General features: G+C 41.5%; 8 protein-coding genes across 14 annotated transcripts; 5 read left to right on the top strand and 3 right to left on the bottom strand.

Moving 5' to 3' along the window:
- The first annotated feature begins 8534 nt into the window (after positions 1 to 8534).
- On the top strand, positions 8535 to 9110 carry LOC115747232 (chaperone protein dnaJ 20, chloroplastic-like). The gene has a single exon (XM_030683291.1). The coding sequence runs from the start codon at positions 8535 to 8537 to the stop codon at positions 9108 to 9110; it is 576 nt and encodes a 191-aa protein (XP_030539151.1).
- A 1499-nt stretch (positions 9111 to 10609) lies between these two features.
- On the bottom strand, positions 10610 to 16467 carry LOC115747390 (sulfate transporter 1.3-like). Of its 5 annotated transcripts, none has more exons than XM_048272990.1 (16): positions 16236 to 16467; positions 15907 to 16088; positions 14253 to 14608; positions 14112 to 14160; positions 13809 to 14016; positions 13487 to 13661; positions 13325 to 13390; positions 13123 to 13236; positions 12897 to 13013; positions 12688 to 12814; positions 12316 to 12602; positions 12041 to 12231; positions 11754 to 11839; positions 11580 to 11656; positions 10942 to 11208; positions 10610 to 10846 (listed from the first exon to the last, which is right to left on the bottom strand). In XM_048272990.1, the coding sequence occupies exons 3-15, from the start codon at positions 14583 to 14585 to the stop codon at positions 11068 to 11070; spliced, it is 1971 nt and encodes a 656-aa protein (XP_048128947.1). In that variant the 5' UTR covers positions 14586 to 14608; positions 15907 to 16088; positions 16236 to 16467; the 3' UTR covers positions 10610 to 10846; positions 10942 to 11067. The 5 variants fall into 5 exon arrangements, with proteins under 5 accessions (XP_048128947.1, XP_048128948.1, XP_030539399.2 ...); XM_048272991.1 differs by having other exon boundaries at positions 15906 to 15999; XM_030683539.2 differs by lacking the exon at positions 15907 to 16088.
- A 2985-nt stretch (positions 16468 to 19452) lies between these two features.
- Positions 19453 to 20987, bottom strand: LOC115747394 (protein SODIUM POTASSIUM ROOT DEFECTIVE 3-like). Its single transcript, XM_030683546.2, has 3 exons — positions 20697 to 20987; positions 20351 to 20426; positions 19453 to 19891 (listed from the first exon to the last, which is right to left on the bottom strand). The coding sequence occupies exons 1-3, from the start codon at positions 20985 to 20987 to the stop codon at positions 19767 to 19769; spliced, it is 492 nt and encodes a 163-aa protein (XP_030539406.1). The 3' UTR covers positions 19453 to 19766.
- Positions 20988 to 25042: 4055 nt separating this feature from the next.
- Positions 25043 to 31690, top strand: LOC115747393 (protein RAE1-like). The gene is made up of 11 exons (XM_030683545.2): positions 25043 to 25261; positions 25399 to 25485; positions 25838 to 25915; positions 26460 to 26653; positions 27291 to 27432; positions 27937 to 28017; positions 28238 to 28366; positions 29166 to 29243; positions 30320 to 30391; positions 31107 to 31187; positions 31283 to 31690. The coding sequence occupies exons 1-11, from the start codon at positions 25202 to 25204 to the stop codon at positions 31331 to 31333; spliced, it is 1053 nt and encodes a 350-aa protein (XP_030539405.1). The 5' UTR covers positions 25043 to 25201; the 3' UTR covers positions 31334 to 31690.
- Positions 31691 to 32067: 377 nt separating this feature from the next.
- Positions 32068 to 40838, bottom strand: LOC115747391 (BRASSINOSTEROID INSENSITIVE 1-associated receptor kinase 1). 2 transcript variants are annotated; one of them, XM_030683542.2, is made up of 11 exons: positions 40243 to 40838; positions 39036 to 39168; positions 38878 to 38949; positions 37781 to 37924; positions 35350 to 35421; positions 35168 to 35239; positions 35003 to 35085; positions 34578 to 34703; positions 33663 to 34004; positions 33070 to 33464; positions 32068 to 32703 (listed from the first exon to the last, which is right to left on the bottom strand). In XM_030683542.2, exons 1-11 carry the CDS (start codon positions 40328 to 40330, stop codon positions 32386 to 32388), a joined length of 1845 nt encoding a protein of 614 aa, XP_030539402.1. In that variant the 5' UTR covers positions 40331 to 40838; the 3' UTR covers positions 32068 to 32385. The 2 variants fall into 2 exon arrangements, with proteins under 2 accessions (XP_030539402.1, XP_030539403.1); XM_030683543.2 differs by having other exon boundaries at positions 34578 to 34704; positions 35007 to 35085.
- A 6222-nt stretch (positions 40839 to 47060) lies between these two features.
- LOC115747302 lies at positions 47061 to 51300 on the top strand. The gene is made up of 2 exons (XM_030683403.2): positions 47061 to 47219; positions 48779 to 51300. Exon 2 carries the CDS (start codon positions 49100 to 49102, stop codon positions 51020 to 51022), a length of 1923 nt encoding a protein of 640 aa, XP_030539263.1. The 5' UTR covers positions 47061 to 47219; positions 48779 to 49099; the 3' UTR covers positions 51023 to 51300.
- Positions 51301 to 51828: 528 nt separating this feature from the next.
- LOC115747343 lies at positions 51829 to 54369 on the top strand. Of its 2 annotated transcripts, XM_048272404.1 has the most exons (5): positions 51829 to 51963; positions 52076 to 52133; positions 53246 to 53640; positions 53861 to 53926; positions 54067 to 54369. In XM_048272404.1, the coding sequence occupies exons 3-5, from the start codon at positions 53260 to 53262 to the stop codon at positions 54325 to 54327; spliced, it is 708 nt and encodes a 235-aa protein (XP_048128361.1). In that variant the 5' UTR covers positions 51829 to 51963; positions 52076 to 52133; positions 53246 to 53259; the 3' UTR covers positions 54328 to 54369. The 2 variants fall into 2 exon arrangements, with proteins under 2 accessions (XP_048128361.1, XP_030539335.1); XM_030683475.2 differs by lacking the exon at positions 51829 to 51963 and having other exon boundaries at positions 52003 to 52133; positions 53243 to 53640.
- A 992-nt stretch (positions 54370 to 55361) lies between these two features.
- Positions 55362 to 57357, top strand: LOC115747388. The gene is made up of 2 exons (XM_030683536.2): positions 55362 to 57063; positions 57319 to 57357. The coding sequence occupies exon 1, from the start codon at positions 55617 to 55619 to the stop codon at positions 57045 to 57047; it is 1431 nt and encodes a 476-aa protein (XP_030539396.2). The 5' UTR covers positions 55362 to 55616; the 3' UTR covers positions 57048 to 57063; positions 57319 to 57357.
- The last annotated feature ends 1047 nt before the right edge of the window (positions 57358 to 58404 follow it).

Below are 58404 nucleotides of genomic sequence, written 5' to 3'. Positions count from 1 at the left end.
AAAATTCGCATATGCATTGAACATTATTGAGGCAGTAATTGGAGCAAAGGAAGTGTTGATTTAGGGTAAAGATGTTGAAGAACGTGATGCGTTTTCCCGCTCCGATACCATGTTGATGGTTAAAGTCACAGAGTGTTTATGGTGACTCAACCCAAACTAGGGTTGTATAATATATATTTATATGAGTAACTAATTACAATAAGGGTATAAATAAACACAACTACAGAAATACCTCAATATATATATATATATATATATATATATATATATATATATATAATTACACGTTAATAATAAGTACATCGGGTGTCATCCATCAGAATTTTGAGATTTCAAAATTCAAAAACACATTACCCTGTTTACGGTAGCACATGACTACCGAGAAAAGTGCATTGGTTATTGAAGATATTCGATTGTTGATGAAGATTCGAGTTCAACTTGAATGGACTGTCAAAATTGTCTAATTTTCCCCGTGGAATTTTGGGAGCATAATTGTGGGGCAGTCTAGATTTTCTAACAAAAGAAGCTCTCCATCCACACGATCCATGAAATTGAAACTGCCTAAGACATTGCAATGTAATCGTGTCTTTCTAGGAAAATAAATATGTATATCCTTACATTCGCCGTTATCTATGCAGATGTTATGTCTGTACAAATGAATCTTCACATCGTTTGAATGGACTAGACAGAAAGATTGGGAAAAAATAAAAAAAACCAGCGCTCGTATCAATTTTTCAAAATCTGAAGTGCATAAAATCAAAACGTGATTTAACTATTAATGACATTTGAGGCCTGTGCGGCGGCCAAATTCCAGCCCTAGTTCTGGCCCGTGACATGTGCCGGTTCGGCTGCATCCAACGGGCGGCCGAAACAGACAAGAATGATTAATCATGCTTTGACTAATCTCGCCGGCCCTGGATTTACTGGTTAACTTTTTGTCTCTCCAAAGAAGAGCGAGCACAAATTTCTTGTACTCTTCTTGGACAAGCTATGTACAAATTTCTTATGGTGGTTGACCATTTTAAGGGCGACACATTCTATGTACAAAATGTACACACGCAATACACATTGGCCTAACACCTAACACGATATAGCTATATCAATATTGAATGTGTACGTTCACACCACCGGAAACCAAGTGGAAGAAAACAAGATATTGAAAATGCATTCAATCTCACCTATTATTTGATCACCATCACGTCGCAAGTGATTTAGGTTGCCGGTCGATGCTACGAGTCGACCTCAAGTAACGCGAGTTAGAAAACCGTGCTCGCCAGCCTTCTGCGCCATCGGCTTATAGGGGTAGCTGATTGTCCGCCCGATGAGATTTTAATACGCAAAAATTTGACACCTACCTTTGTTTTGTTTAGCAACGAGAGGGGGGAAGAAGACCCTTTCTGGTCAAGATAGGTTCTGAGTATATTGTGAGATCTAAAACTTGATTTGGCCTGTTTGTCCTAAATGGAGTCGTCCACGAGGGTTTTTTAAACCTCGCTTTGTCCCGAAGACATGTTTGATAACGAGCCTATGTCTTTCGAAGATCCAAACTATCTTTCACGACCAAACATTGAGTTTATTATACTTTTTTTTTTATTGATATTAATATATGGTTAAATGTGAAAAACGTTTTATAGACATAATGTTGAGTAGTGGATTATCTATCATCGTTAGCACACTAACCAGACAATTTACATGGGCCCCTCTTTTTGTTAGTGTCATTTATGCCTACAAATCAATGTTCTACCATGACTTTCAATGAACGACAACACATCCAGAAAAATTGACATCTGTAGACAGGGCACCACATTAACTCATGACGCAATACGTGACGTTCACGGAATAATTCTTCAGCCCAACACATCGAGATAAAGATCGTCTGTTGAGAAATTCTTTTCATCAACATAAAGGGTGAATGATGGTAGTTACAATCCACCCTAAAGTCATCGGAAAATTACTAAAAAAGTCCAAACTTATTGTTCTTGTACTAATTCAGTCCTAAACTTTTCAATTTGATCCTAAACCTTTTGACAATATCAAATTTAAATCGTAAACCTTTTAATTGTGTCAATTTAGTCCTAAATCTTTTGATAATTTGTCATTTTAGTTCTAAACTTTTTGACGATTTATCAATCTAGTCGGTGCCAATAGTCTTATGTGGCATGGCCGGCGCTAAAGTGAATAATTTTTTTATTCTTTATTCTTTTCTTTTTTTTCCTTCTTTTCCTTTTCCTTTTTTTTTTTTTCCAATTCTTGGCCGACAAGGTCACCAGCCATAGGTTGGCCTGGGTGAGGGTATCCACGCAGTTGCCGTCTACGAGTGAGTGCCTCGGTGCCCTTGTAGACCACAAGCAAGGGCCCGACGCCTTCTCCCGGACCAGGAGAGGGTCGCCAATCCTCAACTGTGACTGGCGACCTTGCCGGCTAAGAGTTAAAAGAAAAAGAGGAAAAACAAAAAAAAATATTAAATTCACAAAATTTAAAAATAAAAAAGGTTGCTAAAATTATCCACACGTCGGCGTCGGACGTGCCACGTAGGACCGATGACACAGACTAGACCGCCGCATTAGTGTTTTCGTATCTAAATTAATCGCACATCATGATCGAATTCGCTAAATTGACAGACTTAGAACTAAATTGGCACAAATAAAATATGTCTAAAACCTTTGCGTAATTTCCTCTCGAGTTGAGGTCATCATCAATCTACTAATGAACTCGCCACGGAGTACTTAATCCCTTCCCTTGGTCAGTCCACCGATGATGGCTGGTATTTAACTACAGTTGTTGCCCAAATCGATATTTTACTACGAGAACGCGTTTGACATCGAACTCAACGTGGTCTTCGGAAGCCACCTGCCTTGAACTTTCATGGTTGGTACCTACTACTTTGTAGATGATGATACGAATCGACAACATTGACCGACTCACACGTTCACGGACCCCTATAAATATAATCCCAACTCATTCGACTTCTGCTCAGCAAGAGCTGGCAAACCAAGCTATCAAGTCTCTTGCCGTTCTGTTCTTCACCCACAACTCGGTTCCAAGATCATTCATGGCCATCTCTCTCGCTTCAACCCTAAAAGCCTCCCAGTTTTCTCTCTCTCAGTCTCCCTCGCTCTCCACAGCACCGAGGCCACGACCCAGGATCACCATCTCATGCCAATCTTCATCATCATCATCGCCGGCAACCGGGACGGCACGTGAAAATGGCTCCAACTACTACGAGCTGCTTTCACTGAACCCTAACGACACGAGCCCTGGCGACATCAAGAAAGCGTACAGATCGCTAGTGCTCCGTTATCACCCGGACGCGTGTCACGACCCGTCGATGAAAGAAGAGTCGACTAGGATGTTCCTCCGGCTTCACGAGGCCTACGAGACGCTGTCCGACCCCGAGTCGCGCCTAGTTTATAACTACGAACTGGGCCTGAGCTCGACCATGTCTTGGGGATCACCATGCAGCGTCGTCGACGGTAATGGAATATTTACATGCGATGGTCAGGAAATGGTGAGGGGTAGGTGGCAAGATCAGATCGTCGAGCTGAAGAGGAGGTCAAACAATCGGATGGCTCAGAAGAACGGGTCGTGGGCCGCGCGACAACGCTCTCAGAACCTCCGGAGAGATTAAGAAACCTGTTCAACCAAAATGAAGGATTAAAAATATTTAGAAAAAAAAAAAGGAAAGAGAAGGATGAGAAAGCATACAATTTGCTTTCGTGATTCGGGTTAAATTAACTTTATTTATTTATCAAATGGCAATTTTTTGTTAATAGTTTTGTTTGTGGGTTAGTTGGTTCCTTAAATCCTGCTGTACATATGATGAACTTCTATAATCTTTCGTTTTCTGTTTTGATGGTTGAATGTGCCCCGAGTTGTCTAGCGGGTACTATGAGCTCATACGAGGAGGTGGTCCATTGTCGCGATTAGATTTTAATCTACCAGCTTAACATTGTATTAATTAGGCTAGTTTAGATCTTCATAACCATGAAAAAATTCCATAAATGGCAGAATTCCTAAAAAAACATACGAATTTTCCTTCGCCCCGGTAAATTTCAACAGTTTTACAAAATTGCCAACTTTTCTTGATGGTGTGCAAATATGGAATTTTTGTTCAAACTTAGCTACCATTTATTTTCGTAACTTACTAACGGTTCGATTTTACTAAGCACTATATCAAATTATTAACCCAAATTAACGTGATTTATCGGTTACTGTCGGATTGAATTACCAACTAATTTTTGGTTATTACCTTTCCATCGAGTGACTTACCAATATCCTTTCTTATTTACAAAATTTATCTATTGTGTTATCAAAATTTTATGTCATTTGTTGACAAAGGGTTTCACATCCTCTCAAAGCATACTATAAGCTACAAGGCATATACTTTCTCTAAGTTTCCTCTTTTATTTTCTTAGTTAATACTCGTTATCAAGACTTAAAATGTAAGAGAATATCTCAAGTAATAAGTGTTGATGTAGTGAAGCAGTGTGCCCGGCTCCGTTAAATCGGTTGTAGTGAAGGCATGGTTAAATCTTTGCCAACATTGTAGCGCAGTGTGCCTGGCTCTATTACGTATCCGACAAGAAAGCTAAGGCCTAGATCCAAGAATGCCTTCCGTTGCGCGGAACAAGCGATCGAACAATAAACTAGACAGAATAAGAAAATAAATCGGACACCGGATGTACGTGGTTCGATCGTAGAGACCTACGTCCACGGGAAGAGCAGCAACGAATTCCGCTATAGAACGAGCGATACACGGAGATTACAGAACCACACTCGAGTCACTCAAACACTCACGGTATTTCCCAGCCCCAATTACATTTAAAAACGCACACAGTGTTTAGCCCTCAATTCCTTGCGAAATAATCTCGCAAAAGAAAAATAACACAAACCTTGATACAAGATTTCTATTGGCTTCAACACTTAGAATTCAATGACGGAGAAAAATCCTCTATCAAGCGCTCGTACGTCGGCGCTTCAACGATGATCTTCGGCCAAGACGTTCGCTTGCTATTATATATGCAAGCTGGACGCAAAACAACTTCTGCATGATAGAGTCCGTATCTGTTTTTTTTTTTTTTTCTTTACCCTTTCCTTTTATTTGAACAAGTCCTTATCCTTTCTTGACCGAGTCAATAATCCCCAAATCAAAGTCCACTTGGACTTTCTATTGAAAAACCACAAAATCAAAACCAAATACAAGACTGCATCGTATAAAGTCCCTTGCCAAATCCAACAAGAATATATCCTTTTCGTTTTGGTTTGGATTCTCTTGATTTCGTTCATCCACAGAAGTTCAGCCTTTATTTTTTTTTTTCGCAATTCATATGTTCGTTTTAGGATCAAACTCGAGACATATTTTAACACCTTCCTAGGTGAATGGGGGAACATAGGACCTCGAACCACCACAAGGCCGACTAGAGAAAGGGGAGGACCGATCAGCATAGCGGACAGAGAATGGCTGTAAATTAAATCGATCATTGGAAGCTTTCCAAACCGATTGATCACGCGAGAACCCTCCACCTTGCTCTTGACCAGATCTTCGGCCCCTAAAATTACATCCACCACAACTCCCTCGAAACAGTGGATTGGGTGAAGTGACATGACCAATCAAAGCATGATGAATATCAGATGAAGACGGGGCATTCAATTTTTGAAGAAATCGTTCTTCTTGTATGAGGAGGCGTGACCGCAGATCACCGAAGGAAAGAATAGTAGGGCTATTGGTGACCGATGTAACAAAAGGATCATACTCTGATGGGAGCCCATTGAGGGATTGAATCACCAGGTCCTTATCACGGACGGAGCAATTGATTGCGGTGAGAGAATCCGTAATTGACTTCGAATGCTGAAGATAATCAGATATTGACTGATCATGTTTCTTAACGGCGTTCCGAAAATCAAGCTTTAATCCAATTTTCTTGGCTGCGCATCCATTAGTAAAGTGTCACCCTAGAGATAGTCAAATCTCTTAAGATGTTCGAAGATCATGAACTTCATAGAAAATCTCAACTGTGAGGGTTGAGTTAATCAAACTACAAATGCATTGATCCATCTTGATCCAAATGGAATAAGAGGGATTGGCCACCACAGTACAATTCAGATCATTGATAAGCCTCTGCGAACACGGAAAAAATCCCCCATATATCCCAACATATTGTTATAGATTATGATCGGTTCAAACCGAGATGGAGTTGGCGAGGTTGATTGCACGGCGGTAATTTGGGCAGCAGTAGAGATCGGCACGGTAGAGAAAAGAGAAGAAGAGGTGAAAGTGGACGTTATATTATTAGAGGTGATGAGAAATTGGGATTAACAAAAAGAGAAGATGATGGCCAAAGAGATGGTAGAAAAGAAGAAAAATTTGCAGATGCATTGAACATTGTTGAGGCAGTAATTGGAGCAAAGAAATTGTTGATTTAGGGTAAAGATGTTGAAGAACGTGATGCGTTTTCCCTCTCTAATACCATGTTGATGGTTAAAGTCACAGAGTGTTTATGGTGGCTCAACCCAAATTAGGGTTGTATAATATATATTTATATGAGTAACTAATTATAATAAGGGTATAAATAAACACAATTACATAAATACCTCAATATACATATAATTACACATTAATAATAAGTACATCGGGTGTCATCCATCGGAATTTTGAGATTTCAAAATTCAAAAACACATTACCCTGTTTACGGTAGCACATGACTACTAAGAAAAGTGCATTGGTTATTGAAGATATTCTATTGTTGATGAAGATTCGAGCATTATTTATAATACTTGGATGCTTGACGACGATTGCTGTTTTTTAAGGTGTTATTTACCCCAATATTGTTGCCGTCGTATTTTTTGAAAAGACGTATATCCGGGATATACACCAAAATCAGAGAGAATCGAGTTGAACAATTACTCAATTTCCCTTCTAGAATTTCAACTTGAATGTACTGTCAAAATTGTCTAATTTTCCCCATGGAATTTTGGGAGCATAATTGTGGGGCAGTCTGGATTTTCTAACAAAAGAAGCTCTCCATCCACACGATCCATGAAATTGAAACTGCCTAAGGCATTGCAATGTAATCGTGTATTTCTAGGAAAATAAAAATGTATATCCTTACATTCGCCGTTATCTATGCAGATGTTATGTCCGTACAAATGAATTTTCACATCGTTTGAATGGACGAGAGAGAAAGATATGATGTATTATTCCACGTTGTTTCCAGAGAAAATTTTGGAAAAACTAACATGCCACGTGCATTTGCCAACTCCAATTGCGCTCGATGATTACGGATTGACCTTTCTTTTTCCATGTTATCTGGGTAGTCGTCGTTTTAAATCGAACGATTCTCTTTGTTTCCTTCTTGAATAATCGGGGCCAAATAACGGATAACGAAAGAAGAAATGGTCAAGCTATTGGAAAAATCATCGGTTTTAAAAACCAAGGCCACAGGGTGGATTTGAAATTAAATCGAGAGATGCTTTGGACTCGAAGAAAGCGAGAGGGAAATCCCATCCTCGGTCTCGCTAAATCACAGGTCGGTTTTTCGCAGCTTAATAATCCACGACACGGCCAAAATTCACATATGGGTACCCGAACTCTTTTTTTTGTCACCCACTCGCCCGATCTCTCTCTCTCTCTCAAATCGTACATAAAAGCCAAAATAATTCAAAAAGTGATGCGCCCAACATATCACAATTAAAAAGGTTTTCTTTTTTTCCTTCTTTTCCTTTTCCTTTTTTTTTTTCCAACTCTTGGCCGACGAGGTCACCGGCCGTAGGCTGGTCCGGGTGAGGCCACAAGCGAGGGGCCCGACGCCTTCTCCCGGACCAGGAGAGGGTTGCCGGTCCTTAATCGTGGCCGGCAACCTTGCCGGCTACGAGTTTAAAAGAAAAAGAGGAAAAGCAAAAAAAAAATATATATATATATATATATATTAAATTCACAAAATTTAAAAATAAAAAAAAGGTTACTAAAATTATCCACGTCGGCGTCGGACGTGCCATGTCGGACCAATGACACAGACCAGACCGCCACATTAGCGTTTTCGTATCTAAATTAATCGCAAATCATAAAAAGCTTTAGGATCGAATTCGCTAAATTGACACGCTTAGGATTGACTAAATTGACACAAATAAAATATGTCTAAAACCTTTGCGTAATTTCCTCTCGAGTCGAGGTCATCATCAATCTACTAATGAACTCGCCACGGAGTACTTAATCCCTTCCCTTGGTCAGTCCACCGATGATGGCTGGTATTTAACTACAGTTGTTGCCCAAATCGATATTTTACTACGAGAACGCGTTTGACGTCGAACTCAACGTGGTCTTCGGAAGCCACCTGCCTTGAACTTTCATGGTTGGTACCTACTACTTTGTAGATGATGATACGAATTGACAACATCGACCGACTCACACGTTCACGGACCCCTATAAATATAATCCCAACTCATTCGGCTTCTGCTCAGCAAGAGCTAGCAAACCAAGCTATATCAAGTCTCTTGCCGTTCTGTTCTTCACACACAACTCGGTTCCAAGATCATTCATGGCCATCTCTCTCGCTTCAACCCTAAAAGCCTCCCAGCTTTCTCTCTCTCAGTCTCCCTCGCTCTCCACAGCACCGAGGCCACGACCCAGGATCACCATCTCATGCCAATCATCATCATCATCATCGCCGGCGACCAGGACGGCACGTGAAAATGGCTCCAACTACTACGAGCTGCTTTCACTGAACCCTAACGACACGAGCCCTGGCGACATCAAGAAAGCGTACAGATCGCTGGCGCTCCGTTATCACCCGGACGCGTGTCGCGACCCGTCGATGAAAGAAGAGTCGACGAGGATGTTCCTCTGGCTTCACGAGGCCTACGAGACGCTGTCCGACCCCGAGTCGCGCCTAGTTTATAACTACGAACTGGGCCTGAGCTCGACCGTGTCTTGGGGATCACCATGCAGCGTCGTCGACGGTAATGGAATATTTACGTGCGATGGTCGGGAAATGGTGAGGGGTAGGTGGCAAGATCAGATCGTCGAGCTGAAGAGGAGGTCAAACAATCGGATGGCTCAGAAGAACGGGTCGTGGGCCGCGCGACAACGCTGTCAGAACCTCCGGAGAGATTAAGAAACCTGTTCAACCAAAATGAAGGATTAAAAATATTTAGAAAAAAAAAAAAGGAAAGAGAAGGATGAGAAAGCATACAATTTGCTTTCGTGATTCGGGTTAAATTAACTTAATTTATTTATCAAATGGCAATTTTTTGTTAATAGTTTTGTTTGTGGGTTAGTTGGTTCCTTAAATCCAGCTGTACATATGATGAACTTCTATAATCTTTCCTTTTCTGTTTTGATAGTCGAATGTGCCCTGAGTTGTCTAGTGGGTACTATGAGCTCATACGAGGAGGTGGTCCAATGTCGCGATTAGATTTTAATTTACTAGCTTAACATTGTATTACTTAGGCTAGTTTAGATCTTCACAACCATGAAAAGCATTCCGTAAATGGCAGAATTCTTAAAAAAACATACGAATTTTCCTTCGCCCCGGTAAATTTCACCAGTTTTACAAAATTGCCAACATTTCTTGATGGTGTGCAAATATGGAATTTTTGTTCAAACTTAGCTACCGTTTATTTTCGTAACTTACTAACGGTTCGATTTTACTAAGCACTATATCAAATTATTAACCCAAATTAACGTGATTTATCAATTACCATCGGATTGAATTACCAACTAATTTTTGGTTATTACCTTTCCATCGAGTGACTTACCGATATCCTTTCTTATCTACAAAATTTATCTATTGTGTTATCAAAATTTTATGTCATTTGTTGACAATTCTTTACATTTACTAACTCTTTTAAAAACTTACCAACCTTTAGCATAACCCGCCATTTTTTTTTTTAGATTAAACTTTCACGTAATAATAGGTTAACAACTCTCATTTGAGTTAGTTATCGACGTTTATTTTATGATGTGATTTACTAATTTTTCTCTCGGTAAATTTTTCCATTACACTTTGCATTTGTTCTAACCTACACGAAGAAGTTTGAACTAGCAACTTAGAGCAAAAGGAATTAAAAGGTTGGTCATCAAACTTTGACCTTTCAAAATCTTGATCTTGCATCCGCTCTACTCAAACTAAGGCAGTGAACCATAGGATTTAACATCCTCTCAAAGCACACTACAAGCTACATGGCACATATATTTCCGTGATTTTCCTTCATTTTCTTAGCCGAAAACTAGTTATATTTCTCCAAGAGCAAAGCCAGCAATGAAATTGACCGCATGAAATGATTTCTCAAAGTACGTGGTAGCGAAGTAAGAAGGTCCGCATTGCCCGTAACCAGGAGAAAGTTGACGATCATTGGTGATTTTCCCAGCGAAAGTTTAAAAGTGCAGACGTGGGAGAGTCTGGATTTTCTAACAAAATGTCTAAGACACTGCAATCTAATTTTGTTTTCCTAGGGGGATCGAAATGCATATCCTTCTCTTCGTCGTTGTCTATGGCAACGTTATGTTTGTATGAACGAATCTTCCCATCGTTTGAATTGATAATTGCAGACATGTTGACATGCTTGAATGAATAATGTATAAGCAAAGGGATTGGGATAAAAGAGAAAAACAACTGAGAAGCACACGTTCCATTTATTTGGCCCATTTCGTTTAGGAGTCAAGAAGAAGAACACAAGCATGCCAGAACAAAGTAGAGACAAAATGTACAGACAATGTAATAGCCCCACAGAGAGAAAAGCTTATGTTATCACTCACCATTCAGACTCATTTCATGTCCTGCCACCACAAAATGTTCACAACTGGCTCTGATTTCTTTATTGACTCATAAACACAGACTTCGATCGCGACCTTCTATTGGAATATATAAATATTAAATCATGCATTCTTCTATTAGATTAAGCTTTTAAAAGAAGGCGTGGTTTAATATTTATATATTCCAATACCTTCAGTCAGCGTTGTGGGTCTATACACACCATTTCAAGATCAAGAGAAGTCTTAGTTAGAGCCCGATCTGTTTGATCGTCAAGTAAGACAATTATGGAAGTTATGGAGCGTACAAAATGGGACGATTAGGCTTGTTCGACCTTGGGAGCACAGGTCACAACAGCGTCTGATACGGTGAGGAAGATGTTATCCTCCCCAATCAAGTCGGTGAACTTGGACGCGTGAAGCTTGTCGATCACCGCGGGCCCTGGATTTGCAAGAAGAAGCTGCAGAAGAATACGGGAAAAGTAATCATGTAAAATGTAAGATGGTCGTTTGTCCAAGTGGAATGCAATCAAGAGATGAGCTAAAGCCTGTCTGCTTATAGGGCCTGTCCTGCCAAACACATATCATGCTTGAGCATGAGTGAAGATAAACTGCTTGACACTGAGAATGATAAGAACCAGTTGAGAGATAAAGACATATAGATAAATATACCTGTACTGAGGCAATTAGTTGCTCAAAGATCTTAGTTATTTTTTGTGAAATCTCAACTGGAGGAGCATTACTTGGCAAAACAAGTGAGTTTATGGTAGGTGAGACATCATCAGCAATGTCATAAAAATGGCATGAAGCAATTCGTTTTATCGTAACTTACCTGAATATCCCTCTTCTGGAGGCTTTTATGCAACTCTTCAAGGGCATGTATGCCACTAGTATCGATGTCTGTAACGGCTGCAGGTACAGATGATCATGTCAAAATACTTGTAAGGGCATTGATCATGGGAAAAATAAAAAAAGAGCAAAGCTGGTCATGCAAGAAACAGCTTACGAGACATTTCCACGATCAAGTACTGGATTCTTGGTTGATGATTCTCCTTCATATATTCCTCTTCATCGCCAAGCCATCTCAATATCCTGAAAAATTCAAGTCATATCAATGTAAATAGCTGCTCTAAGGCACCGGAGCAGAATTCTCTTGTCCCTATTCATGGTTAGTCTTAATTTATGCATGTTATGTCATGGAAATCATGAAGTTCTCAGCAAAGATGGCCCAGAATAAATTAGAAAGGACAACCGGGGGTCAACTTGCCCTCCGCTCTCGCTCCTATCTAGTACCTTTCACGGATATAGTTTGAATTCGAAAAATAGATGGCTGAATCAACTCTGACAATCAGAACTCCTGGAACCTTTGTTGCTTCTGGGTATTGCAAGATATTCCTGTACACAGTCGTCCTCGGTAGCTTACCAAGAATGGCTGTCCGAGGTCTTGTTACTTGTAAGAGAATTTTGGCAAATGAAATTGAAACCTGCCAAAGGAAAACTCTGCTTCAGCAATCCACACAGAGAATGAAAATCATCTGAAGACTATCCAAGGTTCCTGACAATCTTACCGCAATTAAGAGGCCTATCTCAACAGAGACGAAAACCACGCCAAAGAAGGCTCCCATGCAAGCAACAAAATCGAACTTGTCAATTTTCCAAATCAGTATTACTGCTTCAATGTCAATTAGGCCAACCACCGCGGATATAATGATAGATGCGAGGATTGCATTTGGAGTATATTCGAATAATGGAGTGATGATTTCCAGGGTTAACAACACCACACAGGACATGACAATGTTAGAGACTGCCGTATGGCAACCAGCCATGTAATTAACAGCAGAACGAGAGAAAGATCCTGCACGAAGTGCAAATGATCCGGTGAATATCATTGAAAAAAATTCTAGTTCACGATGTAGCGTTTAATATTTGTCCTTTCATACCCGTAGCAACATAACAGGATGTCATCGAACCAACCACATTCATCGCTCCTAGTGCTATCATTTCCTTATTTCCATCTATCTGATAGTCCTTCATGGTAGCAAATGTCCGTCCAATCGCAATGGCTTCCTAGAAACGTCATTTGAGTTAGGAAAGGGAATCACATGTAACAACTCCAATACTCAGCTGAAAGTGTGGAGAAGTTTCTGACCGTCAAAGCAATCATGGCTGCAACTACACCAATCTTAAAGCCCTTGGCAAGATAAGTGCCAGTGAAAAAGATTTCCTTAACAGAAGATGGATTCACACCCTTTTTAAATTTACCCACCTTCAGACAAAATTGTATTGGCAGGGTTAATATAACTGCTACGGTCAACGGAACGAGTTAATATGAAATGCAAATGAAATAGAGCAAAACCACAGAGAAGTGTTCTTACAATTGCAACATGATGCTTCTCAGCGTGGGTAATACGCACAAAAAAAGTGGATAGGATAACGGAGATAAGAGGGGCAATTGCAGGCACCCAAAATAGTTTCCTGTTCTTTTTGCCCTGATGTAATATAACGTGAAATAGAGATAAATGGCAAGGAAGAGATCCAGTCAGGATTTAATAACGAAGAACAATACAGACTTCTTACTATGTATTTCGCAAGCAGAAGGAAGGCCAAGAATGTCACTCCGATCACTATTGTCTGCCAATTCCACTGAGAAAGCAGTAGTACGATAGAGCAAGTTTAATACTTATGCTGCCGGTTATTCTATTTAGTAGATAAAACAAGTAGTTGAATTTCTTGACATACCCCATGATCGACCACACTCCAAACTGAACGCATTACAGAAACTATGTCGGTCTTCTTTGTGAATTTTTTTATGCCCAGCAGACCCTTGAGCTGTTGAAGAGCAATGGTGATGGCAGCACCGGCCATAAAGCCAACAACAGCAGCATGAGATAGGAAATCGATCAAGAAACCCAGTCTAGAAATGCAAATAGTGTTATCCATTAGTAAGACAAAAGTTAAAAATATCACATGACTCACCAGACTCGCCATAAACAGCCTCATCCAAAACAAAAAGAAAAAGGAATGCAATGCACACCAAATAATCCCGACCGGGGTGATATACCTGAAGAACCCAAGCATGACTTGGGTGATGCCAGCAAAGAATGTAGCCGTGAATGCCAGGCGTATGTAATCATGGGGATATTTATCAGGATCAATCTCGTCCTTAAGAAGAGTCCCAAGCAAGAGAGAGACAACAGCTACTGGCCCTATGGCGATATCCCTCGAGCTACCCATGAAGGCGTATATAAGAGGGGGAACAAAGCTGCTATCTGTAGTGCAACGGAGGACATATCACTTATCTAGTGAGAATGACTAAGCTGACAAGTACACTAGGTTAACAAAAAGAGAAGAAGACAAAACTTACATAGTCCATATTGTGGAGCCAAATTTGCAAGGTTTGAATAACCAATATCCTAGTTCACAAAGATAAAGAATCCATAAGAAGTGGAGCTAGAGTGCAAAGAGCAAATCTATCTAGCTCTTAAAAGTTTCCGATCACTATTACCTGTGGAATGCAAAGGCTTGCTATGGTAAGTCCAGCAATCAGATCGCCCTTAAACTTAGTCAGGTTGTAGTGCCTTCCCCATTCAAGAATGGGAAAAACACTCTGGATGCCGATAATGAACTTCCTTGACCGCGGTTGATCTTTAAATTGACGAAGCGGGTCATCTGCAAAGAAAGTCTCCTTCACTGTGGCTGTGAATTCCTGTAGAAGGTTCTGCTTTGGAGGGACACCCACTTTGTGGATATACGGTGCCTCTGAATGTTCTGGCAACGAAGCTGTGTTTGTTATGCCGGTTTCTTGTGCCCCAAGGTCGCTGCCGACCCGATGACTCATCGTGACAAGGGATCAGAGACAAGCTGTATGGCAAACAAACAAGCGCACATATTAACGATGGTGAATATCAATGATTGGCTTATTTCAGCCCTGCACTGGTTAAGAGCTTAAGAATCCAATTTTCCTATTTCAAATGGGTCATCAAATTCTCTGTTTCTGTTTTTAAGGTAGAACCTAATCATATTCGGGCATAGATGTTGATGGAATCAAGTCAAAAGCGGGCAATCAGCTTAAGATGAGTGCTAAGGAAATGAAGATACTCACGAGATGAAACAACTGCAAGAGGAACAAGCACATGTATCAGAGAAGGTTTGTAAACTGTGCTAAGTACTTTATATTAGTTACGGGATAGTCCAAAGTCAAATGTTTAAGATGACAGCAGTCCCCAGCCTTCCACAGTGAGAATGTATACCCATCTCTATTCGATTTTAATCCATTGATAGAAGGAATACTGCTGAGGTAACTACCGTGGTCATAACTCATGAAAAGAAAATGTGCAATCGAAAGCAACCCACAAATGGAGTTGTAGCTGTTATGTTGGCTTTATCTGGGACAAGGGTCCTAGAAGCATTGCATCTCCAAGTTCATTGAAAAGAAAGATTAAAATTTCCCTCCGAATTGTTAGCCATTATGGTTATCAGAGATATAACACACTTCATTTGACACCATTTTAACGTACAAATAGTCCTTGGTACTACATTCCACAAAAGAAAGGACGAGTATAACCATTGAATGTATACTGCTCGTGTCGTTCAATACGGAAGCTAAACGAAGGGAGCAAGGCCTAATTAAGTTCGATGTTCTTAAATTGAAAATTTGAGGGAACCGAATTGTCTTCACCTCGCTTTCCCCTTTACAAAGGAATCAATGGCAGGGAAACAGCAACACGACTTTCATGAACCACGAATTGAATCCATGAACAAAGAATAACTTTTACCACCTTAACAACGTCAGAAAACAAGAAGCACCAACAAGTGCTGACCACTGTGAAAAAAGTAGTCTTGATCAACCAAAACAAAACTTTAAAATTTGAGAACCACCAAAAGGGGCACAAAAAAAGAAAGTTGGAACATCGACTTTTTGACCGGTCTTTTCACTTTGATACTAAAATACCCTTAGAACCTCCATAGCGGTTCATCAGACGATCAAAAGAGTATCATCACCCATTTGAAAAAAGGAAATGACTTTACGTCCCCATCAACTGAAGAAAAAGAGGGATTACCAGCACAATAATTTTGATCAAAAGTCAGCCGAGAGTGACCCACAGCCTCAACCACAAGCAACGAAATGAGGAAGGAACGACGAAAGTCAGAACCTGACCCTTTCTTGCGCCACGGGTGAGGCGAGACCTGCTTCCTCTCTGACCTCTGAATACAGTGAGCTCTTTATTTTATATCCAGAACTGATGCAGAGCCTGACATCAAGAAACAGAGTAGATGACTGAGAATCGATCCAGGTTCATTGAATCTTACAACGTTGAATTGTTATAGAAGGAAGGGAACTCTAAATTAAGATCTTCTCTAGCTAATACCATACAATAAAAAGGATGGCTGCCCCCATAATGAAACCAAAAGTCAGCTCTTTCTGTTTTCAGACAGAGACCCATGAGCGCAAAGAACAAGAATGAGCGCCAAGGGGCAGGATGTGTACCTCTGTGGTGGTGACGATGCACGAATATCTTAACAATAAACATTAGAGAAGATTGTTCGACCCCGATCAGTATCGCCCGCGTTCGTCCAGTTTTGTCAACCCCACAAGGAATTCTGGTTTTGCTCTCTGTGCAAGAGAAAATGAATATGCGCTGATATGTGGGATGCGTTCAGAATGGAAGGACTCAGTCAAGGGATGCGCGTGAACGATTTGCTTGGACGATAACATCTATACGTCGACGACAACGTCGACGTCTTCGATGAGCACTTGCATGCAGATGGGAGAAGAGAATAGTCAAAAGACCACTCGAGAAAATATTAGGTACAGACCAAGTGCCACCTCATTTTTACAGACGCCACTCATTATGCGACACGTGTCCATCAGGGGGGCCCACCTGTCAGAATTTTTCCCTCCCCTTCGTTGCCCACTCTCTTCTCTCTTGTCTGTGTCTTTTCTTTCTTTTCTTCTGCAAAGCCATGGGCGGTGTTCTCTCTTCTCTCACCGTTTTTTATTTTTATTTTTCTCCGTTACCCCGCTCTCTCTCTCCATCTCCCTCCGGCCCTCTCCCTCAACTGCGCGGGGCGCCGACAACGTCTTTCGCGGTAGCCTGCTTCCGTCGCTGCTCCACCGAGGGCCCCTCCGCCTGCCTCGTCCTCCTGGACTCCTTCCTCTTCGCTGCCTTGCCTGTCGTCCGGGTTCTCACGGGCCTTGGCAACTTCCTCTACGCCTAAGTCGCGGCGCCAATCCTAGTCTCGACGTCGTGCCGTCGTCATGCAGCGCGTTGATAATCGCGGGCACAGAACTACGAAACAAAATCGTGTAGTGGGAATAGGATAGGAGATCGAGACATCGGGCGAATGTAAGGACAGGAGGAAACGAAAACCTAACCGGACGGAGACCACAGTCGGATTGCTGGAGATGGACAGGTCGTCGGAGATTGGGGAGAGAGGGTCGTCCATGGCCGGCGAAAAGAAGATAAGAAAACAGAGAGAAGAGAGAGGGGACAAGTGGGCCCCCTGATGGACATAATGAATGGGCGAATGTCAAAATGAGGTGGCCCCCGGTGTATACCTAGAGTCAAGACATGGCGAAGAGAATCATGGCATGGCATGGCATGAACTGAGAGACTGCTGGGCTCGTGTTAACGAGAACGCATGTAAATTTGCAAAAAATGAGCCATAAATCCATTTTTCACTCATGTTTGGCGGAATGAAAATTATAATTTTTTTACATTTATACCAATTCAGTTTATTCAACCAACTTTCATCAATCGCCGTTGGCGTAAACAATTTTCAATTTAGTAGTTTTTCGATTTACTTTTTTATTTTCTTTTTCCTTTTTTCTTTTCTTTTTCTTCTTCGCCAGACCTTGGTGACTACTAGAGGCGAAGGCCGGTGAGGCTCGCCCTCACCCGCCACTTTGACGGGGGGCAAATGATAACCGTTGTGTTTTCGAAAGCTACTTCTGACCAAAAATAGGCTTTTTTATTTTTATTTCCTGAATGAGTTTCTAAGCAAAGAAACGAATTTGACAACGATACAAAACGATATAAGATTTCTATCTTTGCCAGCAGCCAGGCTTCACACACCGCCCGGCAGGTCGGCAAAAGGGCGCCAGGTGGTAGGGACGCGAGAGTGGCAGGGACGCGAGAGTGGCAGGGACACGAGAGAGAGGAAGACCGCAAGAAAGAGAGAGGGAGTAAGGTATGACAGGGACGAGAGGGTGGCAGTGACGCACGAGAGAGGGAGATCGCAAGCAAGAGAGAGGGAGCGAGGGATGAGAAAAATTCTCATTTCTGTTTCTGTTCGAGAAATAGAACGGTAGAAAATCTGTATTTCTCATTTCGGTTCTAAATCTATTTATCGACTAAACATTCGTTTCACAAAATAGAAAAGTGAAATTGCTTTACTAAATAAGGTTAATGTTCCAAACCTATTTCCCATAACAGAAAAAACAAAAAAAATAAAGAATCGGAATGGTTATCATGCCTGCCCTCAACAACCGAATTGAAGTACGGAAAAGCCTGTTCAGGGCTCGAACTCTTCATCTTCAGAAAATCAAGAAACTTCTTCAGGACACAAGGACCCTCTTCGCTGCTCCTTCGCAAAAACTCCCATCTTTCGAACAATTGATCACAGACAAACCCATTCGATTTTCTGATAAAACAGCGTTTGGAAGCTTTCAGATCTCCAAAATACTGATGCTTCCGCTGACCAATCGATACTCCTCACGGGAAGTAAATTACAGTCGGACACAGCAGGGCCGAAGCCAACACTCCCACAGCAAGGAAGCAAGAGGGCAGATTGTCAAAACAGCCACGGGATGAGGAGGAAGATAACAAGACCGGTGGCTATTGGCTATGTACAGCAGACGATTTCGGAGTCGTGGGGCGTTTCTGCTCCGACACAAGTTCGTCGAACCACTCGCTACAAAAGAAAGCACCGCAAGAACGCACATAGTGGCCGGCGATCGGCCAAGAGGAAGAAGAAGGAGGGAGGAAAGAAAAGAAAAGAAATTACTTAATTCATAATAATTCGAACAAATATTAAGATGCTATTGAAAATTAGCCACGCCAATGTCGACAGGCCAAAATAGCCAAATTGAATAAATTGAAAATTTCTAGGATCGCCAATCGCCCATCCGCCGGCTGCCGGCGACAGGTCCCCAGTCACCACCGTTCGCCTTGCAATCCTAAAAATTTTATACTGTTATCAAATGAATTTATCTTCCGAGAACAAACATTTAATGTTGTTATCAAATACGTTTATTTGCTCAGAAACTAGAAATAAGAAAATTTATTTCTAGCCAGATGCCTTGCCCCAAACTTAGCAGTTGGCAAAGAGGTTAACGATCCAAAAGGATATATTGCGCCAAGAAATCACAGGCAATGTCAGCTGTCAGGTCAGAAGGAAACTTGGGAAATCAACGACCACCTTACTAATCCGTTTGTTCTACATGCATGTCCAGTACTGTCTGGGAATATCTCTCATCTTCTTCTCTCCTTTTCTGTTGACTACCCTGGAAAAAAACCAAAATCCTAGCAGTGGAGGTCTATTCAAATCACGAGTGGAAGGGACGCCATGTCTATTCTCACCCATTAATCTTGTGATAAAACTAAACCCCGATTGGCGGGCTCATCGTCGTTTTCAGTTGCAGCCATGCTATGCTTCTCCTGTGATCTTGCGCTAGGAAAGTGATTGGTTAGCTTGGAGGGGGATTGCAGGCAAATCACATTCAAAATTTGCCACAATAATTCAGTACTATTAAGCATAGAAATCTCAAAAACATGTGCATTTGGCTGAAATAGGGACAGCATAATGGCCCAAGAAAGAAGAAACAAGCACTTGGTCCAAGCCTTCCTGTCAAAACACCCCACATCACTATCAGTCTGACTTGGGGCCATCTCGCATGATCAAAGTCTTCATTCTTTTTTTCATTTTTTTTAGCCAATTTTCTCTAATCTTAATGGAAGGACCACCAGGTTGAAACAGTTCCCAGAGGAAGGTTGAAGAAGACAGTTTCTTCCATTCTTCAAGAAGGAGGCCAAAACTCAGCTCTCTTCACCTTTGAGATGCTCTCCAGGACTCCAGCTGGTGATACATGCCCCCTCACAGTCACTCTCTTTGTCTCCAGATCTATGCTGAAGGATGTTACTCCTGGAGACAATGCCGAAGCATATGGTTATTCATCGCTCGAATTATTTCAGCTCGAACATATAGTAATGCATATAAATGAATTTATAATCTTGGGATGTAGGGATTGGATTTGATCATGATATCGTCTTATTTATTAATGCCGAGATGGTATGCAATTCACCATGGTCCTCGATGTCACATCTTGCCTACCATGTTACTGGTCTCATATAATTAATAACCTATCAGTGCAATAACATAGCAACACAATGTCAATCTCAATGAAGGAAATAGCAACTAATTTAGATATAGTAACTGTGCCAAGAGCACCAGTTTAGTTCATATTAAGTGTTGTTACAGAAGCATGAAAAGTATTATTTTGGGAAACCACTTTACACAATTAAGACCACGAACAAGCACGCCTCTGTGCGCTCGTGCGTGCGTGTGCGTGGTGTGAACTGAGGAATGAGCCGGAATGAGTACCTTCCATCTTAGACAGATGCTTCTTTACTTTGCCAGCACAGCCTTGACAATGAAGAGACACCCTCATAACAACGACCTGCAACCACCGAAATACTCATTTTGTTTTAAAAATAGATCATTTGAGACGCTCATTTTGATACCCAACCGATATCCTTCCGTTCCTGATCATCTCGGTGAGCCAGAGTGTTTCTCAATTTTTCACATTCATAATTTGTTCAGCGGTTAATTGTTAAGAGTTCTTCATTCCCCAACGCAACGATGACTACTACCACTGCCAGGATTGCGTGTACTCTTCATATAAAGCCACAGCAAAAATGTAAAGAGAAGAAAGAGCGGCAACTCTGACCCGGAAGACATTATCCGATGAATCCAGGGAAGACGGTTGCTGGATGGCGTTTGAAGAGGCAATCCCGTTATGTCCTGTTTTATCAGTATGCACGAGAACTGATCTGCTCTTGCTTGGGGCTGCACCGATACTCTGAGCCTCAACGATTCTCGAGTATCTGCCTCTGTTTGAAAGACCAGTAGAATCCACCAGAGCTGGATCTGGAGCTCTCCTGGGAACAATGACCGACCGGGGATCGGGTATGGTGCATCCTGAAGTTACTTCCACAGACTGGCACATGAGACCCCTCATTTTTCTAGGTAGGGCTGAGAAGAGATGTTCGAGGTGTGTTGCGAGTTAGTATAAATGAGAAATTGCAGACCTTCTTCGGCTTTGGTTTCTTATATTACTGATGAGTTTCACAGAAGCATATCGTCTTAAATGACTTAGCTAACAGGAATTGGCTGGCAAATTGCCAGAGTTCATCAGTACTGCAATGCCTATGTTTGAATGTACAAAACCATCCTGTCGCCGTCATGTGTTAAATGTTAAGGAACAAACTTATCTCCTTCGTGTTAGACTCTGCTTGACTAGGAGAGAAACTATTACTTGAATTGTATAGGTGCAGCAGAAACTTCGCCAAGAGGGAGCCCAAACCCATCGACGTATCCAATTGAGCCAACTTTCACTTTAAAGTTTAAGCCAATCAGTTATGAACCAATTACGATATCTTAATTACTCCGCATCACACCAAATCTCCGGTATTGGACTTTTCTAACACAACTCGCACGTGCATCTCAACACTGCCTTTATTTCCTATACTAATAAAATGTTACTGACTTCAGTTGACCTATGACTCGCGATCAAAGATTTGTGTTTGCTTCCATTTATCCCTCACAACCACTAGTCCATGGTAGCTGGTACTGCACGAGGAAAAAAGTAGAATGTCACTTATAGCAGCAAGAACAGGCAAAAGTACGAGCAACAAAGGCAGTGCAAGCAAAGAGTTCAAGGAGGCAAATATAAAAGAGCTGCTGTCACACGGACACAAATTATAAGTAATAACTTGTACAGGTGTAGTGGTCTTCATTCATTACCTTTCTGTCACGGCAATGCTATTCGACCTGAATTATTACAAGTATAGCAAGATTATGAGGGGGGATATCAGGTCAGGCTTTTTCTTTGTTAAGAACAAATGTCACTGGCATGATCAATGAAATGAAAATGACAGAATGAAGAGGAAAGGGGGAAATACATCAAAACTCAACCTGGACATTTATCGTCCTGCAAAGATGTTAGATATTGCAGTTAATGGCAACACCAAATTTTTCTGTAAAAGAAATTGGATAGATGAAATGGGGCCAACCCAAGTGTAGTGTAGCAACTACTTTTTACAGGTCTAGTTGCTCTTTCAAACGCGGGTACTCCCTCCCAATTCCCTTTCAAAGGACCACATTCTGGGGAGGACCACATTCCCTTTTAATGGCAGCCCTTCTGGCCTTCCTTGCATGCAACAGCAATACCATATAGTGACAGCTGATGTGTCTGTTACTGTTGGAAGTGGTTCATTAGCTTCTGAACGATCTCAGAAGCTAAAGAGATGGTCAAACGAAAACAGCAGAGAGGCGAGGCAGGCCCAAATTCAGTTAAGTACCAGTGTTTTCTTTTTTCTCAGAGACTTTGCAGTAACAATAAATGAGTCAAGAGATTATGGAGGGTTCTTGCTTGAGAACCCTTCTGACAGCCAGCTAACAGCGACTTAGAATACTTGTCTGTCCGCTTCTTGTTCTTGAAGTCCTTTGATCAAGCCCTCATGACTTTAAGATCTATGTTGCTTCATGTCCAGATTTCCAGACATGGGACAAATTTTTCCACGTCCAACTTGGCCGCATCCGGAACAATACTTCGTTCATTCACGAAACGGTTGCTGGCGAAGAAACTGTGGGATTCACCTCGATCCAGAAACAGCGGTCTCTCACAACAACATGTATTGTATTGGCAGTTCAGTCAAGAAAAAGGATATCACAAGCCTACAAAAGATGGTAGCCCGAATACATCCTGTCGATTTCGACGACCTTTCGGTAATTTCCCACGGAAAACCAGAGATATCTTTAGCAGATGACTTGTGTAAGTAGTTATGCATTGCAAGATGGTTAGTTGTTGTCTGTTATCAATATCTAAACAAAGTATATGTTGGTCTCACTTTCCTTTACCGGTTTTGCCCCTTACGAAAAACTGAAGAGTGTTAAGGAGGCACGCACAAGGATCCAAGGGCATACACGTAGATAACTCATCAAGTTAGACACAACACGACCATGTTTCAAGGAAGTGCTATTATCTTGCATTTAATAATGAAAAAAAACAAAAATAGAAATGTCGTATCTCGAGTAATTTCCTCGTTTATCGACTTTGGTTTTTTCTTCTTCTTTTTGGGTCGAATCGACTTCGTTACATAATTGTCGTTTTTTTGTCTTCACACAATCACCCAACTGCGGACCACAACAACATTTGGTGTTGAAGGGAGGAAAACACCCTAAAGAAAAAAGGAGAAAAATCAATGCTCTGGCGGTTTCGCCAAAAAAAAAAATTTAATAATTCGAAAAATATCTCCTCGAAAATGATCTCTTATTTTACTTACAAAAATGAATGAACTAAAAGTGTACGAAAATATTTCGACATAATTGTTGTCGATGATGGAAATCGTTTTTTATTGACTAGTAATTTCAAGCGATACAAACGTCTGTGTTTAAATTATTTATTTTTCGAAAAAAATGGTGTCCCTAATTTTTCTCCTTTTTTTCTATTTTATATATTGTGGGTCTATGTACTGATTTAGGAACCGTGCCACGAAGCAAAAAGTCTTCAATGATTTATGAATTTCCGCTTTCACAAAGTGAGCCCCCGCTTGTTGGACGGTGTGGCCCCATTCATCAATGGGCCTTTCACGACCAGTATGGCCTCCCCCTAGCACATGCACATCAATTTCTGTCTCTCTCTCTCTCATCAATTTCTTCATAGTCATTTGGAAAATTGAAGGGGTTGAGCGAAAAGGGACAGAAGAAAATGAGTTTTCTATATTCTAATCATCTCCACATTTGATCATCCGCCCGATGTGTAACATTGAAGCTCGAAATTGGAACCCACGAATTCAATTTGAAACTCTACTGGAAAATCAATCTGCACCGTGACGAATGGGTCGGAGCGTCGGGGTTTTATGCTCGGATGGGCCCTTTGATGCTCGCACTGACATTGAAAATGAGGGCGATCAAAAAAAGAAAGAGAAGTTTCGAGCTTTATAACGGAGAAAGAGAGATGGAGATAGCCTCCATAGATAATAAACCCTCGTATTTTTATTTATGTGTTGTCTCGATAGATCGTCAGACTATCTTTGACAGATAATATTTTACGGATAACAGTTGACAATGAAAATGAGGGCGATCAAAAAAAGAAAGAGAAGTTTCAAGCTTTATGACGAAGAAAGAGAGATGGAGATAGCCTCCATAGATAATAAACCCTCGTATTTTTATTTATGTGTTGTCTCGATGGATCGTCGAATTATGCTGGACAGATAATATTTTACGGATAACGACCGATAAGTGATAAAAGGATGTGACAAATGGCACCCATGTCGTTACAAAGATCTATGCATGTCGGGCCTTTTTAAATTGTGGAAGCGCCATTGTAATATTTAAATGAATCAAGATGGAAGTGGTGCCACTGCCTTGTCAAGCAATGTCCCTAAGCTATCAAGTATTTTTGGAACAACATTATTGAATAAGCAATCCTTTGCCTTTAACTTTTAAGAAACACAAAAGAAGCCACAAAAAACTCTAAATTGATAAATCCGTGATAAATTTATCTCAAATTATTTTTTTATCATAAAAAACCTCAAACTGGTATATCTGTGATAAATTTACCTTAAACTATTTTTCCGACCACTAAAAACCCCAGACCAGTATATACGTGACAAATTTATCCTGAACTAATTATTTTGACCACTAAAAGCCTCGAATTGATACATATGTGATAAATTTAACTTCCGTTAGTTTTCCATTAAATTGGATTAATATCGTGAAAAATCCTAAATTGATGCACCATTAAATTGGATTAATATTGTGAAAAATCCTAAATTGATGCACCGGTGACAAATAAAAGGTAAAAATTCCAAATTGTATATCCGATAACCGTCACGTATTACCCAAATTATCGATTTGATAATGAAATTTAGCGAAAACTAATGAATGATAAATTTACTATAGGTATATTAATTTGAGGTAAATTTATCACAAATGTATTAATTTGAAGGTTTTGATAATTAAAAAAATAATTTAAAGTAAATTTATCGTTTTATAATTTTTCGTGTTATTAACCTATTATTGAATCCATTGTCCGGACGCTCTGCCTTACGTGTCTCTTCCACGTCAGGACTCTCGACCTCAGTAGAAGGACCGAACGCACCTTCTTTTTCCATCGGAGCGGCGAGAACACGGACAGAATCGTGGAACCTCCATGCGCATTGGTTTCCGATGTCTACTTTCTTGACCAGCGCCGCTCTTTCGAATCCTAATCCAAACAAGTCGTACGAGGTATGGGCCATCTGATAATCTCTTCACTTGCTCGAGTTCATTGTGGGACTGTGGTTTTCGTCGTCAAGCAGGCAACTTCGCACGATTGGTGCTACCCAAATTTGGGATTTGAGGATTGTTGTTCTGTTCAATTCCAGGTTGTTCAACCTCCGAATGACTCTGTTTCGAGCCTGAGCTTCAGCCCCAAGGCCAACTTCTTAGTAGCCACTTCCTGGGACAACCAGGTATTTGTCTCTTTTGTTTGTTTCCTTTTTGTTTCTGTTTTTCCCCCTAAATTTGACTTTCTTGATGAGGAACGCCTGCATTTATCCCGTGTTTTGCGGTTCTTGCTATTCTTGTTAGGGGTATGATTCTAATTGTAAAGCTGCATGTCATTGTCGAGTGGGAATTTGGCTGCTGTACAACCATGGTTGTGTTACCAGAAATAGATTTTGAGTGGGCTGAGACTGTATATGGCGTTTGTTTCTCCATTTCCGTGGAGTTCTCTTACTCTAGGTTCAACATAATTGATTTTGAGAATGACGGTATTGATGCCTTCTTTTGGGTCCTTTGGAAATTGTTTTTTATGTTTTCTAGGTCAGGTGCTGGGAGATTGTGCGGAGTGGAACAAGCGTTGGCACTACGCCAAAGGCATCCATATCCCATGAGCAGCCAGTAAGAGATTGTCTTGTTTTATCTTCATAATAAGTTCTATATGAATGGATAGAGAACCTTCGGCTGTAATTCATTCTATTAACCTTTAATTGGTGCAAGTTCGTATCTTTGCCAAGTAGTACTGAGAAGAGAGAATTTCTGGAACAATGTTTCAAGTGTATTATGTGGTGTGATTCGTGAGAAGTGAACATAGAACATGTAATGTGGTAACCATAGAATCACAGCCACTCGATTAACAGTTCAATTACATATTCCATTAGGTTATTGATCTTTTGCATTAATTTAATTGGGACATGCTTAGAGTAAACATCTATAGAGTCTAATTTGTTGCTGCCCGGAAATTTGACCGAAGGGAGTTAACCTCTATTCTCAACCTCTCTAATGCTGTGCGAAATAAGAGTTGTGTTGTCCAACTTAGATAAAATAGGGCTTCCTATCTACTTTGCTTTTACTGCTAAAGCTGATTCCTCCATGCCTCTCCTGTGTATCGTTTTGCAATTAATCCGCCTTTCCACGTATTAACTGTTGCAAACCTCTTATGAAGGTATTGTGCTCAACTTGGAAGGATGATGGAACAACCATCTTTTCTGGTGGTTGTGACAAGCAAGTCAAAATGTGGCCGTTGATGTCAGGTGGCCAACCAATGACTGTGGCCATGCATGACGCACCAATAAAAGAGATTTCGTGGATACCTGAGATGAACCTATTAGTTACTGGAAGTTGGGACAAGACATTGAGGTAATTATCCACTGTCTTTCTCACGTAAACAATATCTGATGCGTGACTGCAGCATTTGATAGCCCTAAAGCAGCAAATGTAAGAAATAGGGAAAATTTACTTGCTCTCAAACTGTTAGCATGACTAATCGACGTAGAAATTATACACAACTCCCTTGCTCATCTGAATCTCCAGGAATGATGGTTTATAAGTGCCTGCTGAACTATTTGCATGAACATGTCTCCATTAGATTTCTGGCTAATCGACATGTTTCTTTCGCATTAAATGTCACATATGCAAGTTAGACAACACCTTGTGGGTAACAGAAGCTAGAAGTTGGCGACCTAAGGCTGCTGAGGTTCTAGTAGCATTCCCAAGCGCCAGATCACCCACATATTTGGATTGTGAGATTGTAGACTTCACCTCTTTCCTAGTTGCTGCCTTTTGCACTCTCTTGCTTTTAAAGCACCCTGATCCAAACAGATGTACTGGGCATATTACGTAGAGATGAATGCTTTAAGATCACATCTATTTTATCCTTCAATAAGTTCTATAACTTGCCACAGTTAATTAGTTGCTCTCATGTTCAAAAGTTTATTGGTTGCATGAAAAAGAAATTCTCGATGTACTGTTATTCTTTTTTTCTTCGTATCTTCAGATACTGGGACACAAGGCAAGCCAATCCAGTTCATATTCAACAATTGCCTGAGCGTTGCTATGCTCTTTCTGTGAGACATCCCCTCATGGTTGTTGGTACTGCGGATAGGAATTTGATAGTCTACAACTTGCAAAATCCTCAGGTCTTTTTCTCATTATTTTCCAGTTTATACTACCGTAAATGACATGGAATAGTGTCCTATTTCATTCATGCTATCTCTTCGATATTTGGACTTGGCAGTTAAGTAATAATATGCATGACCTGGAAGACTTAGGATGTTTGCCTGTCTAGATAATTGATGGTGGTGGTACATTACTAGTTATGCAATCTGTTCTTGATCATCTATCATGGATACTTTTTGGTAAAGGGTAACCTCAAGGGCCACATTCTGCAAATGAAATTGGAGATAGCTCCATTCTTACTGTAAAATGTATTATTGGTATTTTTTGCATGGCTTTGCAAGTTTTACTGGGTCATTGCTCGTCTTAATTGGTCTCTTCTACTGCTTCGCATCTTTCTCATGCCATTTCATTTTCAAGCACCTCATTTGGTTTTGCAAAAATATTTGGGTTCTTGTTTTCCATTTCCTGAATTAGTTTTGCTAGTTATCTTTCTAGATTCTTACGTATTCTGTGGACCTTAATAGACTGAATTCAAGAGAATCAGTTCGCCTCTTAAGTATCAGACCAGATGTCTCGCTGCCTTCCCCGATCAACAAGGCTTTCTGGTAAGTGATGGCAAGCCATACAATTTGTTGCGGTTGTACCGTTCTTTTTGGTTCTTTCTGGTTCTTTCTACATATTTTGTTAAGCTTTTGCTTCTTTAACATATTACGTTTTAGTAACCTTTTCCACTTTTCAGTTCTTAATTTCTCCTGGTCTTCTGATTTGTTTTTCTAGAAAGTTTTCTGTCAAATTTATCGGAGGCTAATTTTCCTGTTTGTATAGGTTGGCTCTATTGAAGGAAGAGTCGGGGTACATCATCTAGATGATTCACAACAAAGCAAAAATTTCACCTTCAAATGCCACAGAGAGGGCAATGAGATATACTCTGTCAATTCATTGAACTTCCATCCCGTAAGATTTTCATTGGAAGATTATTAGAATCCGTAAATTTTTCAATGTTCCCTATTTGTTTCGTCTTCTATTCACTGTAAGGGCATCAAAATTATATTTTTTCAAATGAGAGTGATTTGTAGTTGAAAGTATAATTTTTAACAAGGAATAAAGGAACTCTACTAACAACCCTAAGAAATGAGTTGATAAGGATGCCACTAGGCTGAATGAATATGTTTAGTCAAAAGATTGAAGATAAAAAACGAAGGAAACGTCGGTGGCCGAGTTGGTTTGAGTTCGGTTCCTTTCACGAGAGGTCCCGGGTTCAAAACTCCTTGGCGCTGGTGTCTTAAGTGGGGGGTCGTGGTGGTGGGCTCCTGCGCTAGCCCCTCCCGAGGACTAGTCGTGCTCCACCGCTGTGTTGAGCGAAGCTCGCCGGCCGCGCAGAACCTCAGTCATCAAAAAAAAAAAAAAAAGAAGGAAACGTCTTCTGTTGATATTATGCCCTCTGTTGGAGAGAACGACGGATTATCTGTCAAGGCCATGATTCAAAAAGTGAACTAATTGATGTGGGGTTGGGGTGGAAGACTTTCATATACTTTCTCCTCTGAGAATTCTAAGTAAAGCTAATCTGAAATGCCACTTACAAATCCCTTCTCTTCTGTGGAAGACCTCTCCCAGAGGGTTCAATTTTGTCTGATTTCTTGCCGATCCTTCTTAAAAAAATGAGATCTAGCGGAACCTTCAGTTGCTGAAGTTTTTGTCCAGATAAATTTGTTTAAGAATTTCTGAACAACGGATATATCCGTCTTGGTTTCAGGTACATCACACCTTTGCAACAGCTGGTTCTGATGGTGCCTTCAATTTTTGGGACAAGGATAGCAAACAGAGACTGAAGGTTTTACATTGTTCTACATTTTCATTTTTGTGGTTTATGTCCATTTCATGAAGATTTCCAGTGGACTCAAAAGTGTTGTTTAGCCTGTAGCTGTGTGTGCAACATAGCATATGGATCACTAATATACTTAATAAACCACCAATGCTCAAATAGCTTAATCAGTTGGCTGCTTACGAGATCATGGCTTTTGAGGTCACTTGGTTGTGCTTCAACAAGAATTTAGCTAGGTGGCTGAACCTTAAAATATATGATACCCACTAGCTGGTGTTACATTGCAACTGGAGTACTGAGTTAGATAATCATGCCTTTATCTACGAATGAAAGTAACGTGTATGGTTCATGCGGTTGTTACAGCAGTTAGAACGGCTGTGACATACAGATATAGCATTTTTTTTGTGCAGGCTTTATTATTGTTGATTATTGTCTTGTATGGTTTTGTTACTGTCTATATTGGCTGCAGATCTAAAAAAATTGCCTTAAATGTTATTTCTGTCAAGACCTTGAAGGCAATAATCTGGTTGTTTTCCTGTGGTTCATCTGATTTAGTGTCTCAGCAATAACACCTGGTTGACCAAAATTTAACTGTTCGGGATAGTTCGTAGTATGCAGTAGATGCAACTAATAAAAGTTCATTTTGTATCAGCTTTGTCGGCATGAATATTACACACTTTGTCCTGCCGTGGCTTCTGCCTGCTGTTATGATTGAGAGTGGTTCACAATGGGAAATTCATGTTAGAACTTCTCTGTTCGCTGGAATGGAGGTTCTCTCTGTCGATCATAACTTCTAGGTTCCTTTTGTAGTGGAGAATAGAGGTAGTGGGTTATAGTATACTATTTATTTGTCTTGGAGATTTTAAAATGTACCCCGATCTCCTTTTGTATTTTCTCTGGTCAGGTTTTGAGGGTGTTGGATTAAGCTTATCTACCTAATTTAGTCTCACCGGTAACGCTGAACTAAATGTTGTATGTGCTTTTTTCACATATATGGCCTGATAGCAAGCTAGTTATTAGGGCATTTACATTGTTAAAAATGTTGTCTCGTTATAATTTCTTTTTCATTTGTTTCTTAATTTCAGGCAATGTCAAGGTGCAGTCAGCCCATTCCCTGCAGTACCTTCAATAATGATGGGTCTATTTTTGCATACTCGGTATGCTTTATCACCCATGTTTTCCAGCACCTGTACATTTTTTATGCTCAAAAGAATCAAAATGCTAAATCTATTGTCTTAGGTTCCCAGACTGCACTCACCACCCATAAAAAGAAAACTGAAAAGAAAATGGTAAAAGTCAGTGATGAAGAAAGTACTGAAACAACTTCATGTACATGATTGGCTAGAATCTAGTTGTGCACTATTGACTTCATATCCTAGTGCTACAACACGACATGTTTAGCAAAAATAAGGTGAAAAAACAAACAGATTTATAGTTGAGGGTTTCTTTGCGAGATGAGGGAAAAAAGAATGAAATGAAAGAGAGTATAGAAATAAAAGAGACAATCAACTTGTATGCCAAATGTGCTTGTGCTTCTTGACCTCATTAATACTGTGCTTCCATGTATGACATATAGCTGGGTTAAGTCAAAGGCATGTGGTTTAGCTTAGTGTGACTTCGTACCGTCAGATGGAGTTTGCCACTATTAAACTGCAGTGGTTCGTTTTGTGTCCACCGAGGCATGTATCCGTGTCTACATGAGTTTGCGTGGCCAAGCTATGGGGATCCAAAAAAGAAAAACAATTACATGTGCTTGTGTGATTGAATTGGCGTATAAATTTGGGAGGCTAAACTGCTTCTGCTTCTTCTATGAAGTGAATACTGCAGAGCCCATCGACTGACTCATAAGTTTTACATTTTTCAATGATATAGGTGTGCTATGATTGGAGTAAGGGCGCAGAGAACCATAATCCTGCAACAGCCAAAACTTACATTTTCCTGCATTTACCACAGGTATTTTTTTAATTTACCACTTTTTCTTTGTCTCAAAATGTGGGTGAATTTTGCACCGATGTCAAGGACGTGTGACAAGATTTTGATTTTTTCAGGAATCTGAGGTTAAAGGCAAACCGCGACTAGGGACTACTGGAAGAAAATGAGTCCTTATTTCTAGTCGCAAAGCCCCATAGAGTGATATTTCCAGTTGGAAGAGTCATTCTATGTTGGAAGGACGAGGGATTCGTACATGTAGAGACATTCCTCTCCTCCTCCCAAACAATTTAGCAGTTGACCCATTTTTCGGCTGAAGTCAAGGTTTTCCTTGGGTAGTACAGGGGAGTTACGACTTATATATATGTAAATCATGTGGCATCTGTCCAGTTTATTATAGATGGGAGTACCCTAGGTGGATTTTGTCAAATATAGTTTGGTGATCGGTTTTGAGTTGTTTTGTCTTTGTATTCAAAAGACTACGGTAATTACATGTGAAGAGATTTTACTAGTCAATCCTTCTCCCTGTGTCAAGACTCTCAGCCGAGTGGCCTGTCGATTTTGCTGGGCAGGGAACATGTATGGTCGGCTAATCAGTTGATCCCAGCATGACGAAGAATGTAGCGAAAAGGCAAAGTTGTGGTTCATGCAGAATGCCAAGTTGATACATGTCTGCATAATGTGGTTTTTTGTGGCTCAGTTGCAATGGATTGGAAAAGAAGTAAACAATCGATGAGGTCTTGTTTTGGTTATATTCAACGTTCAAAAAATGAACAGGAACAGCTGACTTAATGATCCGTTCTGACCTCAAGTAAAGGAAAATGCTGACATCTACGACTAAGAAATGCAATGTAGATTTTTTCAAACTGAAAATTCGGACACTTCGTCGGTAAGAGTGAGCAAATTGCAGAAGACACGTGTATTTATTTCTCTTACATTGATACATAACAATTATAGACCAGTAGTGCTCCCATAATCCTTTCGTTTCCTAGCACCTGTTGTTTACACAATGGCAATTGGTAATCCTATGGAACTAAAAGCATAGAGCAAGTTTAATATGAACGATAAGCTGGACAGCAAAAAGGAATAATAAAACAAGAGAAACGAGACTCATAGAAGGAAAAGAAAAGAAAGACCATATGCACAAATTTTATAGTTCAGTTAAAACTACAAAAAGGGTCTTCATGGAGATTTTTCATGTGATTGATGGACTTCAATAGGATCATCTGGGACCAGATAATTCGTCCGGGCGGAGGTGGGAAGTGGAGTCGGCAACGATCCAATCAGCATGCGGGTTGTGAGTGTGGCTGAAGTCTTGGCGGAACATTTCCTCTTTTTGCCACTCCTCCCATCTCTCTGCCAAACCATCGCCTTCGAGCATTCTGACCACTTCGGACATTTTAGGTCTTTCCATAGGGTTGCTTTGCGTGCATAAGAGAGCAACTTGGATCAGTTGTTTGACCTCGTCATCAGTGTAAGCACCTTGGAGATCAGAATCAACCAGCATCGGCAATTTATCATCATTTAGAAGCCCTTTGACCTGAAAGTTCAAGGTCCAGAAATTAGTTAAGCGGAAGAGGGGTGATTATAGGCTGGAGAGCACCTTCGGTGACCTAGAAACGGGAAAAGCAGTTAAGCGAGTAACTAGTAAAATAACCTTCGACAGAACCAGAGTCAGCCTAGGTCATAGATTAGAAACCGGTGAAGATGAAGCTTATTAAATGGATACCTAGAAAGCTATCAATGCCACCAGTTAAAAGGAGACCAGAAGAATGAAGAGAATGCACACTTCCTTGCAGATTGGGCTAGGCCAACGTATAACATAAGACCATAGATGCACAATAAGACTGATTCACACAATTGATTGACAAGTGCAGAATAAGAAATTTCAGAGAGGCATGCATACCCAATCAAGCAGCATGACATCATCATCATTTGCTAGCCGAGCAAGATCAAATGCCCTCTGTCCAGTTATCAGTTCTAGAAGCATGACCCCATAGCCAAAGACATCTGTCTTCTCTGAAGACTTTCCTGTTGAGAGGTACTCCGGAGCTATGTGGCCGATAGTGCCACGTACAGCAGTGGTAACATGAGTATCTTTGTAGTCCATGAGCTTAGCCAAACCAAAATCTCCGACGACAGCTTCGAATTCCTCATCCAATAATATATTTGCAGCTTTAACATCACGGTGTATAATCTTGGGGTCACAATGGTCATGCAAATATGCCAGCCCCCTTGCAGCTCCCAATGCAATTCGCTTCCGCTTTGGCCAGTCGAGTGGGGGTTGGTTCTCCACGCGCTCTGTAGCGATATTATTTAACGTTCAGGAATAAAGTGATAATCTTCCACTCAGTTTCTTTTTCACTCATATCCAGTAAGATGACATAATCCAGCATATGATTACGATAAGAATAGTTTCCCAAAACAAAAAAAAATCAAGAGAAAAGCATTTCATAGCGAGTAGCGGAAAGAGTAGAAAATCCGTTTGGCAAGCCGTACCTCTCAAACGGGAAGCTACACTTCCATTTGCCATGTATGGATAGACCAGCAAACGCTCAGTGGGTGTCATGCAAAAACCACGTAGACGGAGCAAATTCCGATGCACAGCCATACTGATTAATTCCACTTCTGTTTGAAACTGCAGTTCTCCACCTTGAGTACGCTCCTCTTTAAGTCTCTTCACTGCCACTAGTGACCCATCAGCTAAACGTCCTTTATAAACTTTACCAAAACCCCCTCTGCCCAAAATATTTTTGTTACTAAAATTATCTGTTGCAACTTGCAGTTCACGGAGGGAAAATCTTTTGAGCTGTCCCAAATGAACTTCAGGATCCTCCTCAGCTGCAAGATATTTAGAAGTTAAAATGAGTCTAAACAATAACTCATGGTGGACAAATTCATAAATTCACCAGTTCGGGTGCTTCATAGTCACTTTCTAGGTTTGAACAGGATTTTCACCCTTTAGCTTTATGGTTTTGTTGTATTTTTTCTAATTTTTTCTAAGGAGTTATGCTATTTTAGTGTTGGAAGTTGAAACTTCTGAAATTAATTCTTCTCCGACTCTCCTAAAAAATGAGAAAAGCATAGACCAAAGAAGTGTCAAAATTTTTCGTTCAAACACTGAAAAAGGCATTTCTCAATTTTAAAATTTGTTTTTACACAAAAACCCAAAGTGCAAGCAAATATCAGAAGAAGGTTGTGTTTCAAGCTTTTACAAATTGCCTTTTAACTGAAGCCATTAATGCCAAACGGGTCGCTATGTCAAAAGCGAAAACACAGAAAACAAAAGTTGGGGAAAAGGCCCCCCATTACAGCCCCTGCTGAAGAGTCGTAGGTAAGTGTCAGAGAAGCTAGCCAGCTAAAATAGACAAAACAGAATAAATACATCTGAAACATATAGGATGAGCCACTGACCAGGAACATCAAAGAAATGATCCTGTGGCTTTCTCTTCCGCCACCACGCTAGCGCGATTGCTGGAGCTGCAAATAGCAGAGCAGCACCAGCAGCAACTCCCCCAGCAATAGCTCCAGTTGTGCTACCTGCTTGAATGGCATTTGACAATGATTAATATGATAATTACAAGGTTAACTTGTAATTTCTAAAGGAATACGAATGTTCCCTGCGCGAAGATTACTAAAGTCTATAATCCTACAAAAGTTGACAATCGTTATGGGAGAAGCCTGAGCTAAAAGTGGAGAAAACAGGTGAAGATGCGCTTCAAGCCAAGAATTAACACACGCTAAGACGTGCATAAAACTCGCAACATGAGGGTGAAAGTAAGAACATAAGGATCTTAAACAAAGAGGCAGTATAAGGAAAAACAATACTAACAGCATACCAGAAGAAGAAGCTTTAGGTGTTGGAGAAACAGGAGGCGGTGGAGGTGTTGGTGAAGCTTTGAGGTAGGGGTTACCATTAAAACTGAAGAAAGATGCGACAGTTAGCATCTCGATGATAATGACCATCAACAAATAAATGGAGAAGTGTTAATACTTCATCAAACCTGATAGGAGTAAATAGAGAAAAAGAGCCATTGACTGGAATATCTCCTGTTAGATTGTTATTTGAAAGATCACTGCATTTTACAGGAAAAAATAGGAATGTTGCCTCATCATTACTATCCACGCCTTCCGCACAAAACACAGCACCACCAAGAATCTTCAAAAGAGTAAGCAAAGTACTTACAGGACTTGCAGTGTGGTAATAGTAGTTAGAGACACGGGAATGGTCCCTGAGAGGCTGTTATTGTTTAGACGCCTACAAAACAGAATTTTTTCCTTGCTCAATTGTCATGCAACTCCAGCACTAAAGATGAGCAAAAGTTAGACACAATCATCTAGTAACTACAGCACACAAGAACTTCCCAAAGAAATCCTTCATGTAATTCAAAAGGCAAGCAAAGGCTAGCAAAGTGTTACATGCAGAGAGCTCCAACAGGTTTTTAGAATTTTGTTCTAATAGATAGTTTCACATGAAAATGCTTCAATAAGTTTTCAGTCTCTTATTTCTTCTAACAGGGTCCCTGCAGACAGACTAGTTGTTGACCAGAGCAACAAACTGTACAAGGAAATAATTGAAAGGGCAAAACAAGAAAAAGCAACTGATGAAGAGGAATACAATATGTTTACAATTATTGCTCTCAAGCAGTAGAACTCCTACCTTCTAGCCATAAAAAACCAAGATGACTGAATGAATCCATATATCTTTGGCACGATTACCCATCATTTTGGAAATTAAAATAGGCAGAGAACCAAGACGACTGAATGAATCTATATATCTTTGGCACGACTACCCATCATTTTGGAAATTAAAATAGGCAGAGAACCAGTTTTCAGGTCTTTTCAGAGGAAACGGTGAATATCAACATACCAATAGTCATGACAAACTACAACAGTAAGAAAAATATAACAGCACGTCCCAAACATGACTACACAAATCCTATAAAATCCACCAATAACATATTGCATGAGAAAAGATAGAATGCAATTTTTCATGCTAGCAGCATCATTAGCATGGGCTGCAACACAAAAAATCTCTGAAAAAGAAAAATGAAAGTTTTTGTCTGGGCTCTTTTTATGTTGTGTAACGTCCTTTCAGGCCACAAGCAGCCAGTCTTTTAAACGTCGTTTTACCCTTTGAGGTTCATTATGTAGCCATGCACCACCTACTGATGTGAAAGACCTCCACATAGCATGACCTAAAACCACTTTTGTGGTTGCACTGATTAGCCCAGCAGCTCCACAGGTAACGTGGTTTAGAGAGCGAACCATTTCTTCTATTGAACTTTTCCAATGCATGAAACATGAGTAAGCTTCAGAGTTGTTGGATTCTTTCCTTTTTCATTCCCTTACCTCTCTACTCAATCATCTCCAAATCTCCTTCATTTAGAATTATGAAAAAGTTTCTTCCCATATGGTTTTAACTAAAAACGAATTCTCGAAGATTTCTTCATCTTGCCTTTTTTAATGCATCTTTCAGCACTTCTAATAATTTTCTCATCATCTCAAGTTGTAACTCGAGCAATTGTACATTCTTTTATTTAGTTAAAATAATCAAAGTCATCATGCTTGAGGAAGACGCTTAAAAAAACCTTACAAAACAGTCTTACTGTGTGAGCTCATCCCCATTATTCCAATAGAGTTCACCGAACCATTATAGAGACATGAATAGAAAAAATGTCCGACAAGGATTAGACTTATTTAACTAAAAGGCGTTGTTGATATGCTCAAGAAGCACAAAAACTCACAATTTCCATTTGAACCTAAAAGTTGTACAACTCCAAATGTGAAACATTTGTTACTCTTATTCAGGACATCAAGAATAAACGTTATCTACAAATACCATTATTGGATTTTAACTGTGGAAAAGTTGCATGTACCTTAGACACAATAATTTAGAATTGCAAAATGCATGACCTATTTTATACTCATCACATTTACATGCCAGTAATTTCCCCCTCCTGAATGAACATTTTCCTAATTGCCATTTATGGCTAACTATAGTCAAACACGCAGGCAACTTCAGATTATCAGAAATAGTGCACAAGGCATGAATTCTTCTTTTGTTATAAGTAAGACGGGCAATGGGAAAGATAAGAATCTAACCCAAGACCTCTTTGAGTTTGGTAAGGGTGGACAACCACTAGGTCAAGCCCTTCTTCCTACACATGAATTATATAGCTTTTAGAAATCTTGACCAAAATGGAACCATTTCTCGCCACTTAAGACCTTGGTGTAAATGAAGACTTAGTGAAACTGCAGAAGGTAAAGTCCCATAAGAGCATGCTCTTGGAATGGACTTTGCAATTTTACAGGCTGGAGGTCTATTTGTCTAGGTTGCAAGACGGTGCTTGCAAACTTAAACAGAAAATCTGGACTTTGTTTTACCACATCCATAAAAATGGGGCACAGATAATGCTTAATCACAGACTTACAATCCAATTTCATGCAATGAACCTGTACTAATTTATTCCGGCATATGATCCTGAATCGTCACAGACATGTCATTTCATCATGAATGAACCCTTTAGAGGATCCGAAACCCATAAGTAAAGAAGCAAGATGCACCAGAATTTCTGTTAATAACACTATGAATTAAGCTGAGGATTTTCTCATACAGGAAACGGAGCTTTGCGAGCTTTCCCAAAGTCACTGGAATGGGACCCGTTAAGTTGTTCAGGTAAAGATCCAAGCTCACTAAAACTGTCAGATTCCCAAGCTCTTCAGGAATTTTCCCAGTTATGTTGTTACTATACAGTTCCCTGACATTAAAGAATCATATTAGTCCATTGGTATGGTGAAGCAAAATGCTGGAAGCACATCTTACATTTAAAAGTAATAACATTTAAACTCTGCTAGCAAAGAACAGCTAAGAGTGCAGAGAAATTCTTTTTAAAACCTATGTAAATAAGACTATCCTAGCTTCTCGTGAAGATCAAAGTAACCACCTTGATGAGAAAGCTGAAAAAATATCCACCGAACAAAATCAAGTGAGATTAGCAAGTTCCTTGAAGCATCTGAAAAGTTACAGAACCAAAAAAATGCAACAAACCAATAGATGAAGCAGCAGATTTTCTAATGATGGGCTATCAACCAAGTTTTGAACTTCTAAATCAAAGCATCTGCATTCCTAAAGGTATCAAAGTGCAATAGAGAGAATATATATGGATAAGGCCCTCATCCAGTAAGGCTGAGTCAGTATGTCATCTGACTAGTGTTCACTATTTTCATAAGCAACTATGAAAACGGACTCCAGAAATAATATCATAGTCTCACAAACTCCTAAAGGTCCATACTTGGGATATGCAGCAAGCCCTCCAACAGGTTCTGTAAACCTACCAATAATTCAGGAGCAAAACCAGTAAGAAAGTAGGAGTCGTTTCTTGAACCCTAGCCTTCCTCAAGGAACCGAAGACATATGCTATGTTCCATAATCACCGATAGCAACAGGTAGAGGCACAGGTGTTGATGCTACACCTCTATTAAGAACAATTAAAGTACATGGAGGCTTTCTAGAAGCGGCACAACCATCAATAGCAGCTACTACTATATCTCCACCGAGACCGACAGACGTGCATGAAAGCATAGAACAAGCAGCAAATTAGATACATCATCAAATGAAAGAGGTGTATCCAGCAATCAGCTAATAAGCCAAAAATCATGGTTCACTCATGACGAATAACCAACGATACTTCTTTCAAAGTATGGGACTTACAAGTACTGCAAATTTGTAAGCTGGCCGAGCTGTGGAACCAACTGACCGGAAAGATTTGCGTTCCCAAGATCACTAAGGCAGTATATAAGCTCACAGTTAGAGCAAAATAAAAAATCTCAGTGCAACAAAGTGGCGACTGAGCGAGCAGATGTGCTTACACTCGGGTCACACTATTATCACTATTGCATGTCACATGGAACCATGTGCATGGGTTGACCAGGGTAGGGTCCCAACTCTGCAAGACATTGCCTGGATCAGCTAAGTTCGTCTTTAGGGCATTCAAAGCATCACCTGTTTTGCAAGAATGGGCAACCATTAGTTGCTAGTCGCAAGTGTCGATGATACCAGAAAGGGAAAGTGAATTAGAAAACATAGAATCACCAATAACTTTGTGCATTCAAAATACCTTGCCCTATGTTAGGGCTTACACAGAGACCATCCACAAAGAGTTCCCTTCCATTTTGGGTTGACCTATTTCATTGCCTCCGGCAACTAAAAAATTGAAGGGGAAGAGACATATGAATCTACCCTCTCTTCTCTAAGCTGCGGCAGAAACCTCACTATATCTGAAGCTCATTAAAAGGAAGCTTATATGTAGTCCAGTCATGTTCACAAGTAAGCTATCCAGCTCCAGGAAGTCCTCACTCGACCAAGTTCAATAGAACATATGGGTCAGATCTTTCTGCCCCAAACAGAACCGCCAGTTTGTTTACTCGTTCAGAATTTTTAATGCAAAGCAACGTCATTGGTAACCAAGGACATGAGCACAGTTGTCTAATTGATCCATGCAAAGAACCATAGCTCAAGAAGATAAGAAACACCACCGATTATATGAAGGCTGTTGGAAAAACTCAAATGGTACATCCACCCAACAGCACACAAACCTCAGATATCCAACTTCCATGAAGAACGCGAGACGGGCAATTGTCCTAGTAAGGCCCTGTCTAACCAGACAACAAATCAAACCTCACATCATCTTTTGGGTAAGTCTAGGTCTAGCTGTAAAGTTGCCATCAACTTGTCGAAGCATAAGTAGTGGAACAAGAGGGAGACACCGTTAACTTAGACTAAAGGTGCCTATTCCTCATAGTCCACGCTGGAGCAGAAATGGTGAGACTTTGTGAATGATGATTGAAAGCAAACCGAGCAGTTGTTTGAGCCCAATCTTCATTCAGGATATTGTCCAGCAGCAATCACTATTTTTATCAAATGAACAATTTCTTGGAACAGCAAGATATGAACTACTCGGTTCCCAAATTGAAATTTTTTTTTTTTTTTATGAAGACCTCCCAATTCAGGAAAAACACAACCTGATGTCTGCTAGTATACAAATCCAAGACAAGAAAGATGAAAAGGGGCACCTACCTTCAGCATTACCACAGGCTCTGGGCAAAAAATGAGACGCCAAAACCAACCAAAGGAAAGCAAAGATCGCTCGCTCCATGATTACCATCTCAAGTCAACTACAAAAACTCTGAGCTTCACAGATTCATAAGCCCCCAAATCTTTGCCAACACCGATTCACTCGCCAAATAAAACAACTCTGCTCAGACTCTGAATCGCCTCAATCGAAGAATCCCACCGGGAAATCCGAAGCATCTCACACGTTGACTCGATGGGTGAGCCGAGTGAAGACCCGTGGAGCGGCGACACAACAAACTCCTTAGCCGTTACTCCACAATACCATCAATCTTGAATCAAAACCGGACACCGCAGTGGGTCTCGGAACCGATGCAAGAACCGAACTTTTTGTCCGTTTCTCAAAAGGGCAAGAGGGGAGAAGCAAATACAAGAGAGTGATACCAAACAGACCATGAATTCGATCGCCACTCGCGTTTATTTCTTTTTCTTTCCCACTTTTTTTTCCCTCTTGGTCGTTGCGGGTGAGGTAGGGGAAGGCTCGGTCAAAGAAACTCTCCTTAGTCATTCCCCCCCTCTCTTTCTCTAATTTTTTTATTTTCTTTTATCTTTTCTGCTTTCTTTTTTCTTGGGAGCTTGTTCGTTTTTCAAACTTTCCACATGAGAGAGAGAGAGAACAAGAGAGAGGGAGAGCAGTAATCGGGTCAAAGGCGCACGCCCCAACTGTCCCCACCGAGAGAACTCTTTCCTCCTCTTTTCCTCTTTTGCGATTCGTTCATTCAAAGGAAAGACCGAGTGTGTTGAATGTTCCTGCGCGTTAATAAATGAATTGCACAGTGCCCACCCGAATAAACAAGAAAGACCCAAGCTATGTCACCGGCCATACCAAGAGACCGGCTTTGCCAAATCCGACATGCAAAAACGACGCTGGCGTCGGACCTCCCGAATCAGGACTCGCCCGCCCAAAAATGGCTCGCCTGCGTTTCGTCGCTGTCGAGCGGGTATCCATCTCGGCAGCGACATTCCGAAAAGAGAAGAAATGCCACCTTTTTGGTGGGGGCATTCGGTGAGGATTTCACTCTTCAAAACCCCAAATGCCGAAATTAATGTTGAAGATTATTCTCCACTTTATAATACTTCGCCGTCTCTGAAGTCAACTCCATTCCCTTCCTCCTCTTAGCGTCTCTATTGGGCGACACAAGAAATGGGGAGACTTCAAAGCATCAATAAAATCGCGTGGTTGACGACTGTGTGCGCGAAGCCCATACTTCTCCGTGCGCTCTCTCTCTCTCTCTCCAGAAAATAAATGTCAATTCCAAAGCTTCATTTATTCCGTGAAAAACGACTTCAGAAATATTTTTCTAAAATTAATCGCTTAGAAAAATATTTTGTTTATCCATAACAATTTATGTTTAAATATCTTTGTGATCGATATGATAAAGATTTTCTTCATTCATTTTTCAGAATGCTATAAACAATCGGAATAAATGTTTTCAAAATTGTTCATTTTGCATGAACCAAATAATGTCTAAATAAATAAAAAAAACCCAAATTCCACGAAGTATACGGGATGGGATTCTTTAAATTATCCACTGTGTGTATGATCAAATTCGGATCACGCAACTGATCTTGTGACTATCCCATACGCTGAAATACATGACATATTTATAGCTAAAAATATTTAAAAATAAAACAAAAATAATAAAAATAAAACTTTCCCGGACGAAACGAAAATCAGATTCATACTCGATGTTAGGTTGGGAACAAAGTCGATTCGGTTTCTTGAGAGAAAAAAAAAATGTTGTCTGACTTTTGATTTCGCTTCTATTTAATGTTGTCTCAAAACAAACACTAGAGATATTGGTTGGTACTTCTTAAAGGAGTCGTATCACATTCCTTCAGACATATGTTCTAAAAAGTAAAATGACAACTAAAGAAAGAGCTCTCTTTTAAGCTAAACCACACAACAAGCCCACTTACTTTCTGCCCATCCTCCCCCACCCCCACTCTTCAGGATGTACACCTGTTAAGACGAGGAGTTAGGATCCGCTCCACTAGGCACTAACTAATGAGAACCATCTAATCCATCGCAGTGGCATCGTCACGCCTATCGACCTCTCCTCCTTGTCTCGAGTTCTGGCGGACCAAAAAGACTCTTGTTAGAAAAATTCCATGTCGCTCTCGATAATGAGATATAAAAGTACTTTCTTTTATATGCATGTGGTCTTCCTTCCGCCTATCGGTTTAGAATTTTAGAACGGTTGGCAGCGTTCCCTTGAAATTTTCAGTCTTGAATTATGCGGCATGAACAAGAAACTGTAGACGTTGCCGCATCATGCTCAACCTTCAGGAAGAATTCTAAATTAAGCCTGGATTCGAGGATGTGGAAGGAAAAGGTACTTTATATAGCTTCCTATCCGAGAGGGTAGCGCATGGACGCGGCTCTGGTCGGGTGGGGCCCACGTAGATCCCTCGTGTGCCCGTGGGCCCCGCTGATTTGGGAGTAGGGTCCGCAGACTAAATTTTTCTGAATTGGGCTTAGGTGAGCCGCTTGTTGCGGACTCTTCCTTAGGCCCAAATAGATGGTCTTGGCTTGGGCTCTTCTTGGCGTTGAACCATGGACGGATCGGCTCGGCTTACGTGTCTTTGGTAATCCATCCCATCTTTCCGCTAGACACAAGAAGGTAAAAGTGGGCTCGGAACGAGAAATGTTGTTTCAATTTGTGGCGACGACGACGTTTTATGCGAAGTAGTGATTGAAAACGATTCTGATGAAACTTTCTTGCAGAATTCGGGATGCTCTCGTCTTGTCTAGCCTCGAGTCAAGCGAAGGATGAATCAATGGACGGTCGAGTCGTGGGTTGAGATGTGTAGCTTCGTGTAGCGGGTCTAACACCAACCAAGAAATCGACTCGAGCAACAGCTAATCTCAAATTAGGTTTATTGGACCTTCGCACATTCTGATTCCCACCCCCACAGTGATGTAAAGAAGGTTAGTCGAACCGAGATTGTAGTTAAACCACCCGATTGATGGAAATTATTAATTACCATAAGCGAATTTGAGTAAACCAAATGCGTGGAGGTTTAGAAAATTAATCCGTGAAAAAATAAGATTAATCAAATCAAATCAGTATTTAGGCAGAAGGCAATTCGGTCCCCAAGGATCCAGATCCCTGATGTTTTCTTTGATCAGCATGTCTTGTACTTTCGATGGACACCTTTTTCTGTGTCGGACGGGACAGGACACACGCCATGGTTGCCTCTGGCCTCGACTACACACCCACTTCTCATATTTAATTTCCATAAACTTGGTCAACTCTCCGCAGAACCAGAACAACGATCGTTTACGTCTCTGACCACAAGCGTGCGGATTAAGTATTCTCTCCAGACCTTAAACATCATTGTATTATCGTGTCATTTCATTTTCCTTATTTCTTTTCGATTCGTACAAATTTAAGATCGCAAAGTATGCATGCATCTAAATCGCTCTTTTTCTAGTAAGACGTCGTCGAAACTTCTTTTTTCATTCGACTTTATGCAATTGTGATCGATATTTTGGACCGGCTACCACCTCGTAATTGCAATGTTGCTATCCCGAATGTCATATGGAGTAGTCTCGTTGTCAACCAACTCCTTCCCATCGGCCCAAACAAATAAATAGCATTTAATTTATTTCGTTGAGAATGAATGATATTTCTAAAAACAATTGCGTGAATAGTTTGAAATATTCAGCCCACGAAAAATACTTTCATTACCGACAACGTTTTATATCTAACATTTACGTAAACGATCAAAATATTTTTTGCTCGTTCATTTTTATAAGCTATATGATCGAACAACCTTTTGAAAAATATTTTCAAATCATCCATTTTTCAATAATCAAACCGAGCTTAATTAAAAGAATGGAAATTCTGGCATCCTCCCCTTTCGGTATGTTCAAAGATTAAGAAGAAAATGTTTGGTATGAAATGCAGGATAAGCTTGAACGCTCGCGCTAGAGATTCACTCCGATTATTTCCAGATACCTTGGCACGAGTCCTCTCCCTCATTGGCCACGCTGAACCTACTCGGTTTGAATAAACTCATTCAATAATCACACATTTTTAAGTATATGATATTGATCGTGCGTGTGGGAGATTAATTAATCTTTAATTGCGGGATAAGCAAGGGTGATTAGTTGGGGGACAGATGATGACAGGCAGAATCCCCCACCAAGTGTAGGGTCTCCTAACATCGATTACATAAAACTAGTCATATTGTCCTTTATGCTTCGTGATGAATGAGAAAAGAGAGAAAAAACTAAACATATAATTCTGTCCTGTGCTCGAAAATTTTATTTCATCCTTACAACACAGTCGTGGAATAAGGAGTTTCAATATCCATATTGTAACGGCTTGATCCGTTTCACGCTTGGCAAATCTCTAAATGAATATCCTCAACAACAACGCAATATAATGATCAATGGAAAATGTGTGTTTACTTGTGAATTACTCGATATGACCTCTTGCATCCGGCGTAGGATTTTGAAACCTTACAAACTTCCCCACCAAAAAAAAAAAACCGAAGTCCTCGTTAGTGTTGGATTGCATCGCCAAGTGATACTTCCCGTATTAGATGCGTGGTCGGATGCGTGGTCGGGCAATTTCTTACGCATTTGGCATCTTAAGAGCATGTTAGGAGGTGCTTACCCAAATCCTCTCACATCTATTTGGATCGGGTATGGGGCTACTCTGTCCATGAACTGCATATCTGCTCGGGTGGATCGTATTCTAATATCATTTGTAACTACTCAATCCGTTTCACGTGAATGAAACTCCAAAAACGAGTGGTTCTAGAAATTATACAATGTAGTGAGAAAAATTGTCCAAAAAAATCATAAATCTATTGCACTTTTACCAATTTAGTCATAAACCCACATTTCTTTAGCCAATTCAATCATAAACCTTTTAATTTTGTTACTTTAATTCTAAATTTTTTTTCGCATTTTGCCGATTGAGTTGGCCCAGCCAATTTTGGCCAAAAATTCTTGAAATGGATGTCGTCCGTCATACGTAGCATGGCCGACGCCGACATGGACAATTTTAATATTTTAATTTTTTTCTCTTATTTGTTCTTATGTTTTCCTTCTATACATTTTCATTTTTTTGTTCTTTTTCCATCCGCTAGCTTGCTGGGCCTCGTTAATGGCTGGCAGAGATCGTCGGCCTTGGGCAAGGGCAAAACCTCGCCCGATCCGGCTAAAGGCTCCCCTCACCCAAGGCCCGCCCTAGTCTGCCAAGGCAATGATGATAATGATGATCCACTTTTAGTAACCGTAAACCCTTCTAGGATGGACGGAACGATGATGATCCTTATGACCCCCCCAAAAAAAAAACTCCAAGGAGAAAGACGGAACAAATGTACAATCAAAGCCACAGGATTCCACATGGGCGGTAGCATTCAAGTTGGCTTTCCATTCCATCCCCCCCGCCCCAAACAACACAACCAAGTCCACGTGGCAGATTCCATACAGACAATTTTGCCGTTTCCTAGGGACTTTCAGATTTAGCCAAAAATCAAAGATTCCGGCTTTGTTATCATCTTTAAGCCGCAGATCCCAAGAACATCTGCGAGCTAAATGCTGTGAGAACTCCATAGGATGCGACCTCAAGCTCTCAAATAGCATTGACTTTTCTTGTTCTAGGTAACAACACAACAAAGAAGTTTAAAAAAAAAAAAAGCAAATAAAAAGAAAAAATATATATATGAATTAGGAAATTGAGGAAAAAGACAAGCGGCAAATGAAGATTCCACGGGCATTGTGGGCTCCGCCGGCGTTGTTGGGGCGTCACACGTCCCGGTTTCTCGGTGGCCACCAATGGGAGCGAGTTACGTAAGCACGTCGCTCTCCTCGACGTGGCGACAACCATTGATTTTGACGCCCCGCTGGGCCCCACTCTCCTTTTTTGTTCTCTTGTCAGCATTTGGACGAAGGTACGAGATGGTGGGGCCCCCACCCCGTTATATAATTTTTCTTTTTCAATTAGGGAATTTTGTTGGATACAGATCCCACTCCCCACATCAATTGCTATTATTTTTTACTTCCTCAAACATTTTTCTCCATGAATTTCGCGAGAACTCTAATTGGTTACTAAATATTTGGCTATAATTTTTATTTGTTATTTATAAGCAATAATTGGTTTTATTGGTGATTTAAAGTTTAAACGTATGATTAATTCCCATCATAGGTTTGATTTAGAAAAAAAAAATAATTAATTAAATAAGGAGAAGCTGAGGTAAGCAACAACGATTTTGCGGGGCTGCAGTTGTGCCGCACGCACTCGAAACGCAGCGCCGCCGCGGATCTAAAATGCCAGATTATATTCAACGGTGAATGAATGCGCGGTCGATTCCGGCATCCCAATAATTAGCGCCCGCGGCCAATGAGGAGGCGCCACGTGCAGCGTGGAGATTCCCAACCCAACCGATTGCCGTAGGTTCCGTTGGATGCTGTGAAGGGAAGTTGCACGGGTGGCTCAAGATGCGCCCTCCCGCTTCCGGTCAAGCCCTTTTGGTTTCTTCCAACAGCGAAATACCCCGAATGCCCCTCGCTCGGGCGCGCGTAACGCGGGTCACTTCTGACTTTTCGATCCCCAGTCGTTGTCAGCATAAAGTAAGGAGTAGGCGATGTCCCAATCGGGTTACTCTCTCTCTCCCTCTCGGCTGTCGCCTGTCCTTGGAGGATGTTTAGCGGGGGAGGGCATTTTCGGTATTTCGCGAGCGCGAAGCTCAGCACCTTCCGTTTATCGGAAAAATTTAGAGCCGTCCAGATCCATTATTCTATTTATTTATGTGTTTATTTTCCTAATTGCTCTCTCTCTCTCTCTCTCTCAGTTTCCACTTGGTGAATTTCATCTCGCAGTTTCTGTTATATGTCTGGGTTTGGTGGATTCGTGGGATGTTCCCGGTTGTTGCTTCTGAGATTACCTGAGTTCGTCTTCAAGGTAGGCGTTTTCTGTCTCTTTCTCAGTTTTCCAATCGATTCGTCTCGCGCTCCGGACCAGATGATGTGTTTTCTTCGCTGCTTTTCGCCATTCCTGAATGGTCCGTGACCGACAGACAGTTTGTGTTATGTGACGACACGAGCCCGTTTCCTCGGATTCAAAGTCGATTCTGTGGTTTCCATGTGTCGATCGTTTCTGCGCGTGCGCTTTCTTGTTTGCTGATGCAATCAAGCGTTGGATGGGTTTCGATTTCGATTGTTGAAGAATCGAGCTTTGCTGCGTCTGTCCGGATTCCTTTTGCATTTTACATCCTTCGGGATGTTACATGCACGAGGTCTTGTAAATCTATTCGAGTCTTAGATGCAGAAAGTAGCTTCAATGCAATTTTTGTTCTTCTTTTTTTCTTTTTGGAATTTTTCATTTTCTCGTGGTGACCTTGAGCTGGTTACCTTGCATTGGTTCTTCATGGAGTGTCAGTTTTCACTTTATCAGCTGTACTGACTTGCTGCAGCTATGTGGTATCTTAAATCTGATTACGAGATTGCATGTTTCTAACATGGGGTTTACAGAAAACGGTGATATTTGCTATAAATTTCGAATTTGACCCATAGACTTCTGGCTTGGGATCTACGCTGCGATTTGGATATGAACCCCCTGTCCTCCTTAGTATAGAGGCACCTCGAAACCCAGAAGATGATTTTCTTAATCTGCCTTATCTCAGACATTGATTTGACTTGGCTGGGAAATTAACTCCTGGTGATGAGAAATCCACGACCACATGGATGCTGACATGGATATACATATGCAGTGCACATGCTTGCTAACAACAGCTATGTCCATTTTCTATTGATGAATACTGCAATTAATAACTAATACTGTTCAGAAATAGACTGCTGATTTTCCCTATAGACACCATATTGATCTGTACATCAAAACTCTTTCTTCATTTCTTGAGTGTCTTTTGCCTTGCCCGTCAACGGCTGTCAAACATGTATACTTAGATCTTTGAGAATGAAGATGACGGGGTTCGAGATTGTGGTTACTTTACTATACCTCTCTTATCTTTTTCCTCGTGTGATTCACAAGATTCAATAGAGGAACAATAATTGAAGAGTCATATGGAGACGTCAATTACTAGAATATTTATCAATTTCCTTCTGTTTGTCGACATCCGTACACCAGTTTTCGCTCCCTGTCGTTTCCTCATTTCTTGAGGTAAAGCTCGGCTCCATATATTTTTTTGCCACTTTAGTGTGCGCATTTGTCACAAACCAAAATTCCGCTACCCTAACGTTACATCCTGGCCTTTTCTCTTTTTTTTTTTTAAAGACGTGCTGAGATATGGACCTTCAGAAATAGTTATTCCAGGTTTTCCCAGATTTATCATTTCTCACTTCCACTGGTTTCCCGTATTGAAATAGAGTCGTTGCGTGAGGTTTGAAGTATAATTGTGCTAGAGATTAGGTAGCTCTGGTCTTATAGTTCCCATTTTACTGAATCAGATTAGATGCCTCCATCTATTATTATGTGGCTATTGCTGACTACTCTCTGATTTGTAGGATTAATGAAGCTGGACAATTACCTAGCAAGGAGCAGGAGACGCTCCCACGATCTTTTGGACTTGATCCTGACCGGCCTTATTAAAGGCTTCTATCCTCGAAACGTGATAAGATATTCTAGAAAATAACCGCTTCTTTTGAAAGATCAGTTCCCTGACATAAAATGGATAGGTCAGACACGTCAGGCTTTGTAAGTGGTGGAGCTACCTTGATGAGGGTTCCTTGCGCATTTTATTTATTAGGATGGAATACTGCCTCTGTTGAAGTCCAGTAATGATTTTTCTTCTTGGGCCCTTCTGTTTGTTATAGATATAGCTTAAGATGACTGCCATGGATCTTAACAAGAAGGGTGGTCTATTTTCACATGAACTTTCTAAACCCGATCATTTTGGGGACACCACTCTACGGCTGAATTGCCTTGGTTATGGAGGAAGCAAGTTGCCAAGAGGAGGAAAAAATGCCAGCAATCGGGAGATCAACTTTACCATGTCCTCGGAAGATGGATGTCAGTTGATGCTTGGATTGGGCCCCACGCCAAGCGCCTATTGTGATGGCTACTGTAAAGCTAGTAAGGGCAAAGGATTAGCCGCTTTGCAATCACAAACTTTAGCTTCCGATTGCAATTCTACCTTAAAGCTTGGACTTTCTGAAGGCCAAAGCATGCTGGAGGGTTCAGTTTCTGGGGAAAATAATGTTAGTGCTACCGTTGCTGGCCAAGTGTCTGCCGAGGGTTGTAGATTACTTATTCCTGTAGTTGATGAGGGGTCTACATCAGCAAAGAAGTCTGGTGGTTACATGCCATCTCTTCTTTTGGCTCCTAGGATGGATAGTGTGACATCCTTTCAGACACAGGAACTGCTGGAGCTTGGGACCAAATCTCATTGTCAACAGTCACAAGTGAGCTGTGAGCTGTCAGCTACAACAGAAATGTCAATTGGCACTGTTTCCGAGCAAACTACTGCGACCGCATCGTCAGACCAAAGGACGAGCAATCCCAAGAAATGCAAGTTCCATGGTTGCTCGAAGGGAGCACGGGGAGCATCAGGCCTTTGTATTGGTCATGGGGGTGGTCAGAGATGCCAAAAACCTGGGTGCAACAAAGGTGCAGAGAGCCGGACGGCATATTGTAAGGCTCATGGTGGGGGTAGGAGGTGTCAGCATCTGGGGTGCACCAAAAGCGCCGAGGGAAAGACTGATTATTGCATAGCCCATGGCGGAGGCAGACGGTGTGGTCACCCCGGAGGGTGCGCCAAAGCCGCACGAGGCAAGTCAGGGCTCTGCATAAGACATGGCGGTGGAAAGAGATGTAAGATGGAGGGTTGCACCCGCAGTGCTGAAGGCCAGGCTGGACTGTGCATATCTCATGGTGGTGGTCGAAGGTGCCAGTACCTGGCATGCATGAAGGGGGCCCAAGGTAGCACCATGTACTGTAAGGCTCACGGTGGTGGGAAGAGGTGCATCTTTGCTGGGTGCACAAAAGGTGCCGAAGGGAGCACGCCCCTGTGCAAGGGGCATGGTGGAGGGAAGCGTTGCCTTTTCGATGGTGGGGGGATTTGCCCAAAAAGTGTACATGGAGGCACAAACTTTTGTGTTGCCCATGGTGGTGGGAAGAGGTGTGCTATCCCGGGCTGCACAAAGAGTGCGCGTGGTCGGACCGACTGCTGTGTGAAGCATGGGGGAGGGAAGCGGTGCAAATTTGAAAATTGCGAGAAGAGTGCCCAGGGTAGTACTGATTTTTGTAAGGCGCACGGTGGGGGTAAGCGGTGCACGTGGCCGGAAGGTAAGTGTGAGAAATTCGCAAGGGGTAAGAGTGGTCTGTGCGCTGCACACAGCAGCATGGCCCAGGAGCGGGAGAACAACCGAGGTGGCCTTATCGGGCCCGGGCTCTTCCATGGGCTCGTGTCTGCTGCTTTGACTGCCAGGAGCAGCTTGGATAACACTCTCTCATCCTCAGGAATCGGAGATTCTGTCGATTCGCTGGAGAGGCCAGCGAGAAGGCAACATCTCATACCACCTCAGGTTCTGGTTCCTCTGTCAATGAAGTCCTCATCATCCTTTTCACCTTTCGTGAGTGCTGAGAAGCCAGAGGAACGAACGAGTGGTTATGGCGCCCATTTGGATGTAGGCAGCAGCAGTGGGACCAGAAAGAGCTTGGATGCCATGATACCAGAAGGTAGGGTTCATGGTGGCGGACTCATGTCCCTGCTCGGGGGTAATCTGAAGAACGCAATTGATGGAATGTGAGGATCGAATTGGCTGTTCATCATTGTAGCATTTCCATGGGGTTAATTAGGTGTCTCGAATCATTGAATTTGTGTACAGTGTTGTCCCACGGGGTCTGGTGACTTCTCATACAGTTTGTAAGGCAATAGGTTTCTGTGTTGTGGCTTTGTTGTTGAAACCTGTTTCAATGTGATGCTTTTTGGGTAAAATTGTTCCCAACAAAGCCAAGCTGGGAATACCAATAAGAACAATTGGCTGCATTTATGGGGAATCTGTTGTATGAGAAAACTTTCATCTTTGATGCTCCTTTGCACTCCCTTTCTCCCATCTAAATTCGCTTTTTTCAGCTAGTTCGGCATATCATGGTCTCCAAGTTTCTACAGTACCAGACGAGTGTGGCGGGATTGTTTTTCCAGCATGTCCTAAGCTCGGCAAAACGCATCAGCGAATCAACTGTGGCAAATTGAGAACTTACCATCTCATGATAGGTAAACCAATTATACCTCACACCAAACCCAAACTCAAACTCGTTATGGATTGAACCACTGTCGCAAACATACTTAGATGAATTCGCGATTTCCCCACGGAACACCTTCTGCCTTTTTCGGCTACGCGTCGATTATTATTTTCGCAAATTCTCCGATGAGTTAAGGATAGTTAAATGACAATATTCTCATGTTAATGAGACCATTATTGATGGTATATGCCCTGACAATACTTCATTTGTGTTTCGGTGATTCTTCTCCAAACATGCTGGATCAAACAAGGTCAAAACTATTTTCAAAGTACAAAAATATCATCCGAAATCAAATTAGAAAGATGCAGCAGGGGGCCCACCGCCTCACTTACCTATATATATGCGGAGCACTCCCCTGGTCCTCCCTCCTCCTCCCTCTTCTCTCTGGTTTCATGCAATCGCTATGCTCTCAGGATTAGGTTTTGCTCTGTCCTTCTCGGTGCAGGTGATTCGTCAACAACTACATAGCTTGGTCATTCGAGTTTTTTACGCTTGAGATTGTCGAGCGATCACTGCATCTCGCTGATCGATTCTCTTCCTCCTCCTCTGTCTTCTAGTTGCAGAGATAATCGAGTTCTGGCGCGAGCTGGACACATATCGAAAAAGGCTTTTCAGGTAAGCTAGTAACGAGAATGGAAATAGTAGCTTCAGAGGTTTCGATCGCTCTTCCAGTGGGTGCAATAGGCATGGAAGCGACGGAAACACGAGGTTCGGGAGTATTGGGCGATGACTGTCGAAAAGTTCGATATGCCGAGCTTCTTTTCTCCATCGCCAGTTCATTTTCATGGATTCAAGTTCGTTCATTTTGCTATCGCTCCATAGGTCGGACTTGACTTTTGAGTAGCCTCTGAAATGCTTCTGTCTTCCAGACGCGTGAAGCTAGGAGCTATTATACGAATCCCTTTGCTTTATGAGTTTTTGTTAAGCTCCTCAGTTGATGTTCACCGAAATCCGCTGTTTGGATTAGGATTCGAACTCGCTCGTCAGTCATGTTTCATGTTTCATGGATCGCTCCTGGTTTGATTTCTGATTTTCTCTTTCTGGAATCTGTCGTCAAAATTCAAACTTGGGCGGGAATTGCAACTTTTGGAGTAAGAGAGACTTCGGAGTCAAAAGGAATAATGAAAACAAGAGCAATTAGATGGATCAGTTTGTTTGCTTATTTAAGTGCATCATGACTGATAGTAATTCTTTGAATAACGCCATTGGGGTTTTTGATGTGTGCTTGAAGAAGCCGCTTGAGTTGCTAGTACTCTCATCTATAGCCGTTATGGCTAAATTGATAGCAAAGTGACGGTTCGTAGAAACAATTGTTTTGTCGTGATCTACATTAAGCGTTCTCCTCGTATTTAATTTCTTTGGCCTGTACTTCCTGGGCAATACAGGAAATAAATGCTACGTTAAATTTCCCAAAATTCAAGCTTTCAGTTTCAGGGAAGAACTCAAGGATATTGATCATAAATTTACCCGTCTTTGACTGATGATGGGAAGTAGGTCGATCAGGGTTTGATCGTTTTAGAGTTACGTATTTGGAGAGCCATAGAGAAACCCCAATCTGAAAGAAATGAATGAGAAACCTCTGGGTCTTTTGTAATTGAAAGTGTATTCGATTTAGTCGTGATTATCACTCCAAGAAGATGTACTAGATATCATTTAGAGGTCTTCCAGGTGAAATGATGTCTGAATGAAACATAGTTAGACATACATCTTTCTTCTGTGGAAAGCAGGAGAAGAAGGCCTCATGGAAAACCTTTATGGCCACAACTCGCGACTTGCTAAGATGAGGGCATTAACTGGAAATCTTCCCGTGATCAACACGCGCACAATGGACAGTAATCTGCTGCAGGGGAGAGGCCGCCAAAGGCATTTCCAGATGAATCAAAACATCGATACATATTCACCTATCATCAAGTTTCTGTTAAAATCTCCATCATCAGCTGTGGAGAACAACGATTCCATCTCACCGGTTATGGTTAATATGGAGGAAGACACACTGGTGGTGGATGGTGTCTTACTGGCATCGGATTCTGGAGGATCCTCTTCGGGTGACAGTCGGCACAAGAGGGCAACTTATCGAGCAGGAGAGGAGAATTGTCTCTTCTCTTATGGATCAAGACGGCATGTGAGTCTTCTCCTCCCATTTTCATATGGTGAAAGAGTTCTTTTTTCTTCCTTTCAAGTCCGTTTCCCGGTGTAAAACTGTGCTGCAGTCAGATATATGCTGGTAATGTGGCCCATGATAAACCATTCTTGCCACCAGCGGTCAATCTACAATCACACTACAATTGTCCAGAGTTCATATGCTTTGAAATTTAACAGTTGCGTCTTTACTCCATTCGCAGCATGTTCATGGAAAAGGAGAGCAGGCGCAGCGGTTCTCCCCTTCTGCCATGAAGGTCAACCCTGAGGTATGAAATGTTCTTTCTCACGAATAGCAAACTATAAAGTTACATGCACAATGAGTTTTCAAGATAGTTTATGCGAATTTCTCATGGACAATGGTTTACAATACATCACAAGTCTTTTTAAGGGGCTCTCTGTTGATCAGGCGAGCAGAGCAGTATTCACAAGAGTAGAAATGGCAACCACCACAACCAACAGACCTAGACAAATCCACTACTCTTCCGGCAGAACAATGTGCCCTCGCGACTGGTCACCGCAGGATGATGGCATTCAGATCACTTTACCTTGTCATCCCGGTGTATCGCCATCAAGGGAAGATGTAGATACATACATTCAACATTTTCTGGATGGCCAGTCTCATACTACAAAGAGGTTGCCGGTCTTCAATGAAATACGCAGCCCATAAAGCTCCACTTTGTTTGTGCCAACCCCCAGCACCTGTTTCGACTAGTCTTTTGACATCCAGGCAAATGCCTTTCCAACATCACTCAGCGCCCCTCTTACGAAGCTAGTAACTCTGGGCTACTGCTAACATTCCTCTGACATGGATACATACCCATGTCTGATTCAGGTTTGATGCATGTACATAACACATTGCCATGGACTCCAGGTTCTTACTGTATACAAACCCTCTTTGATCACACTGGTGGTTATAGTAGTCACTGTTTCTTTTTTTTGTTTGGGTCAAAATAGTCGGCACTGTTTAGAGAACACTTCCTTCTCTACCGCAGCATTTCAGAGTTCCACATTTTTTCTTGTCTTCCTATATTCCCTAGCTGAATAAGAGGATGCAAGCCGTGTGTGCAGGCGGGAGCAAACAAAGAAATTGAGATTGAACACCTCACATTGGCGAAGATAGTTGTTCTGTTACACTTCTTGTAGACATTCATTCACCCCAAAAGTTGCCTATGCATAAAGTTGGTCTCAACATGCTTGTGACAATATACTTTGATGTATGTCTCATGTTGTTTAGATGAGCACAGATACGTCCTTTTTCATTTGGTTCAATAAGTTTACCTATTGAACCAATCTTCAGAACATCTAACTACAGCTACAGTCCAAGTTGAACCGTTGCATCCAAATACAAGATAGAAGGGCATACTTAAGCCGTTTCAGAGTGAACTTTGACCTGCTGGTGCTGCCACATATCACAATTACGGGCTGCAATTCCATTTTGTGCTACGAAACTTGGAATTGATAATTGAGAGACTACATGGTAACGCGACTAATCTGGAAATTAGAAGCTTTATTAGGAAAAAAGAGAGCTGGAAGTTGCCCATGGAAAATGATGATTATGATATGATAACAGTAACAACAACAATCAATGTAGACAACGAAAGAAGAAGGGGGAAACCAACTTGTTCTGTAATGGTTCCACTGGCAGGAAAAATGATGGGTCAGGAAAAAAGGGCTACAAAAACTGTTGATTCATGAAAGAGAAATCCGAAATTACGAAAATTCCTCATTTTCTGACGTGGCAATGATGTCTCCATCTGATCTGGTAGCAAATGGATAAGCCAATTCAGCTTCATCCGCGCTTCATCTCTTAGAGCAAAGTGTGGATAGAGGTCCAGCCATGGGAGAGAAACCACAGCCACAACTCATCTTCAAAGCCTGTGAGATCGCTGTTCTTCGCCATGGATTTGCTGGAATCGGAAAGCACACCCAAATTCTACTTCCTCTGTATGATTCCAGATGACACTCTCTCTCTTCTCACCTCCCCACATTCCGTTCTCCTCGTCCCCCACCAAGCTCTCATCCTCCTTCCCCTTCAGACCCCACGCAGCTCCCCCCGCCACCCACCTCCCCAACTCCTCTGGCTCTGACCCTCCACCCAAGGTCATCATCGTCGGCGCCGGCCTCGCGGGTCTCGCCGCCGCCGCCCGCCTCCGCTCCCACGACGTCCCTTTCCTCCTCCTCGAAGCCTCCGACGCGGTCGGCGGCCGCGTGCGGACCGACCTCGTCGACGGCTTCCTTCTCGACCGGGGTTTCCAGATCTTCATCACGGCCTACCCCGAAGCCCAGAAGCTGCTCGACTACCGGGCCCTGGACCTCAAGAGATTCTATTCGGGCGCCCTCGTTTACTACGACGGCCGGTTCCACACCGTGGCTGACCCCATCAGGCACTTCTCCGACTCCGTTAACACCCTGGTCAACCCGATCGGGTCGGTCCTGGATAAATTGCTCATCGGATTGGCAAGGATTCGGGTCCTGAGCAGGTCGGACCGGGAAATTCTGACCGCCGATGAGGTACGGACGATTGACCTGTTGACAAAATTAGGATTCTCAGATTCGATTGTGGAACGGTTCTTCAGGCCCTTTTTCGGAGGGATCTTCTTCGACAGGGAGCTCGAGACCACCTCTAGGCTCTTCGATTTCGTCTTCAAGTGCCTCGCTCTCGGAGACAATGCTCTTCCAGCGAAAGGGATCGCCGCCATTCCCAAGCAATTAGCGCTCAAATTGCCGCAGGAATCGATCTTGTTGAACACCAAAGCAGTGTCAATTGAATTCGACAAGTCCGAATCGCCGATTTTGAGATTGGAGAGTGGAGAAATTCTCCGAAGTGAGCTTGGAGTGATCGTTGCGGTTGAGGAACCTGCAGCCGCTAAGCTTTTGGCGGGAAAATATGAAGGAGCGAAGGCCAACAGAAAACCACCACGAAGCACGGTTTGCTTGTATTTCGCGGCGGACCGGGACCGGATCCCTGTCAAAGATCCGGTTCTTTTCCTCAATGGGTCGGGTAAGGGGATTGTGAATAACATGTTTTTTGCCACCAATGTGGCTCCGTCCTACGGCCCGCCCGAGAAGGCTCTGGTGTCCGTGTCATTGATCGGGCTGTTCGAGGGGGTGAGCGATAATGACTTGACGGCCAAGGTGGTTCGGGAGCTCACCGATTGGTTCGGGGAGTCTGCGGTGGGTTCGTGGAGGCACCTGAGGACTTACAGGATCGGGTTCGCGCAGCCGAACCAATGCCCGCCCACCGACTTGACTAAGGATCCGAGGGTCGGGTCGGGCGTGTACGTGTGTGGGGATTACCTGACATCGGCCACTTTCGATGGGGCTCTGGTTTCAGGGAGATTGGCGGCTGAAGCTTTGCTCAAAGATAGGGCATTGATCCGAATTTAAGCGAAAACGAGCTTTTCTTAGGGCTATTTGTTAGTAAGAAGTGTGATTAAATTTTATAAATCTAACTGACTAGGGTGATGTCTCCTACCAATTTACCAATTTAAGATAACGAACACGCAGTGAAGGAACAGTCCCTCGGAATCGTTGAAGAATGACTTTAGTGCCATTTTACCAAATTAAAAAAAAAAATTGCGATAACCGACTTCGAATTTAATTTCCAAATCAAATACCTTCTTCATAGTTCAATACGTTCGATTATATTTTTCTCTTTTGAAAGGAATTTCAAGCTGCATTTATCTCCCGCATAGATCGAGGCCGTTCGACAATGATTTGGCGGGACGGTTGAGCTCGGCTGCGAAGCTCGTTTGACTCGCGAGCTTGTCGCGGAGGCTAATGATGTGAGCAATCTAAATTTGAGAAATAAAAGTGTTGGAGACCAACAATTCATTATTTAGAAAGATGTATTAAGACAAATTTAGTTAACCTCTAACACAATTTTCACATTAGTTTTAGTTTCGTGATGAATTGCTCCTAATGAAATTTCATTTTTCTCAATCACTTTTTCTCTCAAGAAGGCGATGTATATGAGCTAACAACCAACATTGTGACAATTTCATCTTTGGTCAAAGATATAAAAAAAAATGGGAGCATTTTCACAAAAACGTGCTAAATTTCATTCAAGTGACAATTCCAACTCTAACTTTCAAGCATTACTAAGAAAGACACCGACTTTCACTTGGAGGATAAATTTGGCCACAACTTTGAAGTGTTCTATAAAAATGCACCAACATTTACCCGAGAGATAGTTTAGGACCCAAGTATTTTTTTTGCAAAAAACCCAAAAAGAAAAGATTCACATTTAATCGTTAGGGAAATTCCAAATAAGGGCTAGAAATGCTTTTGTTCTCTCAAAAGAGGGGCCAAAGTGAACATTGTATAAAAGAAGGATCTTGGCCATATTAAATCTAGGGGTGTGCATGGTCCAAGTCGGTCCGGTCCTGGTATGGAACCGGGGACCGGACCGGTAGTCCCGGTCCCCAAATTTTCAAGACCACGGACCGGGACCGGCGGTCCAGTCCGGTCCCGGTCCCGGCCCAGTGGGACCGCTAATATTAGTTACTTATAAAAATATAACTCTTTGAATACAATATACTTCAATTGCATGTTAATTTACAATCTATACCCCCGCTTGAATAAAAAAAAACAAGTTGGAATATCATCATTTTGCTATGGAAAATGACATCACGTTAATGCTCTAGAAGTAAGGCTTCTAAATAGAAAAATATGGAGGATCTTGAAAACAATGTAGCTGTGTTACTACATGTAGTTTTGGCACAATAAAAGAAGATGAAAAGAT

This window comes from Rhodamnia argentea, chromosome 11 (genome assembly GCF_020921035.1).
Source record: "Rhodamnia argentea isolate NSW1041297 chromosome 11, ASM2092103v1, whole genome shotgun sequence".
Lineage (NCBI taxonomy): Eukaryota > Viridiplantae > Streptophyta > Magnoliopsida > Myrtales > Myrtaceae > Rhodamnia > Rhodamnia argentea.
The sequence above is the reverse complement of the archived record's forward strand: the minus strand, read 5'-3'. Positions and strand labels throughout refer to the sequence as shown.

Bases quoted from the DNA above. Each gene is read 5' to 3' on its own strand.
- LOC115747388 (XM_030683536.2), top strand. From the start codon at position 55,617: ATGACACTCTCTCTCTTCTCACCTCCCCACATTCCGTTCTCCTCGTCC.
- LOC115747232 (XM_030683291.1), top strand. From the start codon at position 8,535: ATGGCCATCTCTCTCGCTTCAACCCTAAAAGCCTCCCAGCTTTCTCTC.
- LOC115747391 (XM_030683542.2), bottom strand. From the start codon at position 40,330: ATGGTAATCATGGAGCGAGCGATCTTTGCTTTCCTTTGGTTGGTTTTG. The intron at 38,950-39,035 runs GTAAGCACATCT...ATACTGCCTTAG, and splicing joins GATAATAGTGTGACCCGAGT to TGATCTTGGGAACGCAAATC. The intron at 35,240-35,349 runs GTAAGTACTTTG...TGTAAAATGCAG, and splicing joins ATTACCACACTGCAAGTCCT to TGATCTTTCAAATAACAATC.
- LOC115747390 (XM_048272990.1), bottom strand. From the start codon at position 14,585: ATGAGTCATCGGGTCGGCAGCGACCTTGGGGCACAAGAAACCGGCATA. The intron at 13,237-13,324 runs GTAAGAAGTCTG...ATATTACATCAG, and splicing joins TTCTGCTTGCGAAATACATA to GGCAAAAAGAACAGGAAACT. The intron at 12,815-12,896 runs GTCAGAAACTTC...TGACGTTTCTAG, and splicing joins CAGCCATGATTGCTTTGACG to GAAGCCATTGCGATTGGACG.
- LOC115747393 (XM_030683545.2), top strand. From the start codon at position 25,202: ATGTCTACTTTCTTGACCAGCGCCGCTCTTTCGAATCCTAATCCAAAC. The intron at 27,433-27,936 runs GTCTTTTTCTCA...GGACCTTAATAG, and splicing joins ACAACTTGCAAAATCCTCAG to ACTGAATTCAAGAGAATCAG. The intron at 29,244-30,319 runs GTTTTACATTGT...TCTTAATTTCAG, and splicing joins ATAGCAAACAGAGACTGAAG to GCAATGTCAAGGTGCAGTCA.
- LOC115747343 (XM_048272404.1), top strand. From the start codon at position 53,260: ATGGAAAACCTTTATGGCCACAACTCGCGACTTGCTAAGATGAGGGCA. The intron at 53,641-53,860 runs GTGAGTCTTCTC...CTCCATTCGCAG, and splicing joins CTTATGGATCAAGACGGCAT to CATGTTCATGGAAAAGGAGA. The intron at 53,927-54,066 runs GTATGAAATGTT...TCTGTTGATCAG, and splicing joins CCATGAAGGTCAACCCTGAG to GCGAGCAGAGCAGTATTCAC.
- LOC115747302 (XM_030683403.2), top strand. From the start codon at position 49,100: ATGACTGCCATGGATCTTAACAAGAAGGGTGGTCTATTTTCACATGAA.
- LOC115747394 (XM_030683546.2), bottom strand. From the start codon at position 20,987: ATGAGGGGTCTCATGTGCCAGTCTGTGGAAGTAACTTCAGGATGCACC. The intron at 20,427-20,696 runs GTCAGAGTTGCC...CGGTGGTTGCAG, and splicing joins CATCGGATAATGTCTTCCGG to GTCGTTGTTATGAGGGTGTC. The intron at 19,892-20,350 runs GTACTCATTCCG...CATTGTCTCCAG, and splicing joins GCATCTGTCTAAGATGGAAG to GAGTAACATCCTTCAGCATA.